General features: G+C 54.4%; 2 protein-coding genes across 2 annotated transcripts; one reads left to right on the top strand and one right to left on the bottom strand.

The window, feature by feature from the left end:
• The first annotated feature begins 16,147 nt into the window (after window positions 1-16,147).
• Window positions 16,148-44,530, top strand: YY1 (YY1 transcription factor). Its single transcript, XM_032839689.1, has 5 exons — window positions 16,148-16,845; window positions 32,851-33,013; window positions 40,674-40,734; window positions 42,374-42,532; window positions 43,359-44,530. The coding sequence occupies exons 1-5, from the start codon at window positions 16,179-16,181 to the stop codon at window positions 43,539-43,541; spliced, it is 1,233 nt and encodes a 410-aa protein (XP_032695580.1). The 5' UTR covers window positions 16,148-16,178; the 3' UTR covers window positions 43,542-44,530.
• Window positions 44,531-55,872: 11,342 nt separating this feature from the next.
• On the bottom strand, window positions 55,873-67,963 carry SLC25A29 (solute carrier family 25 member 29). Its single transcript, XM_032839589.1, has 4 exons — window positions 67,657-67,963; window positions 61,784-61,827; window positions 56,979-57,062; window positions 55,873-56,666 (listed from the first exon to the last, which is right to left on the bottom strand). Exons 1-4 carry the CDS (start codon window positions 67,688-67,690, stop codon window positions 55,917-55,919), a joined length of 912 nt encoding a protein of 303 aa, XP_032695480.1. The 5' UTR covers window positions 67,691-67,963; the 3' UTR covers window positions 55,873-55,916.
• Between the last annotated feature and the right edge of the window lie 1,275 nt (window positions 67,964-69,238).

The raw sequence follows: 69,238 nt of genomic DNA, 5'->3' as shown, positions 1-69,238 counted from the left end.
AAAGCAGGGGCCCTCAGTGACGGGAGGGCGGGGAGGGTGCAGAGCCGCTTTCTGCCTTCAGTTCAGCCCTTAATGCGTGCGCTGCACAGGCCTGCACGCTCCAACGCTTACCCTTACCATCGGCCTCCCAAATTGGGCATCCGATGGAAGGAACCTGACTGTCACCCAGAACCCCAGTTACCAGGAGCCAGAGAGCGGGTCTTGACCTTCCTGGACGCTGCCTTCCCAGAGGTGGCACGGGGAAGGGAAGTGGGCAGCCGGCGCGAGGCTGGGGGGAGAGCAGAGGAAAGTAGCCTGGAGACCTGACCCCGCCTGCCCTGGCTGGCAGGGTGGTGGGGGGAGCGAGGGGCCGCTCCCCGCTCCCCGTGAGTGCCATGGGTAGGCGGTGAGGGTGAGCAAGAAGCCTGGGGCTCAGCTTTGCACACACAGACCTCAGAGGCTCTGGGACTCCCTCTCAGGCCTGCATTTCTCAGGGTGGTGGCGAGCTTTTCTGCTCAAGATCATTGATCCATGGGGAGAAAAATCAATGAAAGCCCGTTGGCTGAAAAAAATAACCCGGTGGCATTTTTCTAGGGGAATAAAAAGCTCCAAACCATAAGCCATCTACCGGCTCTATTAATAACCCAGGAAGCCATGGCTGGCGCACGACAGGTGTGGGACGCACACACACGGCCTCTGCATCAGGGAGGGAGGGTCTGTGGGAAGCTGTGCAGGGGAGGCAGACACACGGGGACAGGAAGGGCCAACAGCAGAGGGGGAGAGGGACACAGAGGAGAGCCGGGTGCAGGGAACGGGGACTAGCAGGCGAACAGCCGCCCAGGCAGAGACAGGCGAGGAGGGGTGAGGCTGTTCCTTCTCCTGGAAGTAAGAACCCTGCTCAGTTCACTGTACCTGTGAAAGGTAACACCGTGCTTCTGGAAGCAGCTCCCAGCTCCCAGACTGGTAGGGACGGCCTTGGTGCCCTTCTCCCAGCGACCCAGGGGTGGGCTGCCAGCCTCCCTCCAGCCCCGGGCCCTCGCTCCCCGGCTTGCTCTGGTCCCCCAGGGAGGCCTGTCTTCAGTGCGCAGAGGCAGAGCCTGGAGGAGGTCCTCGCAGACGGCAAGGAAGGCAGGGCGGGTGGGAGAAGGCACGTCGGGGCCGCAGAGGGCCGGCTGGCAGAGGAGCAGGGCCCACCAGAGGTTTTCGAGGGCAGGTCAGTGCACACGGCTGGCTCGGGCTGGTGGGGGTGGGGGCCGCCAGGTGCACGGAGAGGAGGGCAGAAAAGGCGTTTTCAGTGCAGCCTCACGCCTGGGCACCCGGCCTGGGTATCTCAAGAGGCTGGACTCAATCCGTTCAAGGGCTGTTTTCTGTTTTTTTAATTTTGTTTACGTATTCTAGAGCGGGAGCGAGAGCCAGCGAGTACGCATGTTGGGGGGGGAGCGAAGGAGAGAATTGGGAGCCGACTTCCTGCTGAGCGTGGAGCCCAACGCGGGGCTCCATCTCAGGACCCCGAGATCATGACCTGAGCCGTGGTGGAGTCCGACACTTAACCGAATGAGCCACCCAGACAACCCTGGGTTTTTATGCCCTGAGTGCTGTGCCCCCACCACGCTAGCGACTCCAGTGGCACCTCTCCACGTGAAGAGACTCCCTCGAACCCCAGGCACCCCCAGGGGGTGGGACCCCAGGGAGCCCCTGGTCACCGGTGAACTGGCCTGTGGCTGCTCTGTCTCCCATACCGTCTCCTGCGGAAACAGACGGCCAGCCCGCCACGGCTCGGAAGTACGAGGAAGGAGTGTGCGGGGCTGGGGGCAGAGCGCCAGCCTCTCTGGGAACGGCGTCGGGCTGGTCACCAGTGTGCCCAGCGAGGGACAGGAAGGACCCACGTAGGAAGCAGGGGGAGCGCCTGGACACGGCTAACCCTGTGCGGCCATCTGGCTTTCGAGTGGGGAGAGAGCACCCAGGTACCAAGTCTCCCTTCTGGCAGGGCAATGTTCCTGGGGGCCGAGTGTCTGAAAGATCTGATAGAAAACGAGAAACGATGGCGGGAAGGTGCAAATTCAATATATAGAGGACTTGGCTTCCCCAAGATTTTCTTCATTTGCTACTTTTCTCTCTTTTCATTAGCCGCTGGGCCGTCTGTGGGGCTTGAACTCACGACCCTGAGAGGAAGAGTTGCCTGCTCTACGGACTCTTCTGATTATGAAACACGTGCTGATTTGCACACCCGTGTGCACGGCCGCACTCTTCACAACAGCCACAACGTGGAAGCAGTCCTGGGTGTCCCCTGAGACGTGGTGGGGACACACAACATGCGACCACCTCGCCTCAGGCAGGGATTCTGATACCTGCTCCCACAGGCCGGGACCTGGACTGTGTTTTTTGTTTTTTTTTTAACAACTGATAAATCAGTTTATTAAAAAGGTTGATTGAAGGGACCCCTGGGTGGCTCAGTGGGTTAAGCGTCTGCTTTCGGCTCAGGTCATGGTCTCAGGGTCCTAGGATCAAGTCCTGCATTGGGCTCCCTGCTCGGCGGGAAGCCTGCTTCCTCCTCTCTCTGCCCGCTCCTATGCCTACTTGGGACCTCTGACAAATAAATAAAACCCTAAAAAAAAAGATTTTATTTATTTGACAGAGAGATCACAAGTAGGCAGAGAGGCAGGCAGAGAGAGAGGGGGAAGCAGGCTCCGTGCTGAGCAGAGAGCCCGGTGTGGGGCTCGATCCCAGGACCCTGACACCATGACCTGAGCTGAAGGCAGACACTTAAAGACTGAGCCACCCAGGTGCCCCTTCCCGGTGTCTTTAAAAGCCGTGGCTGTGGCTTCCTGACCGACGTGTTCCTCAGTGAGAGCCACCGGCAGTGAGTCAGGAGCAGGGGCTGGGGTCGGAGGCTCCACCGTAGCTGGGACCGCATCTTCCTCCAAGAGGAGGACCTTCTGTGAAATAAGATGGTCATGAAGGAACAAATGCCGCGTGGTGCACCCGCACGTGGGAGGCAGCTGCGACAGTCACATCCCAAAGTGGAAAGAGAACGGTGGGCGCCAGGGCTGCAGGGACGGGGGAGGGGACTTACTGTTGATGAGGAAGGTGACATGTACTGGAGATGGTGGTGGCTGCAGGACGGGGTATGTGCTTAGGGCCACTGCACTGTGTGCTTAAACTCTGCGCACGTGCAGGGCACCTGGTGCCTCAGTGGGCAAAGCGCCCAACTCGAGCTCAGCTCAGGTCTTCATCTCAGGGTCATGAGTTCAAGCGCCATGTTTGGCTCCATGCTGGGTGCAGAGCCTCCTTAAAAAAAAAAAGGCTAAGGTGGTAAATTTTATGCTTTGTCTTTTACTGTAATAGTAACAACAACAACAACAAAATCAGAAAAAAACCCCGTATGTGAAAACTACACACACGTATTAAAAGAAGAAAGCAACTGCCCAGAATTCCAGTTCCCAGAAGCAAACCACTGTTCTGACATACTTACCTCCCCATTTTTTCTCTACCTTTTCCCCAAAAAAGTTAGGATTACACTATATACCCCAGTGTTCTCTATTTCTGATTATTTTATCAGCAATTCTTTTTTTTTTAAGATTTTATTTATTTATTTGACAGAGATCACAAGTAGGCAGAGAGGCAGGCGGAGAGAGAGGGGGAAGCAGGCTCCCTGCTGAGCAGAGAGCCCGATGCGGGGCTCGATCCCAGGACCCTGAGATCATGTCCTGAGCCGAAGGCAGAGGCTTTAACCCACTGAGCCACCCAGGCGACCCTTTATCAGCAATTCTTGACATTATCAAAACCATTTACAAAATTAAAACCCAACACACGTAAAAATCAATGGTTTAATATTCCACATGGATGGACCATCAGATTGCCAAAACACTTCAGCCATGAAGAAGAGAGACTCCCCTCTGATGCACCATCCCCTCTATTCCACTCCCCACCCTGTTCCCAGAGGGAACTACTGACAGTCTGACCTGCTCCAGTGCGTCAAGAACAGGTCCGTGCAATGGCTCACATGAGCCCGGTGGTACTGGTGGGTTCCTAGGTCCATGGTGCTGGACTGATGACCCGAATTCCCTTAGTTTTTTCCTCACGGTCCTAAAATGGCTGCCCCAGCCCCAGCCATCATGCTTGTTTTTCGGCAGGAAGGAGGAAGAGAGGCTGTCTTCTCCTGAGGCTTTATCTTTTCATTAGGGCAGCAAAGCCATTCCATTATTACACACTCTCCTTAGTATCTCATTGGCCAGAACTGGGTCACAGTCCCTCTGACTCCTTCTCAGAACAGTCACTGGCTGAAGGAAATAAGATGGCCTTGGATGTTCAGCCAAGCAAAATTTCTCTCTCAGCCCCTTCCTAGGGGATCATATTTCTCCATGCTCCCTGACACGAAAAAATTGGGGCTCTGTAGGGAGGGAGCACTGGGTAATAAGAGCCATCATCAGCCAGCAACAAAGTGAATGCCACAGGGTGCCCCCCCCCACATGCATGTGACACACAGGGCTGCAGTCAGCCATTCCTCCAAGTCATTTCTAGACCTTTCTGCTGTGGCACCCCAGGTTACATGAGGGCCCCCAGAGAGCTGGCACCTCCCCATCTCTGTGTGTGTGCAATAGACACGTCTACTGCGATGAAGATTTATTTACATGTCACATTTGGTTCCTATAAAAACAGCAGTTTGCAGAGAGGATGGGGGAGATGGGAGTTAAAAGCCAGTGCATGCAGGGCAAGCGGTGGCTGGCAGGCAACCCGGAACAGTGGAAGAGGGCAGGTCAGATGAACTCTGACACCGTAAGCTCGCTCCTGGCCACGGCCACGGCCACCTGCCTCGCTTGCAGCCTGGAGTGGACGGCTTCTGTTCTCTCAACGAGTGGGCTTTGCATCTAGAATTCAGTGGTTTGGGGGGGAGAAAAGGAGTGAGTGGTGGCTGAGGGAAATCACCACTTACAGATGGGAGAGGTATGCGTGAGCAGGTCTGTAAACTAGGAGCTGCCAGGGACGCCGACAGCATTGTCAACCTGCTCACTGCTGGATTGATACATCAATCACTATGGCACTTATTCTCACCGGAAATGGTCCTTTTATGTGGACTCTCTCTTTGTTGTGGTGCTTGTGACAGGACCTGACTTGTAACACCATTCTCTTCAAAAGGGCTGGACGAGGGGCACCGGGCTGGCTCAGTTGGTGGAGCGTGCAACTCTTGATCTCGGGGTCATGAGTTTGAGCCCCATGATGGGAGTAGAGTTTACTTAAATAAATAAAAACTTAAAAAAAAAATAAAAGGCTGGATGAGAGATTGGGTCAGCTTTGGCCGAGCAGGTCAAAATATGATTATCTTCCCAAAGCACGGTCTACTTGAAGAACTTCCTTTTGGAATATGCTTTTGAGAAATAATTAGAAATCACACATCACTTTCTTGCAGCTTGGGACAAACGAGAATCCTTCCTTTTTTCATATTATAAACTAATTTCAAGACTGATGATCGTTCACTGTATTTGAAATGAATTTTCTAGAGTTCTGTCCAATTTCTAGGTACTTATTTGCTTGCAAATGTGGACATTCACATTACACAAAAAATCTTACAGGCAAGTAAGCCAGAATTCGTTCTCAGAGGGTTTGATTCCTTAAAGGTGCAGACAACAGGTTAACCCAGCAAAGAAGCGTTCTTCCGTCCTCCCAACACCCACCACAGTGAATAGTTCTTCACTTAACACTTAGGATGTTCCAGGCCCTGGGCGCTTGGAAGCACGGAAAGCTGTGAAGCTGAAGAAACACCCCTGCCTTCCCGAAGCTTTCAGCCCCCGAACTGTCTACAGGTAATGAAGACCTCTTGTCGTGTGGAGCAGCTGGAAATACCATCTGCTATGGGAGTTATTTCTAAATGAGGCTCCGGGCATGTCGTGAGGCAGAATCTGAACTGGGCAGGGACAATGGTGGACCGAGGAAAGTATTCCTTAATGGAGGGAGAACCAGTAAAGGTGGGGAAACCAGCAAGGAGAACTGTGTGAGGCTCCGTGTTGGGGGAGGGCGCAGGAGGGGGCAGGGGAACCAGTACCGGGGAGGCAACTCTTCAGCACCTCAAAAGCAGGCGCTCCGGGCATGATTCCAACTGAAGATCAACATTCCTATTTTACAGATAAAGAAACTGACCACAGAGATTAAGAAACTCATCTAAGATCACTCAGCTAATAAACGGGGAAACAAATATTCAAATCCAGGCCTGCCTTCTGTTATTTTTTTGCTATGCCATGGTACCTTCAAACCCAGCGAAGGGTCTGGACTTCATCCCACCTGCAGGATGGGGGAGGAGGACAAGGTAGCAGCATCACCGAGTACTTCTGCTCGGATAGGCCTGCCCTGAGTCCTGCGCTGGGCTGGCCCTGATTCCCTCCAGGAACAAGATGCAAGCCACACACCGTCCCTGTCCTCAAAGAATGTCCAGTTTTGTGGGAAAGCACAGCTGGTAACAGCCACTTTCATTATAATGTGGGAACAATGGTAACTATGGAAATACCCTTCCAAAGAAAGCTTTCCAGAGAGGTCACCTGAGCAGCTGTGGAAGACGAGTAAAAGTTGGAGGAGGTAGGGAAGGACGTTCTGGAACAGTCTGGAAAGGTATATAAGCTAGCGTGGTGCACATGCCTGCAGGTGGTGTAAAGGCTAGGAAAAGAGGCAGCAGGGTCAGGAAACGTCTTGCTGGGGAGCTGCCTAGTCCCGAGGCTCCCGGAGCTCCTGAGAAGTCTGAGCAGGGGAGCAATGTGGTCCCATCTGCAGGTTACAAGGGGGACTGGTGGCGGGGCGAGCCCTGGTTGGTGAAAATGTAGGTGACAGAGAACCAGAGCCTACTCGAGGACAGCAGGAGTGGGAACAGAGAAAAGTTGGTTTTGAAACATATCTAAGTCAACTCGTTAGGAGCTGGTGGCTTCCCATGGGGGGTGAGGGAAAGAGAGGAATCCAAGATCAATTTCCAAATTTGGTCCCAAACAGGGGTGCGCTGGTGAGGGGAAATCACTGGGGTGCAGGGCTGGTGCAGACGGACAGACAGGGTAGGCAGGCCGGATGTCCGAGGGGCCGCGGGACACGGAGCAGGGCTGTCTGGCACAGTGCAGTGTGCAACGGCGCGCTGGGGCGCGTCCAGGTTAGGCGCGGAAGCTGCGAACAGTTGGCACGCGGGGCTCAGCACGCAGAACAGGGAGGGGGCAGGAGGAAGAGAAGTCATGAGCAGAAGGTGGAGACCAAGCGGAGTGGTGAGGACAACCGCGGTGGGAAGTCTGGGGACACAGCAGCAGCTGGTGTCCAGTGCAAAGAGAAGGTGAGGAGCCTTCATCTGTCTGTCGGCGATGGGACGGCCGGCAGACTGCCGGGAGACGGGGGCCTGGGGCTGCTCAGACCAAGTCAAGGCTGGAAAAACAGATGGGCTCAGGACGCCTAGCTGGGAACTGAAAGGGAGGCGATGGCGAGAGGGAGCCTTTTCAAGGACAGGAGAGATGCAGTCCAACGAGACGAGTCCGGGAGTGCAGGTAAGCGATGGCAGAGGGGCCCGGAGGAGCGGGAGCAGGGAGCGGAGCACAGGTGGGGGGACGCGGGCTCGGCCAGCAGCACACAGGGTCGAAGAACGGAGGGACCTGGCTGGTCAGTCTGTAGGGGAGATGGCTACAAAGGGACAGCTGGCATCTGGACAAACGAATCATGATCCCCCCAATTTTCAAGTAGGAGGCCACAGGGGGCGGGGGTGGACACAAGCACATTTTTTTTTTTAAAAGAAGATTTATTTATTTATTTATTTGACAGACAGAGATCACAAGTAGGCAGAGAAGCAGGGAGAGAGAGAGAGGAGGAAGCAGCCTTCCTGCTGAGCAGAGAGCACGATGCGGGGCTCGATCCCAGGACCCTGAGATTATGACCTGAGCCGAAGGCAGAGGCTTTAACCCACTGAGCCACCCAGGCGCCCCACACAAGCACATTTCTTAAGGACTTTGAGGAAAGTAATTTAGAGAATTTGCTGAACAAAATGATGGAGGGAGGTGGGGTCAGTCTAAGCAAGAAGAATTAACAAGTGACATTAAACAGAACTGGGGCTGGAGACCGTAAGCTACAGCAAGAGCCTCCCTACGTGCGTGGCGTTTCCTCCAGGAGGTCCCAGGATTCCAGAGGTACAGAGACAAAAGTGGGTCGATCCAAGGGTGAAGTTTTATCAGACAGGAGTAGGACAGGATGCTGAGGATGCTGGGGTTAACCACGGATTTCCAGTCTGGGAAGGAGAGGACGCATCAGAAACTGCAGGTCTGAGGCTGAAGCAGAGAGAAGGGGGGAGTCGGAGGGGGCATCGCATTGGGGTTTCAGATTCCAGGCGTGGGGCTGCTCTTCGGAGTGACAAGGACTGGGAGACAGCAGCTGAAGGGGTAAATGAGGAAATGAAATCACAGAGGCCGAAATACAGACCCGAGAGATGGTGACTCAAGTCAGCTAAGGGCTGATGTGCCTCAGGCTCAGGTTCAGGTTCAAGAGGAAGAGAGTAGATTAGGCACCAGGAGGGTCCGTAAATGCGGGAGCAGATGAGGAGATGGCAGAGAGTGGCGTCTGGAGCGGCTCTGGCCTCACGGCATGTCAGGGTGATCACTGCCTCTGGAAGGATTTGGTCGAGACATCAGCTAGGAAAAGAAGCAGGCCATCCACGATTGCGTTCATGCCGCGAGGTCAATGCCATTTGTGCCGAACAGTGCAAGGACACTCCCAACCCACTCCTCGGGTAGTAAGAGGATGGCATGGTGGAGACAGGATAGTCTTTCCTGCCTATCCTCGTTCTCTAAATTCCAAGTTTGAAACTGCACGTGACCGAGGGAAGAAAAGAGCCGCGCACCAAGGCGTGCCCAGGAAGTCAGCTGGTAACTCTGCACGAGATGTGGCTCGCTGGCACACGGAGGAGAGACCACCGGCCTCCCTCTTCCCTGGCCCCGCCTCAGGCTGCTGCTTCCGTGGCAGCTGCAGAAGCCACCATCACAACACCCCGGCCAAGTCTCCTTGGGTTTACCCCCTACACCGGGCAAAGCCCCTGTAACACAAGAAAATCGAGCAGTGAGACACTGGCGGCCGGACTGCAGTACAGACCCTTCCAAAGGGAGCTCCGATGTGGAGAAACCGAGTTCTGATTCGCTCGGGAAACACAAAAGCAAGCTGTTTATTCTACTTTTAATGGACAGTAACCCACCTAGCTCACAGAGATTAATTACTTACCGCCAATATGGCAAATCTCTTAAAAAAAAAAAAAAAGCCTGGCTACTATGTGATTTTTCATCTAATTTCAGAAACCAAGGGAGCGCTGGGTCCTGTCTAGAAACATCACTGTGAAGCCAGCAGGGCCCGAAAGCGAGACGCAGGCCCCAAGCTCTGGTGAGTGGCAGGAGCTGGTGAACCCAGGGAGGAGGAGGAAGAAAACACGACTGGTTCTGAAGAGTACAGCATCTTCACAGCCGAGCTGGGCATGTCACTCAGCACGGTAACGCCCGGAGACTGGCAAAGTTAGGCCTGTTTTATAGCTCAGGAGATGGAGGGTTTAGCGGTTACGAGCCTTTGCTGATGTTACACGGGTAAGAAACGGCATCACAGGGGCCCAGAGCCCAGCTCTGGTGACTCGTCTGCCCGTCCCACCCACTGGTTTTGCTGTTGGTCTATCTTGCGAGGCCTGGAATTCCAGAACGATTTCCGCTATGAATCCCCAAGTTCAAGTGTGAATTCTGAATGGGGGACTCATAAAAAACCCCCAGCAAAACAAAGGACATGATGTGAGGAACCACGTGTGAGGAAGAAAACCGCAGCCAACCCCAGCAGCACTCACAGTGGATCAATCTGTTAATTTGAATTTCCAGGGCTACGCATGAGTGTTATTGGTTTGCCCCAATATTTACAAATTTATCACCTGATTTATTTCATCTGCTCCTTTTTCACACAGAAATTAACATAAACGACATACACTGGTGGGCAGCCAAGTGCTGGGTCAGGCGCTTTCTGATTCCTTCCACCTGTGAGTCCCTGTCAACCTGCCCCTAACTCAAGAAGGCCTTTATCTGACACCATCCCTGACCTCTCCCCTTCGTCCTAGGACTTCACACAACCAGAATCATGGCAAGTATCTGAGAACCATCCGTTCACCACCTATCCTCTCCAGACTACAGACTCCAAGAAGACAAGTGTGTCATCCCACTCAGGCGGCTGTGTCCGCGGGGCACTTGGCAAGGGGAATGACCAGCCGGACTCACCAAACTCCCCGGGTCACTCCTTTTTAGAGAGAAAACCCACCACGGAGGCTGGTATCCCCCCACTTGCAGCAAGGCCCAGGTAACTCCCTCGCCCTTGCGAGCTGTCCCACTCCACCACAGTAACCCGTCTCAAGCACCCAAACGTGGCGCCTCAGCCGTGAAAGAGCGTGTGGCTGTGAAAGTTGCCTAGGACTGGAAGAGAAATGCCTCCTCACTCCGCTCAGGGGCTGCGCAGGTGGGAAGGGTAATCCAGGCAAAAGAGTCGACTTAGCATCTCCCCGAAGGGCCACTGGACCAGCAAAGCAGAGGACAGCTAGTTAATTTATTACTGAAGACTTCAGCTCTCCTTAGAGTTACGGGCAGTAACCGATCCATTCACTGGCCTCAGAAAGAGAATTTGATGAAGATCTTACAAAAGTAAAGGACAGGGCGCCTGGGTGTCTCCGTGGGCTGAGCAACTGCCTTCAGCTCAGGTCATGATCCTGGAGTTCTGCGATCGAGTCCCGCATCTGGCTTCCAGCTCCACGGGGAGTCTGCTTCTCCCTCTGACCCTCTCCCCTCTCATGCTCTCTCTCACTCTCTCTCTCAAATAAATAAGTAATCTTTACCAAAAAAAAAAAAAAAAGTAAAGGACATAAAATGACACATAAATGTCAGCTTAAGAGACAGGTCCTTAGGGTATCTCGTGGGGAGTGTCCTTTTTTTTTTCTTTTTTAAAAAGATTTTATTTATTTATTTGACACACAGAGAGAGAAATCACAAGTAGGCAGAGAGAAGGGTCTCCGCTGAGCAAAGAACCCGATGTGGGACTCGATCCCACGACCCTGAGACCATGACCTGAACTGAAGGCAGAAGCTTAACTCACTGAGCCACCCAGGCACCCAGGGAGTGTCCTTTTAACAGCCCAGATTTCACAGACCCCACAACCAAGAACTCAGTTTAGATGACTGAGACAGGTACACACCCGTAGTGCTTCATTTGACCTGTACTGACACAAACTAGGCATCACTAATTTAGATGCACAAACAGGAAATTTCAACCTGATTTTCCCAAATATTTTACTGGTAACTCAGTGTGGACCTAAATTGGAATAACATTCAACCTCCCCCCACCCCACCCCACCCCAAAACGCAGATCCTAGCTCTACTTGACCGGGCAATGTGACCTTGTGACCCAGCTGCTTTCGGGGGGGAAAAAAAAAAAAAAAAAAAAAAAAAAAGGCCCATAGCTCTAACATTCTTCATCCTGCGCCTCGGGCGGAAAGCGCTAACTGCGTACTGGAGGGAACCTTACAAGGACTACACATTAGAACGAACCCAGAGCGGTTTCACAAAGAAGCTACACTCCTTCGTGGTAAGGGAAACTACTTGGCGTCAGGAGCTCGTTACCTGAATCAGTCCCAATCTGTCAGGGATACACACAAAGAGGGATGAGATTTAACAGCCTCTTTATAATCCACAAATAAGACACTGTCTGAAAAGGGGAGAAATACCAGCATCTTTTAATTCACATCCTTTATTCTTCTGCTCACTCCTGACCTTCATCCTCTCCATGAGTGTCCCTAAACCACACACTCTTAAAACTGAATTTGAGCTTTTTTTTTTTTTAAGATTTATTTATTCCACATCGAGAGAGGGAACATAAGCAGGAGGAATGGGAGAGGGAGAAGCAAGCCTCCCGCCGAGCCAGGAGCCCCATATGCGACTCAATCCCAGAACCCCGGAATCATGACCTGAGCTGAAGGCAGATGCTTAATCACTGAGCCACCCAGGCGTCCCCTGACTTTGAGCTTTTAATGGAGGTTTCGGGAAAGAAACGACTAGGAAATTAGAGAGGCAGGAGACTTCAAGGGTTATGGCTAACAGTCTGCATTTTGTCCTGCTTGTCCTGATCAGGTGGCCAAAGGGCACATTCCAGGCAGGGTATCTGCCACCACATCTCCCCAGCCATTACTGAGCTCGGACTTCCCCAGCTCAGAGAAAACAGCACGACTTTTAGGATTCTTCTGATATTCTAATTTTTTCCCCTGCAGTTGTTGACATTCATCTCTGTAGTAGCCTGGAAGCCTTGTGCAAAGTCAGAGCCTCTGAGACACTTGAAACGGTCAAGCACTATCACACAGCTCCCGTCATGGTGCTTTCAACTTCATTTTTTTTTTTTTTAAGATTTTATTTATTTATTTGACAGAGATCACAAGTAGGCAGAGAGGCAGGCAGAGAGAGAGAGAGACGCAGGCTCCCCACCGAGCAGAGAGCCCGATGCGGGACTCAATTCCAGGACCCCGAGATCATGACCTGAGCCGAAGGCAGCGGCTTAACCCACTGAGCCACCCAGGCGCCCTCAACTTCATTTTTTGATGAACCAAAAAAGCAAACCATCATTCCATGTACAAGGCACTCAGCTGTAGACAGACACAGCCATGGCCTTCGCCCTCACAGCTGGAAGGGTAAAAGCATTCAAACGCTGGTGTAAGAAATGCCAGCTTAATTAAATTATGCTGTTTGTCTAAACGCTTGTGGCCAAAACAAAAAGGGGCCACACTCATTGGCTCAATCCATCCTGCCCAAACCCGAGAGTAAAAGCAGTAAAATTATCCCTACCATTAGAGTCCCATGGCTCTGAAGTGGCAACTTTTTTTTTTTAAGGTTTTATTTGTTTGACAGAGAAAAATGACGAGTAGGCAGGCAGAGAGAGAGGGAAGCAGGCTCCCCGCCGAGCGGACAGCCTGATGTGGGGCTCCATCCCAGGACCCTGAGATCATGACCTGAGCTGAAGGCAGAGGCTTAACCCACTGAGCCACCCGGGTCCTTTTAACCTGTCTTTTTAATTGATTTTCCCCTTCAGGAGCAAGTGCAAGCAGGCTAGAGCAATGTAGCACACCATCTTTGCACATCCAGTCATTCAATCCTTCACAGCTCAAGAGCTGAAGGCAAGAACACCTTCCACCACAGAAAGCTCTAGGCCTATGCTAACAGGTCACCTGCTCTGTGGCAAGTTTTGCTGCTGTAGCTGTTGTTTTAGAGGGGGGGGGGTGAGTAGGGGAGGTGGAGGGAGGGGAGACGGAGAGAGAAAGAATCTCAAGCAGGTGAGCCCAGCAAAGAGCCCGACTCGGGGCTCAATCTCACGACCCTGAGATCACCACTTGGGCCTGAAATCAAGAGTGAGACACATAACTGACTGAGCCACCCAAGCACCCCTGCTCTGGGGCAAGTTTTTGTTCTTTTAAAAAATATTTTATTTATTTGACAGAGATCACAAGTAGGCAGAAAAGCAGGCAGTGGGGCGGTGGGTAGGGGAACAGACTCTCCACTGAGCAGAGAGCCAGATGCAGGGCTCGATCCCAGAACCCTGGGATCATAACCTGAGCCAAAGGCAGAGGCTTTAACCCAATGAGCCAGCCAGGAGCCCCGGAGGGAAGTTTTAAAAGCTATTTGTGGAGGGGTGCCTGACTCTCTGTTTTGGCTCAAGTTGTGATCTCAGGGTTGGGGGATGGAGCGTGGAGCCTGCTTGAGAGTCTCTCTCTCAGCCTCTGCCCCTCCCCACCCCACACTTGCTCCTTCTCTCTATAATAAATCTTTAAAAGCTATTCATGGAGCAGGTGCGGGGACAGCACTTTGGGACATCTTAACACTGTGTCACACCGGACACCCTTCCCAAGTTTTAAACCCTTTCCAGCTTTCTCCACATGTCGGTGAACATCTACAGGTTTACCGCTTAGAAGCAGGGCCTCCCCCACCATTTGTCTTGCATCCATGTGGATGTATCAAGTACTTATAAAGACATTTTCCCGTCAATTACGGGAGGGTGGGGAAAATGAAATTAAGCCACATAAAAAATTCTCCCACAATTGGTTTTCACTTGTGAAATATTTATGCACAATTTATAAGCTATGAAGCTAGAAATGACTTATTTCAACAGATGACTTTGCCAAACTGTGTGGGTGCAGCATTCCAAGGGGAATTACTCAGGTTTTGAAACTCAGATTTAAAAAAAAAAACAAAAAACAAATTTTTCACTCCTTACACTAAAATTCTCAAAAGTCTTTAAACGGCAATTAGAAATAAAAACCAAATTGATCAAGTCATTCTTTAGCCAGAACACCTCGCCTTGTCTCTACCGTTATCGAGGACCCCTGCCTGTTTCAGCAAGTGCGACCTAAGGTTAGCGATCACAGCGCAGAATCACGGTGGGCTTCAACGGCTGGACCCTGGTCCGAGCTCCGGGAACTCGCACGGCGTTGATCTGGCCACAGGAGTACAACAGAGAGAACGCCTTCCCGGAATTTCAGTTTTCCGAGATTTTCTCAAAAACCAGGGAGTCTTTATTTTTACTGCTTTAAACCAACTGTCGGGTGAACCAAAAGGCGGAGGGAGGGCAGTCCCGTCGCGGCGACACAGCCAGCTAGTCGGACGGCGAAGGCTTCACTCGTTAGCTCGCGCCCGCAAACGCCCAGGCTCTGCGGCAGCGCCGTGCGACGGGAACGCGGCGGGTGAACCGCGGGGCTCTCGAGGACGAGACCAATGCAGAGCCTGGTGGGCACAAGGAGGAGTGTCCACGAAAGTGAGAAATAGGTGAAGACGGTGGTCAAGGGAGACACTGATTGGCTGGAGCGCGAAGAAAGGGAAGCTCCGAAGGAAATTCTAGAAAGCCACAGGAGCCGAGCCGCGCGACGAGTGGCGGGAGCCCGCCGGCTCCGAGCTCCCCGGGCAGCGGGCACCCAACGGCCCGGTCTCGGGTTTCCGCGGGTCACAAAAGGATAACGGACATCCTCCCAACGGTGGACCCGGGGGCTGTGCGCGCCGCTTCCGCCCGGCCGCCCCGCCTCGGCCGCCCCGCGCGGCCCACCTGCGCTCTGCCCCCGGCCCGCCGCGGCGCGGGCCGTGCGCTCGCGGCGCGATGCGGACCCGCGGCCATGCTCCTCGGCGGCCCACCCGCCTTTGTTCGCCGGGCCCTCCGCACTCACCGCCGCCATCGTCCGCCCGCAGCCCGGCGCCACGAGCAAACGCCGCCCGACGCGAAAAAGGAGGCACAGGCGTTTCTCGTCAAAGCAGACTTTATTGGGCGCCGGGGCCGCCGCGAGCGCGCCGCCCGCTTCCCCGCGCCGCCCCCGGGCCGCTCGCCGGCCGGGACCCCGCGCGCGGCCCGCCCGCCCTCCCCCTACAGATCCCCTCCCCGCGGCGCCGGGGGCCGCGCACCGCTCACCGGCTCCCGAGGCGGCGGTTGCAGCGGCGACACCCCGCTCCCGAGTGCGGCCCGGACCCGGGGCGGCGGATTTCGCTGCTGTGGCACCGCGGAGGGAGGGAGGGAGCCGCGCGACTTGCGGCGGCGGCGGCGGCGGCGCGCTGACGTCACACGTTGCGGCCAGGCGGCGCGCGCGGGGGCCGCCCCGTCGACCCCAATCCGGGAGGAGCCCGGGTGAGTGGGCGGGGCTGCGGTGGCGAACGGGCAGATCGATTGGCAGAGGGGGAGGAGCGAGAGGGCCAGCGGGCGAGTGGGAGCGAGGCGGGGCGGGCCGAGGCCAGCGCGGAAGTCTCGCGAGGCCAAGCCTGAGCGGAGTGTGGCGGCGGCGGCGGCGGCGAGATCTGGGCTCGGGGTGAGGAGTTGGTATTTGTGTGGAAGGAGGCGGAGGCGCAGGAGGAAGGGGGAAGCGGAGCGCCGGCCCGGAGGGCGGGAGGAGGCGCGGCCAGAGCGGGCGGCCGAGGCGCGGCGAGGCGGGGCGCCGGGGCGAGCAGCGGCCGAGCGAGCGCGGGGCGCACCGAGGCGAGGAGGCGGGGAAGCCCGCCGCCGCCGCCGCCGCGCCCGCCCCTTCCCCCCGCCGCCCGCCCCCTCTCCCCCCGCCCGCCCGCCCGCCGCCTTCCTCCCTCTGCCTTCCTTCCCCACGGCCGGCCGCCTCCTCGCCCGCCCGCCCGTAGCCCCGGAGCCGAGGCCGCCGCGGCCGTGGCGGCGGAGCCCTCAGCCATGGCCTCGGGCGACACCCTCTACATCGCCACGGACGGCTCGGAGATGCCGGCCGAGATCGTGGAGCTGCACGAGATCGAGGTGGAGACCATCCCTGTGGAGACCATCGAGACCACGGTGGTGGGCGAGGAGGAGGAGGACGACGACGACGACGAGGACGGCGGCGGCGGCGACCACGGCGGCGGGGGCGGCCACGGGCACGCGGGCCACCACCACCACCACCACCACCACCACCCGCCCATGATCGCGCTGCAGCCGCTCGTCACCGACGACCCGACCCAGGTGCACCACCACCAGGAGGTGATCCTGGTGCAGACGCGCGAGGAGGTGGTGGGCGGCGACGACTCGGACGGGCTGCGCGCCGAGGACGGCTTCGAGGACCAGATCCTCATCCCGGTGCCCGCGCCGGCCGGCGGCGACGACGACTACATCGAGCAGACGCTGGTCACCGTGGCGGCGGCCGGCAAGAGCGGCGGCGGCGGCTCGTCGTCGTCGGGCGGCGGCCGCGTCAAGAAGGGCGGCGGCAAGAAGAGCGGCAAGAAGGGCTACCTCGGCGGCGGGGCCGGGGCGGCGGGCGGCGCGGACGCGGGCAACAAGAAGTGGGAGCAGAAGCAGGTGCAGATCAAGACCCTGGAGGGCGAGTTCTCGGTCACCATGTGGTCCTCAGGTGAGCGCCGGCGCGCGCCGGCCCCCGGGATGTTTTTGTTTTGAAGGGAAGCCATGTTTTATGTGTGTGATGGGCGCCGCCATCTTCTTCGCAGGGCAAGTATGGCGGCCCCAAAAGATGGCGGGCCGCGGCGGGGGCGGCGGGCGGCGGGCCGGCGGGCCGAAGATGGCGGCGGGAGGCGCGGCGCCGCCCGCTAGGCCGCAATGGCGTAGTTTCCCCGGGCGGGGCGGCCGCGCGGCGCGGGGCGGGGCCGGGCGGCGCGGCGGGGCGGGGCGCGCTCGGGCCAACGGACGGCCGCCGGCCCGTTGTCCGCCGCCCCCGCCCGGCCGGCTCCACGCGAGGCCCGGGGGCGCGCGGGCAGCGGGGCTGCGCGGACCTCACGCCCGGCGGAGCAGCCCGCCGCCGCCTTCCCCAAGCCCCCCGCCGTCCTCGGAGTGGGGGGCACCCGGGCCCCGCTCCGCCCCCTTCCCCGGACTCTCAGCTGCTCTCGAGAGGCGCCTTCCGCTCCCACGCCCGGCGCGCAGGCCGGACCCTGCCAGCGGCCGCGCTCCCCGCGTTCGCCGGGTGGGGCGGGACTTGGGCGGCACGTAGGGCTCGCGTGTGCTGGCTCCGCGCCGGCAGGGCCTGTCACCGCGCTGCCGGCGAGGTCCTGGCCTCGAGCCCCCCTCCCCGCCCGCGGCACGGTGCGGAGCGGGTCCGCGAGGTTTTGTAGGTTGTTGTGGACCCTTTACGTTTGGGGGAGTGTCTTTAAGTGTGTGTCTGTGGAGACGGGTCGGTGAGCTGCCCAGCTGGGGACGTTTGTCCCCGAATTAATGCAGCCGAGTACTTTAAGTGTCCGCTCGCTTTTCGTGCATGTAGGCGGTCCGCTTCCTTTGCCGGGACGAGAAAGATTCTGGAAGGCCGGAGAAAATAGGGCAGAGGGGACTTGTCTGCGTGTTGAAGTCCGCTCTTTGCTTCCTGGCCTAGGACGCTGCGAGTCCGCGTCCTGGTACTTGATGCACATGTCACCTGGTTCCGCTGCCGGGGCCGTGGAGGGACGTGCGAGTGATCCTGCCGGCGCCGGTGATCTAGCGCTTGCGGGGCTTACACTAGTTCTAAGTTGTAGGAAACCCCCCCCCGCCCGCCCCCACCGTAGGGCTGTGGCATCAGTTGTCCGGATGGAGCCTCACACTGCGATGACCCTTGAGTATGAATGGATGGCTGACTGCGAGGAGAAGGCTGGGCCGGCTCGGCTGCTGAAGGAAGCCCACGGGGAGCTGCCGTAGTTGCACGGCTCCGGGACTCGGGCCGGCGGGGCAGAGGGCTGCTGCTCTGCGTTTCCGAGTGCTCGTGGAAGTCGGAGCAGTTTGGGTTCAGTGAAGGTGCGTGTTTAGACGAAACCTGCCCGCTTATTTCGTGGTTATCGGAATACCTTCCGGAGAGTTGGTAGCGTGCACACCCGTGGTGTTGGAACCGAAAGTCTTCTCTTTCCATTAATATGCAGAGTAAGAGTTGGGTCAATCGGCTGTTGCTGAGTTTTGCTGAATTCAGGGTCCCATCTGAAATTAGATTTTTTTTAAAGATTTTATCGGTTTATTTGACAGATCACAAGTAGGCAGAGAGAGGGGGGGGGCAGGCTCCCCGCCAAGCAGAAGTCCCGCTGTGGGACTCCATCCTAGGACCGCGAGATCATGACCCGAGCTGAAGGCAGAGGCTTAACCTACTGAGCCACCCAGGTGCCCCTGAAATGAGATATTGATAGAAAGATACCTTAACTATAAAACTAAATTTGCTTTATCTCATAGTGACGACATGTTGGTTTTATAGAAATTTAGAAAACTAGGGTGTTTTAAATTTTTTGTATTCGATCTTATCAAATTGCTCGCCTGCTTCATATCCAGAAAACCTGGTAACGGAGGGTTCACGGGGTGGGGTGATGGGTATGGAGTCAGCCAGGAGAGGGGAAAGTCTGAGGGGCCTGACTAATGGGAGTTAATTTACAATTAAGTCAGCATTTCAAAATCATTATTTCCCCTGTGCAAGTGGCTTCTTACAGAGTTGCACAGTTTGGGGTTATTTTAATGCCCATTTCTTTGCAGAGTTAGTTGCCTGGCGTATTACAGAGTACTCGGTGTCTAAAGGTAGTTATAAATATTTGGTGGCAATAACATAGTAAGGCCTGATTCCTCAGACATGTTTTCTGGTGAACTAGTCCTCTTCCTTGTCCTTGTGGCTTGGAATTATTTCAAAGAGAAGCCTAATAGTTAGTTGGTGATTAACTATGCACGCCCCAAGTTCAAGTTCTGAATATAGTGGAATCTTAGGAACTGAAATGAGGAGGTAATTGATAATAGGTGAAGAAATCAAAGCAGCTTAATTGTTAAGCTGAATTTCTTGGTGTGTGTGTGGACTGCAATAGCGGGTATGCTCAGTGCTTTCACGGACTCCGTTTCATCCGATCCCAGGCCAGAAGGCTTTGAACGCCGCTGTGGTTTCACAGCACAGTCCTTTGGATGGGAATGAGCTGTGAGGTGACCATTTTGCCCAAGTCTAAGCTCAGTTCCCTGAAGTCCTTATTTAAAAAATTGTACGCAGGTATTCTCAGGACTCTAGTTATTGTTAGTTTCTAGGCTAAAAAAACTTAGTGGGAGCCAGCACGTTCGTGGAAACCAAATCTTTGGATTTTATGGGTTTCTTTTGCTTGTGTGCTGTCTTGCTCTAATTGCCCACAGAGTCACAGCGGTCTGTGTGACTGGCATCTCTTTAATGGAATAACGGGAAAGGACTCTAGTGGATCTGCTTTTTTCTTTCCTCTTTTTTAACTGATGTAATTCACGTGGGCGCAGGTCAGTGGCTTGTGCTGTATTCACTAGGTTGTGTGGCTGTCACCGCCAGCTAATTCCACAGTATTTTCAACATCTCAGAAACCCCATACCCATGAGCAGGCACTCCCCATTTCCCCTCGCCCTCCAGCCCCTGGCCACCACTAATCTACTTTGTGTTTCTCTGGCTTTGCCCATTCTAGACATTTAAATGGAGTCATAACCATCTGTGGGCTTGTGTCTGTGGCTTAGCCGGTGTGCAAGTTTCAGCCACATTGTCGAGTGTACTGCATTCCTTTTTAAGGCTGAGTAAGGTTCCCTAGTGTAGGTACTAGAGCAGGACCTGCTTGTTTTTGCGTAGAAGATGAAGGCTCAGTGAGGCTGAGCGTGTTTTGGTGTTTGATCACACCTCAGCTGTGTCTTAAACATGCTTAATCCACTGTTTTAAGGCCCTTGATTATTTTGGGGTCTTTTCTTGGCACATAATGAAGGAACATTTCCATGTTGCCTGATGTAGGGCACAGTCTCCTGTATGTTTTTCCCTAGATTGTCATCATATGGGACTGATACTATTCTAAAGAGCTTACTATAAACTAAACCGCTTAATCATGGACAAATAGGGATGCTCATGATAAAAGCTGAGTATTTAAAACATTTAGGGCTTTTTATTTTTTTTTTTAATTTATTTTTTTTAGAGAGGGAGAGTACCTCTACCTGTGGGAGAGGGCAGGGAGAGAGAGAGAGACTCCCCGCTGAGCACGAAGGGCTTGATCTTGGGCTTGATCTGGGGCTCGATCTCAAAACCCAGAGATCATGACCTGAGCTGAAATCAAGAGTCAAATGCTTAATTGACTCAGCCACCCAGGTGCCCGTAAAACATTTAGTTTGGAGAGAAACCTAAGAAGGCTGTAAAATCTGAGGCTTCACGTGTTTATTTATTTATGATTTTATTTATTTATTTGACAGAGATCACAAGTAGGCAGAGAGGGGGGGGGGGAAGCAGGCCCCCCGCTGAGCAGAGAGCCTGATGCGGGCTCGATCCCAGGACCCTGAGATCATGACCTGAGCCGAAAGCAGAGGCTTAACCCACTGAGCCACCCAGGCGCCCCGAGTTTGCAGTTATTTGGAAATCGTGACCTTCACTCAAGGCTGTTGGTATTTTACTTATCTTTTGTTAGACCAAATACAGAAGTGCTTCATGCTGTATTGAGCAAAACCTCTAAGACCAGAAAAGACCATCGATATTAAAATCAGTAAAGTGAAAGAAAGTTGAAAAGTATTTAACTGTTTGTCAGTTCTTTATATTCAGAAAACTCAAATTTGCTAAAAGTTACTAGTCCTGATCATTGGTCACTCCTGTGCGGTTTTCCACCTCTTCCTCCTTTACCTGTTTATCCTTAGCTAGAGCTGCCGTGCACATAAGTTCCCACGGAGCCAAGCTGCAGAAACCCCCCCGCCCTTCCGCCCCGCCAAGTGATCTTGTCCAGCCTGTGACCTACATAGGGCAGTTTAAGTCCGAGATCCTGATTCCTGACCCTGTAGTTTTGGAAGCCGGCTCGCTGACGCAGACTCCGTGCTTCGGGACTCCAGGTGCTTCGCCTGTCATCTTCCCTCCCACCCGCAGCGGCTGACCCCCCCCCCCACACACACACACACCTCGTGGGAAAGGAAAATCCCTATCAGGAAGAGGTCAGGACTCCTGACCCTTACCTACTGGCTAGCATTTTAGTCTTTGGAAGAGAATAAATAAAATAATAAACTCAAAAACGTATGCTAGACTCCTGGGTGTTTATTCTCCAAAAGCTTCCTGGTTTTTTGTTGTTGCAGTCTGTTTAGTAAGGTGGGCTTAAGGCTGAGAAGTTTAGGGTCCTGTAACAGGTTATTAGCAAAAACAATGACTAGAAGGAACATTTCTTAGGATTTTCATTCCTTTGTTAACTCCTGATCCGCTCTTCTCAGGGCACCATTTTATGAACTCTGCTCTTCCCATAGGAGTATAAGGAAGCGAAAACTTGTTATAATTTTTCAATCTGAGTATTTACCAGTGGGTTGTATTCTCTAGTATTGTTGGGTAAACATTCAAACCTTGTATTTGTAAAATTTGGCATCTGAAACGCTGCTGGGAGGTTGACAGTAACATTAATTTCGTTACTGTTAGCAGAATATCGGGAAGGCATGTGGAGGTTTTGGAAGTTAATTGACCATATGCATTTGTACCTTTCTTCGTGGGGAGGACTTCATTACAGTCCATGAGAGGACCATTCCCATTCCCAAGTGCCGCGTTTTAATGGGTCCCATTCTGTTTAATTTGTGATTAATTGTCAATAACAACAGACTCAGTGGTTTCTGGTAATCACGTTAGTAATAGCATCAGATTTCCACTTTCGACGGCGCTGACCAAAGTATCTTGCCTTGGAGTATCTTAACTTCTGACCTCCGTGCCCTCGTAAAATGACTTCCTTTAGAAAAAGAACTTCTTCCGGAACTCCTACATGACCATAGGAACCAGTGTACTCACTTTCTTAAAGCAGAACTCTTAAATTTTAACGTGACCTGCTGAATGAGGTTTTAGGAGCTCTTGAGTAAAATTCTTTTTTTTTTTTTCCCCTTGAGTAAAATTCTTGATAATCATTCGATGCCTTTGAGGTTACACCATGCTCTTAAGATTAACATGAAGACAATGTAAGTGGTTGTGAAGGACTTTCCTTTCTTGTATCAATGATCTCCCTTAGATAGAAGAAGCGTGGAGCAGGGAAGGAGGCTGCCGTAGCTCTTCTGTTGGAGCCCAGACCCTGTCTCTTCTAGGAGAGCCACAGACTTGAACAGAATCTCTAGTGTTTCACAGGGCATTACGTCTGAAAACACCCTGAAGTGTCTTTCTCTTTTTGCAGTTCTCTGCTTCGTCCTCTTTCCTTCCTTTCCTTTTGTCTTCTTGCTCCTAAGCACCCAGAAACTTTGAGGGAGAGAAGCTGCTGCTGCTCCTCCAGATTGACAGTTGGCTTTTCATTTCTGACTTTGCCAGCAGCTCACTTACAGTTTGTGCTAATACATAGGATTCCTGTATTAAATAGATGCTACAGATTCTTTTTTTTTTCCCTTAAGATTTCTTTATTTTAGAGTGCATGAGTGGGGCAGAAGGAGAGAGAATCTGAAGCCGACTCTGTGCTGAGTGTAGAGCCCCACGTGGGGCGAGATCTCATGACCCTAGATCATGACCTGAGCGGAAACTAGGAGTCCTACAGTTAACAGACTGAGCCACCCAGGTGCCCCAATTTTTATAGATTCTTAACAAAGACTACATACAGACTTCTGGATTTCATGTCTGGGGAATCTAGGCGTACACTCTCTCTACCTTCCTGAATTTTCTAAGACTTCATCAGATGGCTTCACTCCTCTGCTTGAAAACCCCTTTAACAGCGTAGTTATAGTTAATGTCACCGAACTGTAGATTTTAAAAGGGTAAATACCGTGTTTTGTGTCTTCACCCACACACAGCCTGCAGATGTCGCATCACATTCAGTTGAAGTCCAGATGCCTTACCATGAGCAACACAGGATTTGGCCCCTGCTTTCCTTCCCTCTTTCCTCCTTCCTCCCTCCCCTCCCTTTGTGCTCCAGCCTGACGAGCCCTCTTTCCATCCTTGGGCTTGTTTCTCTGCTCTGACCTCTGCCTTCAGTGCAGTGACCCCAGATGTCCCATTCTTGTGCTGCTGTGTTCACATCTCCACTCTCGGGAGGCCTTCCCTGGTCCTCCACTCTCACTCTCACTCCTAATAAAACTCCTGTTTTATTCTCTTTGTAGCAGGGTCTGAAGCTATCTTGCTTTTTTCCCCTTTTAACCTGCTTCTTTCTGCTTCCTCTAGGGAGTAAGTTTTGGGCTTGTGACCCTCAGCCTTAGGATGGCACTAGGCATTTAGAAGATTCTCGGTCCGTAACTGGGTGAGTGAACAGCATGTGGAAATGACGCAGTAAGGCAGCATCGCAGCCTAGTGACCCAAGTACCACCCTCCTCCCGGACCGCATAGGTGGAAAAGAAGTGTAAAGGGCGAGGAGAGGGTGTGCAGGAGTGTTCCCTTTTTAGGAAAGGCATGGACTACACAGGCGATCCTAGTTTCAAGTCTTAGATCTGCCACTTAACTGCGTTTCTTCAGGTACATGACTTGGCACTTCTGAGGCTTGTTTCTTAAGCCAAACACATGAAGTTAGTGTCTTTGAGGTTTGTCTGCGTTCAGGAATAGGACAGTTACTAGCATGACACAGGTACTCAGTAAATGATAGTATCTTGTCCTAAGGTCTCTGTTAGTGGGGAAACATGGAGACAGCCTATGACTGATCGCTGCCTGTTGCTTAGCAATGAATCTCAAATAGTTAGCACACCCCCCCCCCATGGTTTCCCCAGTGAAGGTTTGGGTGAGGGCAGTGGTGAGCTGGTGATGTTGTTTTTGCCGTGAGTCTCCCAGAAAGGTCAGATCGAAGCTGATGGCCTACGGTGAAAGGTGCGGGGGAACAAAATCTAGCCAACCCATGTGTAAGTAAGTACTTAGTAAATAAATACAGGAGTTGGTGAAAATAGAAAATCAGGATCACAGAAAAAAAGGAAGTGTGAGGGTCAACCCTCATGAGTTTCCTGGCAGTTGAGATAAAAAAGGAAAGCATACTACTGATAACGGATTCTAGCTACAATGAGAAAAGCTTGTAGGGAAATCAAGCTTTTCTGAGGACTGAATTCTTAGGTAAGCTGCTTCTATATGAAGAGGACCACCGGGTCACAGTGCGGATTCCAGCCGGTGTGGTGTCCAGAATTTCACATGGTGTCTTAGAAGAGCCAAAGACTGAAAATGTAACCTAATAGAAGGTGACTCGGGATTTTCCATGTCCTTTACATGCTTCTTCTCCTCCAGCAAAAGTTGAGCATTCTTTCACAACCATTAAGTGTGGGACCTACTGTTCCCCTTAAGCCCAGGAGGGTGGGGAGAGTGGAACAGAGGGGTCTGGCTCTCTCCTTGTGTTCCCAGACGCGGAGGCTGCCATTTAAAGCATTCTTGGGCTTCAGCCTTACCGGTGGTCTTCTCTTTTTTAAGAAACGAAGAAACCAAGCAAGGCTCATTGACAAGTGAAAGATCTCTCGAAGAAAGGAGGTCCGGGCTTTGGAGAGCAGAGTGGATGCAGGGGTGGGGGGTGAGAGGTGGGCAGAGGGGAAGATGTCGTTGTATTACCTTATACCTTTTCTCCCACGTTGAGGAACAGGGCCAGAGGGCTGCTTTGGTAGGGCTGGGGAGGGCAGGTCAGACCACTTTTTTTAAACCTCTTCATGGACCTGTAGAGTGCTTCCAGCCTTTCCATTTAGTTTAATTCTCTCTCTCTCTCTCTCTTTTTAAATATATTTGAGTCTTTATTCAAAGATTATTTACTTATTTAAAGTACAGTCCGCCTCCCCCATGTGGAGCTCGAACTCATGGCCCCAAGATCCAGACTCACATGTTTTGCCAGCTGAGCCAGCCAGGTGTCCCAATGCTATCTTTTTTTTTTTTTTTTTTTTTAAGATTTTATTTATTTATTTGTCAGAGAGCGAGAGAGCACATAAGCAGGCAGAGGCTGAGAAAGAGAAGCAGGCTCCTTGCTCACAGGTAGCGCGATGCGGGACTCCATCCGAGGACACTGGGATCATGACGTGAGCCAAAGGCAGCTGCTTAACTGACTGAGCCATGCAGGTGCCCCCCCATCGCTATCTTTTTGACCGAAGTTATTCTGAGTCTCTTTGCTTTGCCTCTCAAACCAGGATGAGAATGAGGATGGCTTAGGTAATGGAGACGTGAATGGAATAGTTGAGAGGTGGGGATAGGATGGGCTTGTTTATGCAGGAGCCCCCTCCTTAATCTGTGGGGGTGCGTTCCAAGACTCCCGGTAGAGGCCTGATACCACACCCACTTAAAACTTAACTGCTGAGGGGCGCCTGAGTGGCTCAGTCGGTTAGGCTGTTGCCTTCCGCTCAAGTTGTGATCACAGTGTCGTGGGATTGAGTCCCACATCGGGCTCCCTGCTCGGTGGGGATCCTGCTTCTCCTTCTGCCTTCGCCTGCCACTCTGCCTGCCTGTGTGCTCTCTCTCTGACAAATAAATAAAAATTAAAAAAAAAAAAATCTTAACTGCTGAGGGGCACCTGGGTGGCTCAGTGGGTTAAAGCCTCTGTCTTCGGCTCAGGTCATGATCTCAGGGTCCTGGGATCAAGCCTGTGGACGGCTTCTTGCTCATGGGGCTTCTGCTTCTCCCTCTCCCTCTGCTCCTAACCGCCCCCATAAATAAAACCTTAAAAAAAATTGCTGACTAATGATAATAATAGAACGATTATAACTATATGCTGTAATAAAAGTTAAGTGAATGGTTTTTCTCTTAAACTATCTTAGAGTGCTGCACTCGCCCTTGTGATGGTGGGAGATGGTGAAATAATTCCGTGAGGAGACTATCGAGGGAAGGACCTCAAGGAGCATGGGAGGTAGTGTAGGGTGCCTGCGGTTGGCAGAAAGAGGATCCCCTGCCTCCAGACCATTTGAATACAAAATGTGTGCCCCATTTATAGGTGGCACTGGCTAGATTTTGTTTTTCCATATCTTCCAGCTAAGTCCATTTTACTTTGGTCCTCTTGTTGTAGGTTGTCTGCCTTTAGCCAGTGTTAGTGAGTAATGGAATCACCTGATCCAGATGTGACAAGAAGTTCTCATTAAAACGTTTTCTTAGAGCGCCTGGGGGGCTCAGTCTTTAAGCATCTGCCTTTGGCTCTGGTCATGATCCTGGAGTCCTGGGATGGAGCCCGGCATTGGGCTCCCTGCTGGGCGGGAAGCCTGTTTCTCCCTCTCCCACTCCCCCTGCTTGTGATCCCTCTCTTGCTGTGTCTTTGTCAAATAACTAAATAAAATCTTTAAAAAAAAAAAAAAAAACCAAAAAACTAGAAGAAGGCAAACATTGTCTTTAATTTTCTGACCATAAAACCAAACATCTTTTGTCATTTCTCAAGCAGCTTTCTTCAAAATATGATTTTTATCTATATAAACAGTTTATTTCCTGACATTGTGTTGTTGAGTAGTTAATGACCCTTTTGATGATTTCTGTGTGCTGGTCTTCAAAGAGTTCAATGAACTTTCCTGGCATACACGGTTTATGAAGGAATAAGTAACAGAAGTGGTAATGTGAAGTTGAAACATATTACGAAAGCACACGGCAATTATCTAGAAAGACCCAACAAAAGTTTTTTTAAGGCAAGAGTATTGGATCACGTTCAGAAGTGTAGGTGTATGTGTGGTGGTCATCAAAAGCAGATTGTCTTTAATCAGTTTTATTTTGGTTTTAACATTATGTACAGACCATGTGGTTATTGTCTGTACTCAGGATGGACGGCCTCAACGGTGCATCACTTTCACTTGGTAAGTCACTGAGTTCAGTAGTCATGAGGCAAAGCATCTAGACTTTTCTTTGCGGTCTCCCTCGGGGTTGCAGTTACCCAGGTGTTCATTCTTTTTTTTTTTTTTTTTTTTTAAAGATTTTATTTATTTATTTGACAGAGAGAGATCACAAGTAGGCAGAGAGGCAGGCAGAGAGAGAGGAGGAAGCAGGCTCCCTGCTGAGCAGAGAGCCCGATGCGGGGCTCGATCCCAGGACTCTGAGATCATGACCTGAGCCGAAGGCAGCGGCTTAACCCACTGAGCCACCCAGGCGCCCCTCTAACCTGTTTTAAAGAGAGGTTGATGTCTCTTTTGGAAGTAAATCCCATCATTGGGTAATCTCACTGTTGTTCCTATTTCACTAGAAAAATCTCCACTGTAGTTTTAAATCCTGTTTTCTAAGTAAAATTTCATCATATAGGTAAAAGGTCAATAAGCTTTTTTTCTGTAAAGGCCTAAATAGTAATGTTACAGGTTTCATAGGCTATCCTAAAGCACCTAATCAATGCCAGTGTCATTGCAGCAGGAAAGTAGCCAAAGGTAACGTGAACAAACAAGCATGGCTGTGTTTCAGTAAAGCTGTTTCTAAAAATAGGTGGCCTGTGTGCACACCATTGTCCATAATAACATGATTCACAGCAGCCAGAAGCGGGTAGCAGCTCCTGTGTCTATCAGTGGATGAGTGGATAAACAAAATTTGGTTATGTCCATACAAGAATATTATGCAGCTGTGAAAAAGAAGGAAGTTTTGTACATGCTAGTACATGGGTGGACCTTGAAGACGTGAGGTCAGCCAGACACAAAAGGACAAATACTGTTTGATTCCATTTATAAAAGGTACCTAGAGGGGCGCCTGGGTGGCTCAGTGGGTTAAAGCCTCTGCCTTCGGCTCAGGTCATGATATCAGGGTCCTGGGATCGAGCCCCACACCGGGCTTTCTGCACAGCGGGGAGCCTGTTTGCCCCTCTCTCTCTGCCTGCCTCTCTGCCTGCTTGTGATCTCTCTCTGTCAAATAAATAAATAAAATCTTTAAAAAAAAAAAAAAGATTTTATTTATTTATTTGACAGACAGAGATCACAAGGAGGCAGAGAGGCAGGCAGAGAGAGAGGAAGGGAAGCAGGCTCCCTGTTGAGCAGAGAGCCCGATGCGGGACTCAATCCCAGGACCCTGAGATCATGACCTGAGCCGAAGGCAGCGGCTCAACCCACTGAGCCACCCAGGCGCCCAAAATCTTTTTTTTTTTTAAAGGTACCTAGAGTAGGCAAATTTGTAGAAACAGGAAGTAGAATAGAGGCCACCGGGGAGTGGGGCAGTGGGTACCGGGCTTCTTTGTTTTTTAAGATATTATTTATTTATTTGTCAGAGAGAGAGGGAGAGAGAGAGCAAGCACAGGCAGGCAGAGGGAGAAGCAGCCTCCACGCCGAGCAAGGAGCTGGATGTGGGACTCGATCCCAGGACGCTGGATCATGACCTGAGCCAAAGGCAGCCGCTTAACCAACTGAGCCACCCAGGCGTCCCTGAGTGCTGGGTTTCTGTTGGGGACTATGAGTCTCGGGTATAGATGGTGGTGATGGGTATACAGCATTGTGAGTGTACCTGATGCTACTGAATTGGACATTTCACAGGTGGTTGAAATGATAACTATTATGTTCATGTCTGCTTCACCAGAATTTGTTTAAACAGTAGAAAGGAGGGGGCACCTGGGAGGCTCGTTACGTTGTGTCCAGCTCTTGATTTCGGCTCAGGTCATGATCTCAGGGTTATGACATCTAGCCCCACATCAGCTCTGTGCTGGGTGTAGAGACTGCTTGAGATTTTCTGTGTGTGTGTGTGTGTGTGTGTGTGTGTGTAAATAAAAAATAAAATAATAGGAAGGAAACCATAAGTGGTGGTGGGACGGTTGTCAGGCTGGGTCGGTCTTACTGGCAGTACTTGGGGATCGTAAAACTTGTCAGTCTCCGCTTAGACTCACTCCATACACGTATTACAGTTCGTGGTGATGTTGGTGACTGCTGGCGTTGCCGTCTGGTGCTTGACGTTGTTGAACGTTGGGTCTAAGAACTGAGTCTCAAGCCTCAGGAAGCATTTCCTCATTTGACTTGTTTGTGTCCCCCCAGAATTCATGAGTTAAAGTCCCAGTCTCCAGCGTGAAGGTGTTTGACGGTGGGGCCTTTGGGAAGTAATTGGGTTACGAGGGTGGAGCCCTCCTGGTGGGATTAGTGCCCTTTTAGGTAAAAAGAGACAGAGATGACGATCGGTCTCCCTGCCCCATGGCGCAGCAAGAAGGTTCTGTTGACAAGCCAGGGTAGCGCGCCTTTACCAGGAGCTGAATTGGATGGCAACCTTAGTCTACAAGACTGTGAGGGGTAAATTCTTGTCACAGCCCCCAGTCTGTGGTATTTTGTTAGGGCAGCCTGAGCTAAGACAGCTTCGCCCACTAGAATAAAAGTTCCCTGAGGGCAGAGGCTTTGTTTTGTTTCTGGGGCCTTGGCACAGTGCCAGGCGATGAGGCCCTCGGTTAATAGGTGTTGAACCGTGCAGGGAGTGTGAGCTAGCCTGTGATCCCTCTTTCTTTCTTTTTAAAGATTTTATTCATTTATTTGACAGGGATGCAGTGAGAGAGGGAACACAAGCAGGGGGAGTGGGAGAGGGAGAAGCAGGCTTCCTGCAGAGCAGGGAGCCTCATTCAGGGCTCGATCCCAGCATCTTGGGATCATGACTGAGCCGAAGGCAGCTGGTGGCGCCCCTAGTCTGTGAGTCGGTAATCCCGGAATGTGTCCCAGCTTACTGGAGACGCAGCTCCCATCGCAGCTTCCTCGCAGTGGCAGGGGCCCTCCGCCTTGCTTCCATTCTTCCGTCGGAAGTACCCAAAGTCAGGGCAGAAAAACAGCTCCCCTGCCCGCCCGAGCATTTCTGGAGCACCTGAAAGGCGACGTGGTGGTAGTTGCTCCTCAGGGGGAAGGCTGGAGGGTGAGGGGATCACCGCAGCCCCGAGAGAAAACCTGGTTACAGTGCAGAGTCCTGGCTTTATCATAAACGCTAACCACATTTGTCACAAACGATAACCACGTTTCCTGCCCTTCGTGAATGATCTGTCTGTGTTTCCTTGGGCTGCGTCGTCTGTACGGAGGTTACCGGGATGTAGAGATCGTTCTGGCTCAGAACTGAAGGCCACTGGGCTTGACAGCAAAGGACCCAGGGCCGGGAGGGAGGCTTCCTGTGTTCACGAGGCCCCTGGCTGACTAGTTATTAGCCCAGAGCGAGCTGCACCGCCTGTCTGGGCCTCCGCTTTCTCTTGTGCAGGGTGGACTTGCGAGTTTGCCACCTCTTGGGCGCTGTGCGCGGTAACGAAAACCGCCTGCCCAGTAACCATTCAGTGCGATGCTGCTGCCCTCTGATTCCTGGCAGTGACGTGTAACGTTTTCCAGAATGAGGGGGCGGTCCTGGATGGCTCAGTTGGTGGAGCGGGCGACTCTTGATCTCAGGGTCAGCCCTACATTGGGTGTAGGAGATGACTTAAAATAAAATTTTTGAAAAATAAGTGAGTGGTGGGAGGAGAGACATTTATAATTTAAAAGTATCGTATGCCCGGGGCACCTGGGTAGCTCAGTGGGTTAAGCCTCTGCCTTCAGCTCAGGTCATGGTCTCAGAGCCCATGGGGCCCTCTGCTCAGCAGGGAGCCTGCTTCCCCCCCCCCGCCTGCCTCTCTGCCTACTTGTGATCTCTGTCAAATAAATAAAATCTTTAAAAAAGAAAAAGTATCCTGTTCTTTGTTTTTCATCTGAGTGATTGAACATAATGACCACTTGAATCAAATGAACCTACATTCTGCCCTTTTTTAAAAAAAAGATTTATTTATTTACTTGGCAGGGCTGCGTGCCGAGTCTCACAACCCCGAGACCTGAGCTGAAACTATGGAGTCAGAGGCTTAACTGACTGTGCCACCCAGACACCCCAACATTTTGTCTTTAACTTGCCGTCGTACCCTGATGTCAGAGAACCTGATGATAAGCAGCTAGACATCATTTTTTGTGATGTCCCTTGTAGGATTTGGTTTGGTTGGTTTTTGGTCTTGTGTTTTGTTTTTGTCTTAAGAATTATTTTAGGGAGAGAGAGCGTGTGCACCTGGGGACAGAGGCGGAGGGGGAGAGAGCATGTCCGGCAGACTCCGCGCTCAGCACAGAGCCCCATGCAGGGTTTGATACCCTCAGATCATGGCCTGAGATGAAATCAAGAGTCAGATGCTTAACTGACTGAGCCACCCGGACACCCTGTAGTCTTGTTTCTGTTTTTCTTTTTTAACTCCGGTGGAAGGGTGAGAATTGAACAAGCCAATTTCCACTTCAGAAAGTCCTGTTCGTTCCTGCCCTCTGTGAAACATTTTCATGGAGAAGCAGGACATTTCAGTCAGCAGGGAACACTTTGGAGCGTCTTTATTTTCTGCTTTAGCACCGCATAGTTGCAGACCAACCAGTTTGGGCGTCTGGGCACTCGACCCCAGCGTGAGAGGCAAGGCCAGCCAAAATTCAGAACAGCATGATTTAGTTTGTCAGTGTCGTTATCGAGACCTAATGTAGGAGTTCAAGGAAACGGTAAGAAGCTGAGGCCAGAGCAGCAGAGTCAACAAGCCCTGGGAGGAGCACGGCCTGGTTGTGTTGTGGAGGGCTCCTGCCTAGGAGAAACGGAGGGCCAGGCTAGCTGTGTAAACGGTACCCAGGCCCAGGAGGCCCAGGAGGCCGAGTGTAATTTACACTTCTGAAGGGTTCGTAGGAGGTGGAAATACATCAGCTGCATTTTCTGTATCAGTTGGTCCTTTATAGCATCATTACGGCAGAGAACAGAATGGGGAAGGTAAGTTAAGAAATTAGTCGTTGAGGTATGAGATACTAAGAGCTAACTTGATGGCAGTGGGACAAAGGGCGAAGACGTTCTGAAAACCAATAGGATTTGGTGTTTGGGGTGTAGGAGGTTAATTACGGGGATCCATATTCCTTTTTTTTTAGCCTGTTGGATTTGTGACAATAGCCGTACAAGTAGAGATGTCCTGCATTCCTTGAACACGCGTCTGTTGAGGGCCAGCTCAGTGCGGACTGCACCGGCTCAGGGGATACCTGGGGATCGAAACTGACAAGCACTCCTGTCCTCGTGGCACGTACTGTCTCGTGGGAGAGGCCAACGAAAATCACATTGCTGTGATTATAACTTGCCTGCGTACGGGTCATGGGATCAGCATGAAGAGCTGGAAAGACCACGGAGCGGGATGGAAGAGTGAGGGGAGAGCCGCGAGAGGGAGGGCTGCAGGGCAAGGCATGAGGCTGGCTGCAGGGCGGAGGCTGGGGCATCAGACTCGAGTCCGCGCCGCGGTGTTGCTGGCTAACAGAAAATGTGTAGGGTGGACAGAAAACAGAACTCTGAGGAGTGGTGGGAGGAGAAGCAAGGAAGCTTGCCAAGGAGCCAGTTCAAGAAGTGAGCGCAGAACCAGGCAAGTGACCGCCGAGTCAGGAGTGGGGAGCATTTCCGCCAGGCTGAGAAGCACGAGCGCAAAGGTCTGCTGGGTTTGGCATCGCAGATATTGGTGACCTTGAAGCAGAAGCAGGATTTCAGGAGACTGAGGAGAGAGACTGGGCGGTTAAGAAGTTGGGCTATAGCAGCTCTAAATCATCCGCTCCCGAAGCTGCTAATGAAAGCACATTTCATAGTTTCTAGAATGTATTTGCCCACAGACACCTTTTCCTCCACTAAAATAATCAATCTTACGGTGTGTTTCAGATGAAAAAAAAGATATCGACCATGAGACAGTGGTTGAAGAGCAGATCATTGGCGAGAACTCCCCTCCGGATTACTCAGAGTACATGACAGGGAAGAAGCTTCCTCCTGGAGGGATCCCTGGCATTGACCTCTCAGACCCCAAACAACTGGCAGAATTCGCTAGGTAAGCCCTCAGAACTTCCTTTCTTCCTAATTGTAGAAAGTACTTGAGAGCCGGCAGCTGTGTTCCTTGTGCATGAGTTACAGTGGCGGCTGGTGGTCTTGCTCCGGGGAAACTTGGGGAAACAAAGGCAGTTCGTTTTGTTGGTGGGGGTAACTCTGCTAGCGATGTGCGTGGCCCCATTTTAGATCCTGGCAGACAGTGAGGTGAGGCAGATGCTTCTTAATTCCGTAGCTCATAATTGCTTGTGAGTACGTAAAACTGCACAGAGATTGATTGGAAATGGGGGTCCTCACACCAGCTGGACGCTTTGTGAGCTGGAGCAAGCTGCGGGGGCCTGGCTCGGAGCCGGGTGGGCAGAGCTGACCGTGAAGGAGTCACCAGATCCTTTTCCAGCGTGTCATCAGTTACGCTCCTGGGGTTTGGTTCACTGAAGCGGGCATGACAGGAAGAAATCAAATATTTATGGTGGAGGCCCCCTGTGACCGACCAAGGTGGGCAGTCAGGAAGGTCTGGAGGCTTGTTTGCCTGAAGCGGGCAGGGCTCCCGCAGAAGCCTCTCTCCCCTTTTGTAGTATTTATTCCCCAGCACTGTTGGGCAGTTTCTATGAGGACGTGAGAACACACTCAGAGACCATTTTAAATAAAATGTGAAATGAACTCATCAACTCTGGAGCAGACGGATGAGTTTGCCCCCCCCCCCCCCAAGGTTGCACGGAGCCTGGAATAGCCAGGACATTTAGGCAAGGGCAGGATGAGGAAGAGAGACCTCTTTGTGATCCCACCCATCTAGAAACAGAGCAGGGGCGCCCTTGTCTTTGTCTTGCGAGCAGAGTGGAGTAGATAAGAGCTGGAGGCCCTGGAGTGTGCCCTGCCAAAAAAAAAAAAAAAAACAAGGTGGGTGACCTCCTGCCATTTGGAGCCTCAGTTTCTCCGAGTGTCAGAGTCAGGGGTATTATAACAAAGGGGTTTGTGCCCTTTTCTCCTATCCCGTGAAACTGCGGCCATAGGGAAACTACACCTGAATTTATTTCTGATTGACCATGACTAAACAAAAAATGTTAAGGCTTCTGTCCTTTTGTTCATGATATTGTGTCTCCCAGCTTTTGTTGGCTTTCATATTTTAAGTACGGGTATGCTGTGTAACTCCATTATCCCCCCCTCTGCCCGCAACCCCCGTACAAATAAAAACGGAATCTGTAGATAGAATCAGCAGTGAGGTTAGAGTTTTGGGGCAGATTGAGTCGAATTGCATGCCAGTGTTTAGTATTGTCGTGTGTTTTTAAAGTTAGTCATCTCTTGTTAACGTCTTTGGAGTTTATCGAGGGTAGAGGCTGCAGTCCCCACGGATAGAGCTATGGAAGGCAGGAGTCAAGGAAAGCCTTATAGAGGGGATGGCATCTGACCTGAGCCCTGAAAAACACTGAGGTGGGGGGGTTAGGGGGTGTCTCTGGTGGGCCTAATGCTAGTGTGGCGTGAGCGCATTGGAAAGGGAGATGCTCCACACCCATTCGGTGTACGCTCCGAGAAGAATAGTAGGTTTGGCTGGGAATTTGGATGCCTGCCTATAGGAAGATAGTTGAAGTGTAAGAGATCCTGAGTTCTCTGAATACCGGCCCCACATCTGTGGATGTTTTTAGTGCGCGATGGATAACTGCGGGAGGGGTGTGAACAGTAGAGGGAGGGCTCTGCGATCAGGTTGATGTGGAGCGAATGACATGTCTGCTCTCTCCAGGCTGGGTTGGCTCAGTCACAGACAGCGAGTGGAAGAGGTCCTGAAGGCCTGAGCCAGGATTGCGGTGCCCAGACAGAAAGAATAAATGAGATCAGGGTGTCAGGAGACGGTGGAAGAGGCGGAGAACCACCCCAGCTGTGTGTCTCCGGGAAGGGGAATTAGAATGGAAGCTCAGTGCCTTGCGAAGCTTCAACTGGCATGAGATTGGAAGAGGGTTGCTGGTTTGCGGCTCATTGTTTGGGTGGACATTGTTGGGTTTTAGGTGTTAGTCATCCCTGTTGGACTTGGAGGTGTCAGGAGGTAAGTCAGGGCTAACTCCTCTGCGCTGTGGCTGCGGCGGAGAGTGGCGTGGCCGTCCATGGTGTGGAGAGGGCGGTTTCGGAGAGGACGGTCTGGGGATGACCCTGCGATCGGCAGCTGAGGGAACCAGCAGCAGGACACAGGGCTCATTCAGACAAGCCACGGTGGCTTAGGGAAGTGCATACAGCATCACAGAAGCCAGGGGCGTGCTCAGAAGGTCCAGGAGAGGGACGGGGCCCATTTCTCTGAGTTACTGTTGCGGAATGATTTCAGTGTAGGAGCAGAGGGCTGGGGCGGGATTTCGCAGAGAGCAGGAACCTGGGGGTAGTGAGCAGACGTGACGAGGTGTGGTGACCCTTGACGTTGTTTACCCTCACTGCTGAATTGGGGCAGCTGATCTGAAAGCTTGTCCCCAGTTTCCTGAACAGAAGATCTGGGGTTTCAGCCCTGCACTCGGGAGGTGCGTGTCACTGTTGTCAAATAGAAAGAAGCTTCTGCTTGTTTCCCAAGTGGCCTTGCGCCTCCTCAGGGCTGCCTTCAACCCTACCTGATCTGAATGAGACTTTTCTTGACCTGCGGTAGATGGTTAGAAGACGGTGGAGCCAGGTTCTGAGAGTTGTAAGGCGGAGTTTCTGTAAACAGCATTCTTGATGGGGCAGAGCTGTCAGTCAAATACAGGGCCGGAAAGTGGCCATTGTAGACACCTAAGGATTCGTTTTATGTCACACTTACCCGTCTGAGGGGGTTACTGGAGGATATACTTCAGGGAGATGAGGACGCACATCAAAAGGAAGCCTTCCTGAAGAATCTGGTGAACCAGAAAATTAGGAGGGCAGCTCTGCGGCAGGCTGGACACCCATTCAGTTGAGAACAGACAGTCGGTGAGATGTGGGGCTTCGTTCAGGAGAAGTCGAGTTCATTGAGCAGCGCGCAGAATGAGTAAGCAGCCAGAAGGTCTTGGTGGTTTGGGAGAAGAGTTTTGTAAAAAGGAAAAGATAATCAGAAACCCCCTGAAGAGAGAGGCAGTGCTAATAAGCCGTGGCCTAAAAGTGGGCATAAAGTTGATGGTCGTTGAAGTTCAGAGAACTTGTTGGCCTGACTCTGCAAGTCTCTCCTTGGTCCTGAAGCTGCTCTTTTGGACTCACAGAGCAGGAAACGTGATCCCCGCACCCAGTTAGGGTCCACAGTAGGCGATCTCTTTCCATAATCATCTGAATGTAGTGTGTGTGTCTTTTCTGATCATTCTGTAAAGGTTGCCTTTTGTGCACCGAACGGAATGAGATCTCGCTCATCCCGACAGTGTATACAAAGTGCGGGGGAGGTTGCTCTCCTGCTCATCTCCGTTATACTCCCCCCACCCCCCAATCCTAGAACAGATCACAGAAAACTGTCATGTCTCTAATTGGACAGTGGCGGTGCTGAGAGAGACTGGAGCCTGGAATGGTCTCTCTTGTTAGGTCTTTGCGTTTTGAGAATGTGTAGAACCAACCGCTGAAGAGGATTTTCCGGGGTCCCTGCCCGTGGTGACTGGGCCTCAAAGCTGAAGACAAGAGAGGCACCAAGTTGCAAATTGTTGGGGGCCAGACCCCATCTTCTCTTGTAAAGATGCACAGAGCCTCCTTCTTCCACCTGTACCCCGTGGCTCAGCTGTCGGCTTGGGGTAGCGTGTTGGCTGCTTTTCCCTCTCCTCCGTGTGCTGGGGTGAGGGGCTTCTGCACTGGGCTTGGAACTAACCAAAGACTGGCTCGGGTTCGTGCCGCACCGAGCCTAGAGAATCGGTTAGGAGTAAGTAAATCAGTTATGGGGCGGGGCATGAGTGTAAGAAGTCCTCATATTGGGGGGTGACTGTCCTTTTTTAAATACTTCAGAATGTGGCCAGTGGGTGGGACCTGGCCAGTTCTTGTTCCAGATTAAATGAACAGCCTTTTTGCCTTTTCCGTTACCTGTAGTTAGCCCTTTGGAAACTTCGGTCTGGCCAGATGAGAATTAAAAGTGGTTAGGTCAGCCACAAGTTGTTATTTTTGTTGTCGTCCGCCACCCGCCCTGAGACTTCTCAGGAGCAGCTCGAGGATGAGCCAGGGTAGCGGGGTGGAAGGAACGTGGCGGGGCTGCGTGCTGTCTCCCTGGGACGTACTGGGTCTAGCAGTAGTCTCGTTTGTCAAGGGGCGCCGCTCTCCTCGGTACCAGGAAGGAAGGGGAGTTGGCGGTTGCAGAGGGGAGAGCTGGAGCTGGGTTCCGCTGGGGCTTCTGGCCACCCCACCCCCTGTCCCCCAGCGTAGGTCCCCTTGGGGCTTCCGGGCTGCCGGGGAAGGGCGTATCCTCATTTGAGAATCTTTGCTTCAAAAATGGTCCATCTCGGTGTCTGGGACCTCAGGCTTTAACTTAGAGCTCTGATTTCTCCTTGCTGGAAGCAGTGCCAGGAGACTCCTGCAGGCTTCTGGTCCCAGAGTCCAGCCGTTACAGCGCTGCCCACCCCCCTCCGCCCGCAGCGTGCGGAGAGCCAGGGCTAGCAGCCGTGCCGCACAGAGCGCGCGCTCGCTCCCCTCGTCGGCACCTGGTGCCCCCACACCACTGCCCAAGGTGCCTTTCTGCTCAGCTTAGGCAGTTTTCCTCTAATCTTGCAGCCCTTTGGTTGGAAACGGTGGCTTGGAGCACTGGAACCTTCTGGGTTGTTAAGTATGATTGGCCCTTTTTTTTTTTTTTTTTTTTTTTTTAAAGGCATGAACTAATTTTTAGCTAGACCCATTTAACCCACAGCTGGGGATAAGAATAGCTGTCATTCCCCGAGAGCTTCACGTACAGGCTGTCTTTGAGTTTTGGCAGGTACAAAGCTGGTAGCATTCCACCTTTTTACAGAGTGAGAAACTGAGGCTGAGAAGTGCAGTGATTTGCTCAAGGTCGTGCAGCTGGTAGGAGTTGGCGTCGAGCCCGCCCCTGGGTCCCTGCTGCCATCGGTGGCCTCCTGTGTAAAGTATCCAGGAAGAACTCCGATCTTCATTATTCAGAATAGTTTGGGTGGGTTTAAGGGATGTTCCAGGTAGCAGTATATGATTTTAGTCTTTTCAAAAATGACTTTTTTAGGATTTCAAATATTTCTTTTTATTTTATAGGTTATATATCAGTTGGTGCCACAAAGACTTTTTAATTTTAGTCTTTACTCACCAAAAAAAAAACCCCACTTTGAATCTAGTTTTTGGAAAATGACCTTTTCAGTGTTTGCCTTCGAATTTATAAAGGCACCAACACACACTGCCTCCTTTGCCACTCTGTGGTGAGGAAGGCAGATTTGCCAAGGAGCTTGAGTAGCTGCAATTAAACCTTTCACTTCCTTCTTGCGTCCAGGGGTGCTTGCCCAAATACATTTTAAACTTTCATTCTAAAATCAATTACATTGCTATGTGCTGGCCCCATACTTTGCAAATGACATTTTAAGAACAATACCACTTAATGATAATATTTAAGAAATCGAGAGTTTGGTTAACGGTACTTAGGACCATGACCTTTAATTTTGTGTATGTTTGAAAATTTCCGTGATAAAAAGTTTTTAAAAATCAAGTTCCTGGGAATAAATTTAAGAAAATGTGGGGGTGGGGAGTAGGCTGGTCACATCTGTCCCACTGCAGCAGGTTGCCTCACTGACAGGGACCCCGCATTGGAGCCCCAGATGGGTGGGGCAGGAAGTGGTTGTCTTTGCGACTTACCTGTCAACCCAGTGGGCATTTCAAAAAGTTGGTGTATTAACATAATTTTCAAACAATAAAATTCACCCTCTTTTAGGTGAGTACCACTCTTGTGAATTTGGACAGACACGATCATGTAGCCATGTCCGCAGCGAAGAGAGACAGAGCATTTCAGTGTAATCATCAAAAGACGAAATGTTATTCATTGGGAAGACAGAAGCCTGGTTCTTAATAATACCCTTTTTTCTTACTAATACTTGATTGAAGTAGAACTTGTTCATGTGGGTCACTGTTGTTTTCCAAACTCTGATCTAACCTCCAGGTGGCGCAGTGGCACCAGATTTTTGTCTTGAGTTCCGTGAGCTCAGAGCAGCTCCCGGGTTTACGGGTGTTTAAGGTAACAGGCAAGTTCAAGGCCGTGTATGCAGTAGGCATTTAGAAAACACTTGCTTACTGATGGGGTAATCCCCCAAGTAGAAGAAAGAATGAGTGTTTGCCGGGTTGGAAAGGGGGCAGATAGCAAGCTGGAAATATTCTCAGAATTTTGAACAGACTCCCCTTAGCAATAAGTTCCAGCCACCACATAAATTGGTTCAGCAACGCCCCACCAGGGTTGGAGAGTTTAACTAGATGACTTTGTCAGTTCAGGTTTTATAAAACAAAATCTTCAGGCCATCCTTTTCCCAGCTCAAGAGTGAAGAAGGACATTGCGCTAGGGCCTTTGCTAACTTAAAGATGACTGCAGAAATCTTTTGTGATGAGAGAGTGCTGGTAAGTTAGCTCTTACTGGTAAGGCATTGCTGACCTCGTGGCTCATTGGTGAACTGCAGCCTCACGTAGGACAGTGAGGGGGCAGGCAGCGGGACAGAAGGAACATCTGTCTCGGAGATGTAAATCTGTTTTTGTAGTCTCTCTAGGAACTCTTAATCTCTCACCCCTCTACCACACACAGATCTGTAGGGAGTATTTGGAGAGAAAGTTTTGACAAAAGACCAAAGGTTGGTTCAGTGGAAATAGCAGGTAGGTAAGCTACCAAGTCAGAAAGCTCCCTGGGCAGTAAGGCCACACGGGGCTCTGCTGCCCACACGATCAGGACTCCTGTTACTCCCCCGTCCCAAAGCAGGGTCAGAAATCTGTTGTTGTTGTTTTTTTTGTTTTTTGTTTTTAAGTTTTTTTTGGAAAGCAGTAACCTCCCTCCTACCCCCACCATCAAAAGTAGTAGCATGATGAAATTCAGCAGTGGGGAAGGGCATGGGGTGTTCCACCTGTCCACCGGTCCCTGGGGGCTCCTCCCCAAAACACCAACATTTACTATGTTTCTTTCCGGAGATAATGTATATAAATGATCTTCTGTTTACAAGGACCCTTCTGTACCCTTTTAAAAAATTATCTCTCTCAAAGATAACATCTGTCAGTATGAAACGAACCCTCCCTTTTTTTTTTTTTTAAAGCAGTTTTGTAGGATCTGTGTTTAAGACCCTCCATCTGCTGCTCCCTTTTCACAAGGTGTCTTTGTTATCACAGCAGCTGCTCGTGGACACCTTGCTCTGCTCCCACTAAGAGACTCCTCTGTGGTTTGGGCTGGTGTTCTTGTGTTATTTAAAGGGCTTAGAGGAAAGAGCAGATACACGAAGCTCGCAGACCTCAGTTCCAGTCTGAGCTGCCCCATCTCGCTCCCTGCGAGACCATGGCCGCGACTCAGGCTTTGGGAGCACCAGCACCCACATCTGTGAGCCGGGGCGGGTGCGCCCCAGTCACGGGCACTCAGCAAATGTGGTCGGTCGCATCCCTTCCCTCCTGGACACAAACTGTAATTGTAGATGTTTGTATCTGTAAGGAGAACATTTTAGGGACTATATGATTGATGCCAGATGAGTCTACCCACTCCTACAAATCTCTCTTTCTCTCTCTTTTCTTTTTTTTTTTTTTTTTTTTTTCTTTTTGGTAAGAATGAAGCCAAGAAAAATTAAAGAAGATGACGCTCCAAGAACAATAGCTTGTCCTCATAAAGTAAGTAATGCTAGGGGAGTGCTCGCTAGACGCCGATGAAGATGTAGAGAGCCCATAATCAATCTGCACTGTTACTTCCATCGAATAATTAAATGAGGAACTATAATCTTTGTTTTTGAAATTCAAGAGGCTATATTTGTGATGTAAGTTTTGTTCAGTAAAGGCCACTTAAATTTAAATACTGTAAAGTGGGGCTGCTGTAGGGCGCCAGTGTTTTTGCTCTTACTGTATATCGAATACACAATGTTAGGGTTTTATTTCTTCTTTTTGGATAATGAACAAGTCAGTCTTAAGACATTGGGTTTTGTCTCACCCGTGGACCTTTGTGGGGCTCTAAAGTATGAAAATTTGGAAAGTATTTGGATGCTGCTAAAGTAAGCCTCCTAAAACTACACTCCCTTCACGATTTTCTTCATTTGCCCTTTTAACTCCGTGTTACTTACAGGGGTGCCTAATTGTTTTCAAATGCAGTTAGTCTTTCAAAGAAAACGATCACCTAAAAAGTACTTGGAATTCTTGGTTGGGTCTGTTTCACACTTAATTGGATGGATATAAAACTAACAGAAAAATAAGTATCACGTAGGTGGGCAGAAAGTTTTCATGGGATAAAGAATTTTTGAAAATCAGTAATTGAGGAAGGATGAGTTTTCATTTGGCGATGTCCGTCGAATGACGGTTCTTTGTGTGGTTTTTCGACACGCTTAGTGTGTAGCGATTTTGAGATATAAAATGAGTTCCTCTGGGGGCCAACACGTAAAGAAGCATTTGAAAACAGTTAGGCCCTAAGTGCCTGTGCTCCTTCTAGCTTCTCCTTGTACTTCCAAATTACATTTTCAAAAAAATTCCATTTGCTAAATGGAAACACAGCCTGGGGGTCAAGGTGCCAAAGCCGCAGCTTCCCCCTCCCTCGTGCCTGTGAAACTCTCCTCCTCTTGTGCTGTCCGCTCGTCCCCCACCCGCTCCTCCCTGGACAACAGCTGCAGAGGAAATTGGGAAGGCCGTGCCTGTCCCAAGAGCCCCACGCCCGTCCAACCCCCTCCCGCTCCAGTGTCCGTGTGCTGCTGCTTTTCCTAGTGTCTCACAAAATCAGTTTCTTCTCTAGTTGCCATTCCTTGGAGACCCTCTTCTTTCTCTGTCAAGGGGAAAGAGGCAAAGAAAGAAGAGGGAACAGTATGCGATGGAGAGTGACAGCCCACTCTTGTGGCACAGAATATGGGGCCCACCAAAGGCGGTGGTGGACTGCTGTCATTTCAGCCCCGTTGTTTGCCAGGGCTTCTGGTACTTGGTCTGGGGACAGAGCTGGCTGAGGCAGCTGTGGTGTGGCTGGAAGCCAGGCTGCTGGGTTCTAGCCCCAGCTCGGCTCCTCTGAGCAGTGTGACCTTGGGCAAGTCTGCTTAAAGACATCTCTGAGCCTCAGTTTCCTGGTCTGTAACACAAGGGCCTGCATTTAATGGGAAGGTCTTTTCCAGCTGTCTGGGTTTTGTCTTAAGTCATTTAATATTTCTACTGTGCTGCTGAGTAACGGAAGTGGGGGTCGGGGTGGTTTCGTTCTTGGGTCGGTGAAGGCTGTTTTCCGTGGTTGGGTCCTTCGCGTAACAATTCGCAGTGCGAACCGCTGAGCTGCTCTCTCTGTCCGAAGGGCTGCACGAAGATGTTCAGGGACAACTCTGCCATGCGGAAGCACCTGCACACCCACGGCCCCCGAGTCCACGTCTGTGCAGAGTGTGGCAAAGCTTTTGTTGAGAGCTCGAAACTAAAACGACACCAACTGGTTCATACTGGAGAGAAGCCCTTTCAGGTAGAGCTGGTCCCTCCCCTCCCCACACAGCTGGCAAGTGGAGACAGGGCTGCGGGCGCGGGGGACACGGACACCCGGAGACCCCGGGGGTCTCTCAGCGCGGCTCTCGGCGCTCCTTAAGGGAGGAACCAAAGCCGTGTCCTGTTGGAGGGCCCGGAAGGGCTGCCCTGGCGGTTGCCTTCCCGGTGTGCAGCCGCTCTGGTCCTGGAGGGGGGCACGGGGTGTATCGGGGTGTCAAGGGGGTGTCCTTCGTATCAGCAGAAAAACTGGATTGCTCAAGAGCAAGCCTGAAACTGCATTTCCAGTGCATTCACTGTGGGATGGAAGCAGTTTGTCTTCCGTAGTTGATGGAAGGCACCGGATCACTCATTGATGGGGAGTTCCACAGCGGTACTGTGGGGAGGCAGCGCAGTGACCTTCCTCTTGTTGTAGAAACCGTCACCGCGGACGGACAGGCGGGGCAGCTCCCGTTTCACAGGGCTCTTTCGGCTACTTGACACCAGAAACCTTCCTGATCTGCTGTATTTTATTATCTTGGAGCACCGGCACAGTGCTGAGACCTTAACATGAGCCGGGGAAAGGTTCTTGGTGCTTCTCTTACCCCGTATTTCAACAGTGAGGGCTGCGCCTGGGTTTCGGAGCGATCCCGCGTGCAGAGTTAGAGCTCCCCACCCGCTTGTCCTGGGGTGGGACTGGCGCGTGTGCCCGGAGCCGGGGGCACGAGGTGCGCGGCGAGCCAGGCCGGCTGTTCTCCGGCGCCCGCTGCCCGCCCTCTCGGCCCCGTCACGGTCGCTGAGTTGGGTTGTCTCTGGTCTCTCCTCGACAGTGCACATTCGAAGGCTGCGGGAAACGCTTTTCACTGGACTTCAATTTGCGCACGCACGTGCGAATCCATACCGGAGACAGGCCCTATGTGTGCCCCTTCGACGGCTGTAATAAGAAGTTTGCGCAGTCAACTAACCTGAAATCTCACATCTTAACACACGCTAAGGCCAAAAACAACCAGTGAGAAGAAGACGGAGAAGACCTTCTCGACCCCGGGGAGCATCTTCCAGGAGTGTGATTGGGAATAAATACGCCTCTCCTTTGTATATTGTTTCTAGGAAAGAATTTTAAAAAATGAATCCTACACACCTAAGGGACATGTTTTGATAAAGTAGTAAAAATTAAAAAAAAAAAAAACTTTAATAAGATGACATTGCTAAGATGCTCTATCTTGCTCTGTAATCTCGTTTCAAAAACACGGTGTTTTTGTAAAGTGTGGTCCCAACAGGAGGACAGTTCATGAACTTCGCATCAAAAGACAATTCTTTATACAACAGTGCTAAAAATGGGACTTCTTTTCACATTCTTATAAATATGAAGCTCACCTGTTGCTTACAATTTTTTTAATTTTGTATTTTCCAAGTGTGCATATTGTACACTTTTTGGGGATATGCTTAGTAATGCTATGTGTGATTTTTCTGGAGGTTGATAACTTTGCTTGCAGTAGATTTTCTTTAAAAGAATGGGCAGTTACATGCATACTTCAAAAGTATTTTCCTGTAAAAAAAAGTTATATAGGTTTTGTTTGCTATCTTAATTTTGGTTGTATTCTTTGATGTTAACACATTTTGTATAATTGTATCGTATAGCTGTATTGAATCATGTAGTATCAAATATTAGATGTGATTTAATAGTGTTAATCAATTTAAACCCATTTTAGTCACTTTTTTTTTCCGAAAAATACTGCCAGATGCTGATGTTCAGTGTAATTTCTTTGCCTGTTCAGTTACAGAAAGTGGTGCTCAGCTGTAGAATGTATTGTACCTTTTACCACCTGATGTGTACACCCCATGTAACAGAAAAGGGCAACAATAAAACAGCAATCCTACAGAAAGAATACGGCAGAAAAAGATCTGTAAGCACAGTCTTATTTCCTTTTGTTGTCCAGCATAATTATAATTCTCGAGCCTCCCAGAAATTGGAAGCTAAATAAAGCAACTCAAGTTTCCTTTATTTTGCACTCAACGACAGTGACTTGTGGTCGCAGCGGTGCGTGGAGGCTGCAGGACTTCCCACGCGTGCTGAATTCTGGGAGAGAGTAGGTGACAGGCACCCCGAGTTAAGGAACTACCTCAGAGTACCCCAAACCGGGCCCCGTTGGTGGTAGGATTTTGATTTTAGCCTCCCCACCCCCTTCCCACCCCCAGCAAGAGAGTGACTGGAGCAGTTGCGCCCCGGCCCGTGGGCGTGCGCTCAAGGTAAGCGGTCCCCGGGACGGGGCGCGAGCAGAGGGGACACCCGAGGGCACCTGCCGGGGCGGGCTGCCTTCAGGGCGGCCCCAGCAGGTCTTTGGCTGGTCTGGCGGGAAGCACTTCGGGTTCTTGGCTGTCCTAGGAGAGCCTTGGTTCCTCTGTCCCGCGGAGTCTCTCAGGGCGGGCCCAGGTGGCAGTTGCGCGCCGGTGGCTTCCTTTCCCGGCTTCTCCCCGGCCACCGAGCGCAGGCCGGCAGGGTGATTGGATGGTGAATACTGTACTCAGTGAGTACTTTACCTCTCACATTGTGACCTCCTAAGCGTACGATTATAATTTTTGCATTTTACTTCGAGTCGAGTATCAGACTCGCGAGACTATTTTATAAACTGCCATGATACAGCAAAAATCGCATTTATTCCAAACGCAAACATGCCGTGTGTGCCGCACGCTTGACTCCGCGAGCTCACTCGCGACCTGGCTGCGGTCTGAGGTCTGCGTACCAGATGTCCAGGACACCCGTCAGGTCAGAATCGCAGCCCTGTCTTACAGCTTCTCCATCGGTTGGTGACCTAGTAACAGTGACCCTGGGGCTCTCCAGAATTTTGAAGTGCCTTCTGAATCCTAAATGACAAATTTAACTTGAGACACTTTTTCTTACTCGTTCAGAATCTGGTATCCCTTGGGTAGTTTGATGGAACTGAGTTAATCAGAAGACCCCCGCTGTTCTCGGGATAAGCCCGGCTTTGCTGTATCTGGCAGTCAGGAGGAGAGGTAAGCCGGTGGCGGAGGTCCCCTTCGAAGCTGCGTGTCCCAGTGCCAACATGAGGTTCTCTGAGCAGACCTGGGGCTGAGGCCTCCACCGAGGCCCGTGGTGTAAGCGCCCCCACGTCCCCTCTCCACCATCAGGGCAGCAGTCTCGGGGTGGTGGCCGCATTAGGAGTCCGGCGCCACGCCACCCTCGCCCAGCACTGCCACATGGGAGCCTGGGCCCGGCGCTGTCCCTAGGACTCCCACCCTGGGGCCCACGGCCAGGCCAACTTGGCCGTGGGGAGGTGTCACCAGCAGCCCCCACCCTGAGCCACGCCGAGACCTACAGAGAAGCCAGGCTCCCGTGTGAGCAAGGTCCCCCCTTCCTCTGTGCCTTGATCCCTTGGGGGATGCCCTGGTCATCTCTTCCACCCCTTCTGTCTCTGAGGGGAATAGCCATTGCTCCCCCGGCCCCTTTGTCCGTGTGTCTTTCTCTCACGGTCTGCAGAGTTCATCTCTGACAGGAGTTGAAGTGGGGGTTTGAAGGCAGTGGCGTGTCCCAGGTTCCTGGTTGGCGGGGCGCTCTCGATTCCCGTTAGTGTAGGAAGCTCCTCGGGGAGCGGCAGTGGAAGAAGAGCCGTTGTCCTCGTTGGCTGTAACCGAAACCCGTCGTGCTTGTGGTTAGAATTTATAATTTTGCTAAAGATGTAATTTACTGCAGTTTGAAGTGGTCTTCTAACAGTGAGTCCCTTGTCTGGAGAATTAACCTGATTTGTAAGTAATACTGATAGACATATTTTCTTACATCCGAACTGAAATAAATGCATGTTTCTAGCATATGTAATATAAAAGCTCCAGAGGATAAGTTTACATTTAACAAGATGTTGTTTTCTATTTTTGGATTTCTTATGATTTTCCCCCCTTTTTTGGTAGCGGGGGTTTAGGGGGAAGCATAATATTTGTATAAAGAACTGTCACCCCAGAGTGACATTTATTTTCCAAGGTGACGTTGAACTCACGCTGTTGGTTTCATATGGTGTTTGTGTGCTGTGCCTAGATTCGAGGCCTGAGGATTTGAGGAAAATCAAGACTTTCCCCCCCGTTTGGTTTTCACGTGCGGGTTCTTTTAAATGTCACTTACGTTGCTGAATTTGAGTCAGGCGAGGCCCTTTGACAGAATAGTATCTCGGTGCCTGCCAGTGTTGCCAAGCAGAGTTCTAGATGGTTTCTTCACAGGTAGAGTCCCTTCCGTTCAGCAAGAACCCAGAGACCCCTCGGGCCGCCCGAGTGGTCGCCGCAGTGCATCGGATGGGGGGTGGGGGGCTTGCTGCTGCCCCCACTCCACCCAGCCAAACCTAGCTGTCCTCGTGCACCTCACAGTGTGCGTCCGTGGCGCCGGAACACCTGGCCGCCCCCGAGTTGCTGAGTGGGAGACGACCACCCGCGCCGCAGGTAGAGAGAATTGATGGCTCCTTGTCTGACTCCTTTGTGGCCTGGGATTGGCAGGGCTCAGGAAAGCCGTGTTACGAATCTTGGATTCCTGAAGTTCCTTCTGTTTTTTGGACATCTTGACCACCAGCAAGAGCAAGGATCCCGAGAGGTCAGTATAGCGGGGGAGCGGAAGCTGCTGACAGGTGTCCCCTCCATGCCCCGGTCCACCCAGAGGCTTCCTCCTTGGCTGCTCCGCTGGCCTTCGGAAGCCAGCCGCCCGCCTGTTGTCGAATGGCCTCAGACCTGGGCGCTTGTCTAACGTGGTAGCCCGTGTCCCAGCTCCATTGGCATTAGTGGAAGTCCAGCAGGCCATGGCCGGTGGGTGCCACCCAGACTCCAAGCTCTGCTTCCTTGCAGCTCCGGTCAGGCATGCCGTGGCCGGCACTTGGACTTGCCAGAAGGTCCTTCAGAATCCCTCTCACGTGCGCAGACGCAGTTGAATGTCTGGCTAGGTCTCCTGCACCTGAACTTACTGGCCTTGGCCAGCTTGGTTACTGCTCGTGTTGGGCTCAGGTTCCCTGGTTGCGTGAAGTCGGTGTGAGTGCAGGCCCATTAGAGCAGCGGCATCGGGTTTCTAGAAGGAGGCTGGCCCCTGCACAAGTCGGGTATCCCTGGCTGGAAGGCTACTGGTGTCCTCTCCAGGGCGGAGCGGTCAGCAGGGCGCTGGAGGAGATGTTTGAGCTGGGACCCTGTGGAGATGTGGGAGGGGTGGGTGGCCTACTGTCGATGCACCTTCTCCATTCCCTTTATCAACATGGGAAGGGAATGTTGACCGTGAACACGGCTGTTAGTTTAGGGCAGCAGGCCAATCTACTGCGGGCCGGTCACCCTGCTTGCCATTTCTGACCAGCGTCCTGGGAGTCTGCCGTGGGCCAGTGTGTGATGGTGCCACGTTCTTCTGAGTCCCAGTGATTTTCCACCAAGTGGCAAGTTGGATCCAATTGCTTTTCCTCCAGGACACTCAGACGCCATAAGAAACAGCGTCGGGATTTGGTGGGGAGGGGGCGGCTGCCGTGCTGTGTTCTGTTGGCCGCACAGTGTCCGCACACAGAGCAGAGGGGAGAGGGCATCAGTACCAAACAGAATAACCTTTTTCTACAACATCCATAACTGTTGTGAGGCTCTGTGATCTGCAGATGGTGATTGGTCAAGCCATTTTCATAGAACAATTCTGTTTTTATTCACTTTCTGGTAACTTCTGTAGGCCCTGACTCAAGGACTTAGCATTGTGTCTCATGTACATCTTTTCTTAAATGTTCTTTGCCATTTCTGGAATTGTCGTCCTTGGTTTTTCCTTAGCTCATAGGTCATAGATGCAGAAATATTATAGTATTTAAGGCATCAAGCATCAGATGGCTTTGCATCCAGAGAAACACTTACCGATAACTCCGTTTGAAGCACCACGCATGTGTAACATGGCTCTATAAAATACAATAAACGCATAATGTTGTGAAGCTTTCTAACGCGTGTGGTTCTTGTTTGTCCTTCCGTCCTCCGAGCCTCCTGCGGAGCCTGGTAACAGCCTGGCGGCAGGCTCCTGCCAGGCCCGATGGCTACCCGGACCTCCTGGGACAGCCCCTCATGGCTTCCCTTCTGGCGCGGGAATGGAAACTGACACGCCTCCACTCACACCAGCCAGAAATGCGTCCTTCATCCATCAGCTCCAAGATGGGCTAGCAGGCCAGAGTTTCAATGAGAACCTCACCCACTTTTTCGGAAGGCACAGCCCAAAGAAATGCTCACGCACTGGGGCCCACGACCCCCAGTGTTAGTTCTGGGAGCTCTGGCACCAGAAAGAACTTACTAATGGGGATAGGCTTAGAAACTGGACTAACTATACCGAGAGCTCGTGAGGATTTGGCCAAAAGGCAGATGAAGAGAGGGGCCTTGCTCTCCTCTCCCCTGGCTGGAGCCCTGGTGTTTGAAGTATCGCACCCGGGGGTTTAGTCTTACTCCATAATTCGTGTGACTTTCCCTTTTTGTTAATGGCAGAAGGGGCTGCTGACAGTGCCGGGGAGGTGGTGGGTTCCAGGCCCACGTAAGGCCTGGAGCTGCTGAGTGATTTGAGCTGAGGGGTGGCCGCGGTGAAAAGTCGTGCGGGCAACTTCAGATTTTAGATTGGAAGGAACTGAGGTGGTTGAGGGCTGTGGAGCGGCTTTCTGCGGGCGCCCCCAGGTAACAATGAGGCCAGTGTCCCTCCTTTACTCTCCTGCTGGCTGTGGCCATGTGTAGAGGACCCACTGGGCCCAGGACTGTGCTGAGCGTCGAGAACACGGTTGCGTGTGCTCCTCCAGACTGAACTGAGGAGGAGTTCCGCAGCACTGCCTCATGGAGGGGCGAGGGCCATTGGCCCCTCTGACCCCTTACAGAGAAGCCCCTGTCCTTATTTATACCGAGAGGAACTATGCCCTCCTCCACACCCAGCCTTGACCTTGGAAGCTGGCTCCCTGGTCTGCCCATGGCCAAGCGCGCCTCAACCCCTTGTTCTGGCCCCAGCTGCTCCTCTCCAGCTTCCTGGGGTCACTGTACTGTGCTAGTCTCCTACCGGGCTCTTTGACCAGCCCGACCCGAACCCTGCAGAACAAAATCCAGAGCTCTCACCTACTGTCGAAACCGGGTCACAGCCCCGAACCACGGCTCCAACCTCGCCTACCTCTCCTCCCTTCCCTTTGCAGTTTTCATTTCCAAGCCTTACCCTGTCCTTGAATTCCTGGGTTCGCTCATTCATTCAGCAATCTGGAGGCCGAATTCTGTGTCAGGGGCTCAGGGAACCCGCTTTACACCTGGCAGGGCCGTGGCAGGCCGTGGCAGGGCCGTGGCAGGGCCGTGGCAGGGCCAGCTCCGGGGACGCTAGCGCCGGGCTGCCAGTGACCTGGCTCGAGCCCCCCCACGCCCATCGCCTGCTGCTGCATGTTGCTTGTGTACTAGACCCCGTGAGACCAGCCCCAGCGGGGACTCCTGTCTGTCCTTCCGCGCCTTGCAAATTCCTTCTGGCCTCGGCCCTCCCCTCCCTCCCGGGTCGTCCCGCCCCAACCCGGCCCGCCGCGGCGGGTGCGCCTCCACCTCCGGCCGCCGGGGGGCGCTGCGCCCGGCCGCTCTCGCGCCGCGCGGCGTGGGGGTCGGGGGACCAGGTGCGCGTGCGCGCGGCCGGGGCGGCTGGGACCCCGGGGAAGCCGTCCCTTCTCCGGACCCTCGGAGACTTCCGGGGCCCGCTGGGGTGGGGACGCTTGGGGGCCCCTCCGGCGCGGCCCTCCCTGCCGCCGAGTGTGCCAGGGGCCCGAGCACGGCTGGTGGGAGGGCTGCGGGGGAGCGCAGACCCGCGTGCGGATGACCTTGGGTCCCCGGGGCTTCATCTTCCTCCGCCCGGGGCGGGAGGCCTGCTCGCTAGTGAGGCGTGGGAGGGTAGCCAGGGCCTCGAGAGTCCCTCCCGGAGGAGGAGGCTCCTGCCGCCAGCCAGCGGCCGCCGGGAGAGCCGTTCCAGGAGGGCTGGGGAGTCATTCCAGGAGGGTCCTGGTGCACCCCCAGACCACCGAGGGGGTGGCTCCCCCAGAGATGGGGGGAGATGAGGCAGGGCGAACAGAGGTCCCGCGTGGCCGACCACGCCCGTCCGGGTGAAGTCAGGACCTGGAGTCGCGGAGGGTGGGAGAGGAGCGGCCGGGCCGGTGGGCTTCGGTGGGAGCAGGGGCGGGAAGCCCCCCACCCCCGCACCGCATGGCGGCGTGGGCGGGTTCCCCCTCAACGGAGCATTTCCGCTCGCGTCTTACCCTGCCCCTCCACACGCCGTGTGCCCGTTCAAATGACTGGTCACTGGCCCCCACACATCGTCCCTGGTGACCTCAACATCCGGCCCCAGGGTTGGGCCACCTCCATCTGACCAGGCTTTCCTTGGCCTCCTCATGGTGACCCCACCACAGCCTGCGTTGGCCATAGGGGCTCCCAAACCTTGTCTTCCCGGACACCTGCCCACTGTAGTCTCTGCCCTGGGGTCCTGCTCTCTGCTCCTCCTGCCTCCCCAGGGTCTAGCTGCAGCCTCAACCTGGGCTCCCCAAGCCTAATACTGTCCTCCAAGCCCCTTGTCCTGGCTTCACTTCCTCCTACCTTGCCCCTGCCCCTCTGACTTGCCTGGCAGAACCCCACGGGGCCCTGTACCCCACAGCTTTTGCCCTTATCCATCCACCCTCTCATGCATTCACTAAACCCCCGTGCCCCAGCAGGTCTCTCCACATGTGCTCCCTGTCCTGTGTCCCCATCATAGTGAATGTTCCCACGACATTCCAACCAGAATTCCCGTGGGGCCTGTCCTGATGGCCCCCTCCCTCCTCCCTCACCAACCCCCACCATACACTCAGGTATTAGTCCTGCCCACTTTGCTGCCCAAACCTGCTCAGATGTCCCTAGGGAGGCTTTCAGGGTCTGCCCACCAGGCCAAGGAGCCTCCCAACCCTTGAGAACCACATGGTGGTGACACAGCGAGGGGGCTCCAGGGACGAGACGCAGCTTGGCACTGCAGAGGTTTCCTGCCAGGCTTCCCATTTGGTGGCACTTTCATGGAAACTATGGAAGCACTGTGGCCTTCCGGGGGGGGGGGGGCGGGGGCCTTCCTTGAAGGAAGACTGATCATCATAGCCTGAGTGATGTCAGCTGGACAGGGAGAGTGAGGCCAGGGCAGGGTGGGAGCCAGTGTCCCCACAGGCTGGGCTCTCAGCCACTGCCCCTTCTCTGGTGCGCCCGGGACACAGTGGACACCAGCACCACCAGCCCCAGGGTGGGTGGGTGCCAGGAGGTCAGGGTAGGGGGCCATTGTCGAAAGGAAGCAGAAACCAAGGAGCACCCAGGGTCCCAGTCCTGTCCAAGTTTCCCGGGCCGATCCTGGCTCTCGTGACACTCCTGCTGCAGGGGGAAGGACAGTCCAGCAGATGCACTTCGAAGTCTGCAGCAGGGGTGTGGCAAGGGCTTTGCAAACCCCTCCCCCCCACCCCGGCCGGTGCTGCAAATGGAGGGCTGAGGTGGGGAGTGGAGGCTGCCTGAGCTGTCCTCACTCGCAGAACCTGCCAGCTACAGGTGGCTCAGAAGGCCCCGCTCTGGCACGAGGGCTCTTGATTTCTGGGTGCCGCTGCATAGCTCCGTGAAAGTGGCCAGTGAGGAGAGGGGGCTGAGCGGGACGATGCCATAGTCTGTCCTTGCACCAGGGGCCCAGAGGGGAAAAAAAGGGCAGTCAGTCCCTGTGTGCGCACCAGAGGAGGTGGCCGGAACTTCCTCCCATGGCTGGCCTCCAGCACTGGAGCAGTTGGGGGAAAACAGTCTCTGTTGACTCAGTTTCCCTCAAACTGCCACGGCAGGGGTTTCATCCATCACCGTTTCTTCCTGTGTGCTCCGGCCTGCCTGCGGCTGGAGCCCTCCCTTCCCAGCCATGAGATGCTCTTTGGTTCAGAACCATCCCCCCCGGCACCCAGGCCTCCTCTTCTCACCACTGTGGCCTCCTGTGGGGTCTCTAAGGCATGAACCAGAGCCTACTCCCCCCGCCCCCGGGGTGGGGAACACCAGCAGACTCCTGGCTGTGGCCATGATGCATGGCAGAGACCCCGAGGAAGAAGACCAGGCTGGCCCAGGGCTGCCTCTGCCTTCACCGTCCCTGCTGGCGTCCCAGCCCCGTTTCCTTGGGTCAGAAGTCACGGGATGTGCCGTGGGGCATTTGTCCCTCTTACAAACCTTTCTCAGAAGCCTCAGCCACTGCTTTCCCTGCCCAGACTTGGGACACGTGGCCTCCTCCAGCTGCAAGGGAGTCTGGAAGGGTATTCTCATCCAGACACGCTGAAGCCCAGAACATTCTGGGTCCCATCAGGAAAGGACACCTAGGAGGCTCCGCGCTGCTATGTGACCTGGCCCGGTGGCCCTCTCCAACCTCGTCGCCCCTGCCACGACCTGCACGACCTTCCCTCCTCCGGCCTCCGCCCATGGGACTCAGCTCCATCGGATCCCGGGGCTCCAGCCCCACTGTCCCCGCTGTGGCCCCATGGGCTGCGGCCCCACTGAGAATTCAGATACCTCCGGGAGGACTGTCCTGAGCCTGGCGGGGTAAATAAAGTAAGGAGCGCTTATCTGGCGAGACCCCATACAACTATTAACAAAACCGTGGCCAACTAGAACCCACTCATCAGGGAGAAGGTCACTGTTGTGAGTTGAACTGTGTCCCCCAGAAAGGTTGAAGTCCTCAGCCCAGGTACAGGGTCTTTGCAGATGTCATCAAACTGAGATCATACTGGAGGAGGCCCTGGCCTTGTGCCAGTGATGGTGTCCTGATAACAGCAGGAGACACAGGTGTCCAAGGGGGCGGCCGAGTGCAGACGGAGGGGCAGTCTGGAGCACGATGTCTCCCAGGCAAGGTCCACCAGCCACTACTGCCACGGGATCCCACACTCCTGGCCTCAGACCTTCAAGAGAATTAACGTCAGGTTGCACCACCGGCGCGCGGGATTTGGTCATGGTGGCTCGGGGAAACTCCTGAAAGTTCACCGTCAAGTGAAAAGCGCAGAACAGAGCTGTCAGCGCCTCTCGCCCCGGAAACGACCGACCAGGGAGGTGGGAACCTGTCCCGCCTGCATTCGTGTATATTTGTAGGGTTTTTTTTTTAAAACACACTTATATATTACGTATTCCAAATAAACATAAATTCCAATCAGGGAGAAAATAAGATGTCCCAATTCATTAAAAAACCCACAGCTCGGGACGCCGGGGTGGCTCAGTGGGTTAAAGCCTCTGCCTTCGGCTCAGGTCATGATCCCAGGGTCCTGGGGCATCTGGTTCTCTGCTCGGCAGGGAGCCTGCTTCCCCCCACCTCTCTCTGCCTGCCTCTCTGCCTGCTTGTGATCTCCATCTGATAAATAAATAAAATCTTAAAAAACAAAACAAAACAAAACAAAACAAAACCCACAGCTCTCCAGATCCTTCCTGCCTGATTCGCTGGGAATGTTCCGCCACCATCACCTGGGGCGGGAGTGGGGGCCCAGGTTTGGAGCATTTGCCAGGTCTCTTTCAGAGGAAGAAGTGAGAGAAATGGGGGCGCGGGGTGGGGGGAGGGATCTCTGCAGGTGGAGGAGCTGTTCCCTGGGACTCCAGGGAGGGGACCCTGGGGTCACCAGCCGGCTTCTGCAGACAAGCTGGATGTTACAGGCTGATGCAGGGCATTAGGTTGGGTGGGGTGAGGCAAAGACACAGGAGAGCCGGCGCCCTTCTTGGAGAGCTGGGGGCTCCCCATCTCCTGCCCTCCCTTAAAGTGGGAGTTGTGAAGGAAAGAGACTCCAGACCCGTAGCTATGGAGACGCGGGGTGGCAGCACTGCCTCCCGGAAGGTGAGCAGCAGTGAGGGTGGGCACAAAGTGAGACACCCCTTTGGCAAACGAAGTCTCCTCCAGGAACCCTCCAGGACCTCTTAGGCTGGATTAGGTCTAATCTCATATAAAAAAAGATCCACTCACCTCTGAGAGCTCCGCTTAGACCTCCCCTTCCAGCCTCAGCAAGTGTCCCCTCTGTGCCCTGACCATACCTCCGTACCCCAAAAAGCTCACAGCACACACTGTCTGGCCTGCCCAGGTGAAAGATGAGCAGGGCCCAGGCCTCTCACTCCTAGGAAACCACAGACATCTGAGGAGCATGTGCCGAACAGCTAACACTTTGCCCAGCACTTCTGTGAGCTTACTCCCCTCATCCTCATGCCTACGTCAGCCCCATTTTGCAGATGAGGAAACAGGGCGTGGACAGACGCTGGCACGTGCCCAGGTCACACACTTCTGGCTGCCATCGGGCCAGAGAGCACAAACCCCCAAGCCGGCCCCTCTGACTCCAGGAAGGGGGTGGGGAATGGACACAAACAAGGCTTCACTCTTAAGAAAACAAAGAATATTTTATTCCTTCAGCGGGTTCTACACAACGACACCACGTGAATAGGGTAGGAGTCTTGTCTTCCTTGACCCCAGTCAGCCTCCTGGGAGACCGTATCCCACTGCCCAACAGGTTGAGCCCCGCTCAGGGCAAAGGAGGCCACAGTCACCTCCAACTTGTGCAAAAGCATCCGCCTCCCTGTGCAAATAATGGCCACGCTGTACCATGTCCACTAACAGGCCCTTCCCTCGTGGCCTCATGGGAACACCAAGCATGAGAAGACTCCCTGGGAGAGACACCATTTGCTGGGGAGTGGCAGTCCTCCTGTGCCCATGTCCTTGAAGAGACACAAGCTCAGCTCAGGGAACCCCGAACAGGGGCCAGAGCCCCACACAGTGGCTGACCAATGTCCCCATTTTACAGAAGGGCAGCCTGAGGATGGCGGGGCGACCAGCCTTCCCCTCCCGCAGCTGGATTTCACCGCGGAGCTTCCCTCCCACTGGCCCCTGCCTGGTCCCCCATCCTAGCCCCTAGGCTACTACAGGGTCACCAGCAGGGGCACTCCCCTCTGTGCCACGTGGAGAAGCTGGAGTGCATCAGCGGAGTGCTGGGTTCTGGGACACCAGGAGGCACCCGGAGCTGCCTCTCCGTCCCTAATACAGAGACCGGACAGGTGGCCGAGGAGTGCCCCCAGAGCTCTCCAGGGGGACGATGTGAGGTTAGCCGCTGGATGGCCCATCGGTGCAGCATCGAAGACCCCGCGGTGGCGGCGGCCCGGATCCCAGGCAAGGGCTGGAGCGTCGATGGCGACTCCGGGAGACCCCAAGTGACAGCGCCAGGCTCCGCGCTGACACGCCGTCCTCTCGGAGCTCGGTGACCATACAGCGCGGGCAGGAGGCTTCCTGTCTCCGGGCGGAGACCGCCGCGGACGTCAAGGGCGCGGCCAAGGACGCCCCCGCCTCCCCCCCCCATCCCACCCCCCGCCCGCGCGTGGCAGGCAGCCCAGGCCCGCTGGCGACCCGGACACCCGCCTCACAGGCTGGAGGGCTGCGCCAGGCCGGGCCCCGACGGAGCGGCGGGCGCGGCGTCGCCGTCCGGCCGGGCCTCGGGGCCGCGCGCGTACGTGAGCACCACGGTGACGGTGGCGAAGGTGGCGGCGTTGACCGGGAAGGCGCGCAGCAGCGTGGAGGCCAGGCCGCGCGTGAACACGCGCCAGCCCTCGGCCTGGTAGCTCTGGCGCACGCAGTCCACGAAGCCGCCGTAGCGCGGGGCGCCGCGCAGCCCGTCGGCCTGCAGCCGCGACTTGACCACGTCCACGGGGTAGGTGGACAGCCAGGACAGGATGCCCGACGTGCCGCCCGCCAGCAGCAGCTTGGGCACGAGCAGCGGCTCGCCGGGCTCGCAGCCGAGCGCGCGCGTCAGCACGTCGTACGCCAGGAAGTAGACGCCGAAGCTGGGGGTCTCGCGCAGCAGCGTGGAGCCCATGCCCCGGTTCACGCCGCGCAGGCCCTCGCGCCGGTAGATGTGCGCCAGGCAGTGCAGCGAGCCGCGGTAGGGGCGCGCGGGGCCCGCGTCCTGCAGCTGCAGCCGCGTCTTGGCCAGCTCCATGGGGCAGCAGATGACGCACTGGATGGCGCCCGCCGCCGCGCCCGCCAGGAACTGGTGCAGCGGCGTGTCCTGGCCCAGCGCCCGCAGGGTGTTGCCCTGCACGCCGAACACCAGCGCGTTGATGAAGGTGAGGCCCATGAGGGGCGAGCCCAGGCCCTTGTACAGGCCCAGCACCTGCGGGGGGAAGCGGGGGGCACACGCGCGCGTCAGGCGCGCTCCTGCTCCTGCTCCAGCTCCAGCTGCCCGGCCCTCCTCCCCTCTGCGACCCCCGCGTGCTCAGCCCCAGCCCACCCCCGCGCGTTCCGGAGGACCAAGCCGAATTCTCCCAGGAGCCATGTCCTCAACAGCAGAGGCCTGGGCGTTCGCACCTTCCCCTTTCCCAAGTCCCCGTTGTGCCCAGACTCTCCCTCCGCCTTCTTTTTTCAGGCCGAAAGCATTCGAGAAGCTGGTTCCCCACCGCCAACCCCCTGGGCCCAGGCCACTCACACTCTCCTGCTTGATGATTGACTGGAAGCAGTGCAGGGTCCCTCGGTACTGAGGCTTCTCCGGGCTCTGGACCTGAAGCCGCACCTGCAGGGACAGGACACCGTGAAAGGCGGCAAGCCGAGCCAGAGCTCCCGACCCCTTGCCCCAGCACTCAGGACAGCCCAGGGAGGCTCCCTCGGGGAGGCCCAAGGCTGGACGCTGGAGGCAGGGAGCCAAGGAGCTTTCTGTGGCTTTTGAAGTCCAGGATGGGGCTAGGGCCGGGTGTCTGTGCCTCCTTAGGGACGGTATCAGTGGGCAAACGGCCACAGAGACAGCCAGCTGCAGAGCAGGTAGAGGGTCCTCAAGATCTCAGACAGGCAGAGGCTAAGCTTCTCGCTGCATTATGTCTGCACGATGTGTGGACACTGGGACATGAAGCTTTTTCCTAGACCTCCCCACTGTCCTGGTGGCAAACCGTGGCTGATGCCGGGGGGGGGGCTCCCCACATAATTCCCATCACCCAGCTCCCCTTGGGGTCCGACAGTGCCACAGTGGGTGTTAAAAGCAGTGAGCGTTGGACTCCTGCTTTCTGCCAGTAGACAGTGTGAGGACAGCGGTCCTGAGTTAAAGCAGCGACAGGAGAGCAGCTCATCGCCTCCTCTGTGACCATGTCACCACCTTCGAGACCTGGGGGTTCATGCCCAGCTGCCCTTGGAGCCCTGTAGTCCAGAACCTCCTACTGTGAAAGTACTCTTTGTTGACAGAGAGCTTATCTCTGCGATAGACAGCCTGGCCTCACAGTGGGCCTCAGAATCCAGGTCACGCGGATGGGGGGTGAGCTGGGTTAAGTCCTGTTCCCAGGGGCTGACTAGGAAATCACGACCACAGCCAGGGCCACAGCACGAACACCCCGAACACCCCTCCGCCGCTGGCAGCACCGGGGGCCTAACCCAGGAATCACCAGCCGAGGTGGGTGGAGTTACCCCCCCCACTTCAAAGATGGGAACACTGGAGGCTCAAAGGGGTTTTGCACCTCAGCGGGGGCTGCCTGTCCTCTCCCGTAACGGGAGTGGCCTCGCTATATCGGTCGGGGCCAGAGTGGGCAGGGGAGCTGGCGGGCAGGAGCCTTCTGCCAGATGCACTTACAGAAGAATGCTTTTGAAGCACAAAAAAGCACCATCTGGGCACCCAAGGACCTCTGCTCTGCGAAGCAGCTGACAAGGAAGCACACCCTGCAGCGGGTCACCCCAGCGCCCCGTCCCACCCTGGCTGCCCGCTGGGCCAGGACCTGGTGGGGGAGGGGTGCATGTTCAGTGGAGAAAAACAAAAGGACTTGAGCAACGTGTTCGTAACATATTAACACCTTAAGACTTCATAACCTGTTACCCCCTTGAGCTCTGCTCCAGTTGTTTTCACCATGTGAGGTTTTTCACTTCCCTCCCATGTTGTGGGGTTTCTGGTGGGACATTTCTCCTGCTCATGCAGTCTCTAAACGGGCCATGGGAGCAGAAACCACGACTGCGGGACACGTGGATGGTGGCTTGTGGTCTCCGCAGCTCCCGGCTCTCCACCGGCAGAGACCCCCGACATGAAGACCCTCTGGTCGGGAAGGGGCTGATTTTTCTTCACCAGCCCCACCTGGGTGCCCACCTCAGGACCCGTGCTGGACCCTAGCTCACCTCACACCCTCCCTGTCCCCTGCCAGTCAGGAGGAGGAGAGGTGTGGCGGGGTGTGGTTCAGGCCCAGGGTCTGGATCATCAGGGACAGAGAAGAGCCAGGTTCCCCTGGTCCATACTGACTAGCTCTCCAGGGTGAGGCTTATGCTTGTCTACAGCAAAGTCACTCTTTTGCTCCCCGTGCAGAGAGCCCCTAGGAACATAAAATGTCAACATCACATCCAGGTGCAGAGCCCCCAGGGCCCAGCCCCTCCCCTGCCCTGGGATGGCCACTCCCGGGTGAGAGTAGTTTTACACTCAATGACCCTGCTTACTGTCCTGTCCTAGGCAGAAGGGGGAGGGGCTGCGACGAGGACAGGGATGGGGGGGCCTCCTGGGGACCCTGTTCTCTCCCCAGACATGTGCTTCGTGATTATTGACTCATACACTTGGCATGCGCGCACTTTTCTGTGTCAGATTTCAGTTAAAACAACAGCAGAGCTACTGAAGTAAATCCCACTTTTGCCAAGCACAAGGAATATATATGGGTCTGTGTACATTTCTGTTTTTCAGCAGAAATCACTAATGAGGGGGCTCCTGGGTGGCTCACTGGGTTAAGCGTCTGCCTTCAGCTCAGGTCATGATCCCAGGGTCCTCAGATCGAGCCCCGCATGGGGCTCCCTGCTCAGCGGGGAGTCTGGTTCTCCCTCTCCCTCTGTTTACCCCTCCCCCCACTTGTGCTCTCTCTGTGTCAAATAAATAAATAAATAATCTAAAAAAAATCACTAAGGATTGGGGAAGAGGATCTATGAAGGACTGTTTTTTTTTCTTTTTAGTTTATATGTCTCTATAATGGTTAAAAATTTCTTCACAACGTATGTTACTTTTGTACTAGAAAGCCAACCAAAGAACTGTGTACAGGCCTGATGATGAAATTCATTAAAAAAAAAATATCACATGCCCCTGGCAGGCACAATGGTGGAGGGGGATCCTGGAGGAAATGTACAGAATGGGAAACACGACTTGTCAGTATGAAGAAAAGGTGCTCTTCTACCTGGAAAAGAGCCAGTAAAAATTAAGGCCATTGCGGAGGGTGCCTGCGTGGCTCAGTGGGTTAAGCGTCTGCCTTTGGCTCAGGCTGTGAGCCCAACATCCGGGGCTCGAGCCCTGCATCCGCTCTCTGCTCAGCGGGGAGCCTGCTTCCTCTCCTGCTCCCCCTGCTTGTCCTCTCTCTTTCAAATAAGTAAATAAAATCTGAAAAAATAAAAATAAGGCCATTGGTGACATAGCATTAAGTTAAACCAAAGGAGCACGTTCCCTGATCAGCACAGTGAGAGGGGTCACGAGCTGGGTGACAGAGGGGATTCCTGGGGGCAGGTTTTTTCCTATTTGTAAGAACCCTGGTTTATAAAGACAGGTTTGCCCAGATGTCATGCTGGTGGAATGCGGTGGCCAAAAGAAGTCACCAGTGGCTTTCTTCAAAGACCACCCTCCGTGGGCGAGGTAAGGGCAGGGCAGGGGTGTCCAAGGGGCAGGAGCCCTGTGGGGTGGAGAGGCTCCGCCCCCCTCCCCCTGTCAGTGCTGGGGGTGTGGCCATGGCCCAGGAGCTCAGAGTGGCCAGGGACTCCAGGACAGAGCCCTCCCCAGCCTGGGGGCACTGAGGAGGGGGAGTGGGAGCGGGGCTGGCAGAGGGCTGAGTCGCGGCTCAGAGAGGCATGGCCCCTGTCATGCGGGGCTAACGAAGTGAATCCAGAGCCCCTTCTTGGCTGGATACAGAGGCATTTACGACATGAGTCCACAAGCTATAAGCACAGCGGAGTGGGGGCCGGTGCCAGGCTGGGCTGCTTTGGCCTGAGGGTGGGCTTCATGGGCTGCCCAAGCAGCTGTGCCCAAGCAGCTGTGCAGACAGGCTCTCACACGCTCTGGGGGGACACGGGTTGCCGTGTGGCAAGGAAGCCTGGTCTTTCAGCCTTCTCCCGAAACTGCAGGTGATGGGAGAGATTTGTGCTCTGCAGAACCAGCATTCCGTGTAAGCCCAGCCTGACCGTGGAGCACCCGGCATCACAAGGGCCTCTGTAATCTTGCCCAGCGCCTCACTTGGCAGACGAGAAGCCTGGGCCCTGAGGTAAAGCAGCTGCCCAAGGTTACACCTCGGATGGGCTAGCAGGGGGCCTGGGCCCGCATAAGGCCTCAGGCAGAACATGTGCAGGTCAGAGCCAAAACATCAAGCCAGGCCCTCATGCCCGCACTGAAGGCAACCCCAGCCCTGAGGTCCCGAGTCCTTTCCTTGCCCAAGGACCACCTGACTTCCACTGGAAAAAGAGGGGACAGGAAGTGACCTCGAACTCAGCTCGGGCGGGCTGACATCCTTGCCTTCGCTGTCTCCAGTAGGCACTGCCAAGTTCAGTGTTTACAGTGGGTTCCGGGGTCTGGCCTGCTGCCCTGCTGCTTACAGCTCGCCCTGATTCCCCGGCGGGGAAGCCTTTAAGGAAAACTCCAGACGTGGCTCGTTTCAGGACTTAAAACCCCAACCACAGGGAGAACATTCTATTTGGGAATTTGCAGCTGGACAACATGGACCTCCTTTGTTTCCACTGCGAGCCTCTGAGAACCCGGATCTGGACAGTTTACAGAGGAGGAGCCGCGGAAGGAACGCCCGCCCCGGGTCACACGCTGGAGCCGTGAACTCCACGCGCGTGCACACTAGCCCCTGGGAACCGATGGCTGTTTCACGCCAGTGGGGATCACCATTCAGAGATCACGTTCATGGGCAATGCTGGCGAGTTCCGGTTCTTCCGTCCTTTTGTATTTTCTTTCTGAAATGCTTTCTTTCAAGATGTCTGGAGGGCTTCTGCAGGGAGGAGCCCCCATTCTGGGCAAGGGGAAGCCTGTCCTTCGGCCTCTCAGGATCAGGGCTCACCGTGGACCTCCAAGTTTAGCTCTGAGCTGGGAGGTGTAAGGCCAGACCCAGAAGGAAAGCGGACACGCTGCCGTCCACCTGGGTGTCACAGAACCCTAAGTCTACCTTTATTCCAGAACCTCTGGGAAGACCTCGCAGGGGTTCCCTGGTCACTGGAAACGGGCCTCCAGCCGCCCCAGCCCTTCAGGCCTCTGTGTAACGTCTGCGCCTCCACAAAGACCTGAGAGTAAAACCGGGACAAGACACTCACCTTGACCGTGTCAAATGGGTGTCCCACGAGCACACCTGCCACACCTGGAGGGAAAAAGGAGGACCGTCACCCAGATGCCTCAGAGATCTGCAGTGTGGGGGGCTTCCGGCTCGGAGGACCGCATGGAAGCCGCCTGGTGGGAACACAGAACGTTTACAGGTGCCTCCTGTATGCAGGCGCCTCTGAGCACCTTTGTCCTCAGGTCTGCATGAACAGTGGGGTAAGACGGTGACATCCCTGAGGACAACCCAGGATCTGTCCAACTCACAGCTGGTGTCTCTCCCTCCCTTCCTGCTCCCTGCTTGACTGACAACAGTTGTCTCCCCCGCCACCGCCGGGCTCCCTCCCACTCCCCTCCCTGTGCAAATACCTCCCAGCATGGTGAGGGACCCAGGGGTTTTGGACTTGGGGCCAGAGAGTCACGCAGATTTGAATTTTCAGTCTGCCACTCAGCAGCTGGCCAAGCTCACAGGGAACCCAGGCTCCTTGGGTCACTGTCCTCACCTGCGCTGGGTGTGAGCATCGGCTCTGGCCACCCCCTCACCCTGCAGGGCTGACCCAGGGCCAGAGGAGAGTATCAAGATATTACAGACACAGGCTGACCACTCCCTTCCCTGCAGGGGAGTCACCTGCGGCCCAGGGAGTCAGCGCCAGACTTTGTGATCAGGTGATATGCATCAGGCCCAGCCAGGCCCCAAACCCAATCCCCACCTCGGAGGACACAGGCACACTCTCCATGTTGGCTCCTGTGCCTTTCAGAGTCCTGAGTGCTGTTCTCAGGCAACTATCCCTGGGAGGCGGGCACCTTGCTTCCCCAGTCACAAGGCTCAGTGAGTTGGCCTGCCCTGTGCACCAACTCCCACACCTTCCTCCCTAGAATTCCCCGTGGGAATCTCTTAAGGTTCCCTTTTTACTGCTGGGGCATTTATAATTAAGACAGGTACTATTTGTTGAGTGACAAACGGTAACCTTTCTACCTGGGGTCACTGTTGTTCATTTTGCATGTGTAGTAACTCTCCCTCTCACATGTAAAGAAAGGACTATTAGCCCATTTTACAGATGCAAAACGGGAGGCTGAGAGACTATGTCTATGTTGCACAGCTAATAAGTTGGTGGGGTGAGGATTTGAAGCTGGAACTTCTGGGCCCGGGGCCCTCCTCCTTAACCACTCATCTCTCCTGCCCCCTGTCGGGGCTGGGTATCGTGGTGGTGGGCGCCCCGAGGTTAGACGGGATTCCTATGCAGCTGCTTTCCAACCTGTGATCACTGTAGGGGGTCCTCTCCATCCCGTTCAATGCTTTGGGCCTTAGAATCCACTGTGTTGGACACTAACTTGGCCAATCCTGCTTTCTTTTTGGTTATGTGTGCCTGGCATACCTTCACGACGGCTGATTTCCAACCTGGTCCTACGACTTTGTTTTCCATACTCCTGGAAACAAGCTACCCGCTCGGCTTTGGTCTCTGCTCCCATCTGAAGCGGTCTCTGATTTTGCCAAGATGGGACATCTGACGTGACTCGTCTTACTTTATGTGAATGAATTCTTTGACTCGTTTTTCTTTTCCACATTTTTGCTCAGGCAAACGGCCATTTGTCCTCCTCCTGCTTGTTAACGTGCAAATTCAGCTAAAGGTTACTTCTTATTTCTAACACTTAGAATTATTCTGTAGATGCAGGATAAGAACCGTCATGTCCCCAAGGTTCTTTCTGCCCCCACAGCTCCCCACCCCACCCCAGTAAGAGCCACCCCAAGAAGGTTCCCCACCCTGGTAGCTTTCCCTTCTACCCCCAACTCTCCCACACCCAGAGACCCCACAGACTCAGAGCTCTTCCCTGTCCTCCTCACCTCTACCCCCTCCTGCGGGTCTCTACTCTGATCAAGTGCCATTTGCTTGCTGCCTTTCTGGGTTATTTTTCTCGGAGGGAACATATACAGCAATGAATAGTCTCCGAATTCCCGCTTCTCTGCAAAATTTATTTTGTTAACACTGTTGGGGAGCCACGGTCCTGTGCTCTGGTGACGCTCTCAGCCCGAGGCCAACATCCCAGAATCTTCTGGCTCCTTGTGCTGCCGCTGAGAAACCTGTTGCCGGCGCATTTCTTCTCCTTGTCAGTAACGTACGCGTTCCCAGGAAGCCTCTGAGATTCTGTCTGCAGATTTCAGGAATGTCATTGAGATGCCAAGGGTGTGTCTTCCTTTTTTTTTTTTTTTTTTTTTTTAAGTAACCCTGCCTGGTACCATACCAGCACTTTCACTCTGAAGACTCAGGCCTTTTTCTTATCACAGAAAATTTCCACTCTTACGTATTCATCCTTCTCCTTCTGGAACCCCTAACATTCACAGCAAGACGAAAAGGCATCCCCAAGGCATCTTGTCCCTTGAGACTTCTATACCTGCGTCTCTGGTCTTTTGAGACACACTTTGTTTCTATCTTTTGCAAGCCACCTTCTTTTTCCTGTCGTGTTGTGAATTTTCTAAATTTGAACAGCCTAGTTCTAGAATTTACTTTCTGGGGCTGTAACTGATGTCCTGGGGTTTTGGAAACCTGACACTTGGCTGGGGTGTGCTGTTTGGCCTTGATTCTCTCTCCAGCTGTGGGCCCCTCTAGCCCTTCATGCCCTCCCTGGTCACCCAGGCCTAGTTGTGGGGTCCCCAAGAACCACACACATAAAATGCTGGAGGTCCCCTTCCCGTGAATGGACCCTCCTGCCTCTGGCCCCAGACCCGCTCAGGTTCTAGACCAGCCTTCATCAGCTTCTGGAATGGGAGGGGTGACCCCTCACCCCACCAGGCTGGCTGGGAGGCCCCACCAAGGCCTCCCCAATGGCAGCAACTTGCATTCCTACTTTCCCCAGAGGCTCAGTTCATGGCCCTCAGGGGAGGGGCTTCCGGCCTCACCTAGGACATCCCCATTCACAGGAACAGAGAGGGCCTTGGGGCCTGCCTCCATCCCAGCCTCCAGTCCCCCAAAGTTTTGTCCTTTTAACCTCCCAAGTACCTTGAGAGCCAGGAAGCTGTGCCAGAGCAGCTCCCCAACAGCTCCCTGGGGCAGCACAAGGGGACCCTTTCTTCTGCCTCCAAAGCCAGTGCCCACTGCCTTACATAAGCTGGATTCTTAGAGGCACCCATCATGGCCCCTCCAGGGTGGGAGAGGGGACCACCCTCCCCAGGCAGGGTTACCGGCCCCACCATGGAGCTGCTCTCCCCACCTCCTCCTATCCACAGCTGGGGCATGGAGAACTCCATTGAGAGCACAGGGCGGGTGGGTGGGCTGAAGGCCTGGGACTGACCCCGGGTGCGGAGTTCGGGTGCGGAGTTCGGGCAGGCCTTCAGACCATCCCACCACGTGAGCACCCAGATGCTGTCAGTCAAGGTGCTTGCCCCACCTCCCGGAGGCGAAGCTTAAGTGACCAGACATTCAGCCAATCAGAGGTGACCTATTGTTCTCCCGCGCAAGAATCTGAATCGAGAGGGACCCCAGGCCACCAAAGGGAAGCACCGTCATTACCCTGCCCTGAGCCTCCAGGCCTGGAGGATCCCAAGCCGAAGGAACTGGGCAGGGGCCTTGAGGGCCCAGGGGTCCGAGGTGGGAGCGCTACCCGCGCATGGTTCCCAGACAACCCCTCTATGCAGGCTAGACATGCCAGGGACCCAGAAGGCAGGCCGGGGACACAATCAGGTCACTGTCCCACTAGTCCGTCCCCTTCTCAAGACCAGGATTATTTGACCCAGGAATTCTCCTGGGTCAAATAAAAGCAGGAGAGGAGGGGTGCCTGGGTGGCTCAGTGGGTTAAGTCTCTGCCTTTGGCTCAGGTCATGATCTCAGGGTTCTGAGATCGAGCCTCACATCGAGCCCCACATGGAGCCCCACATCGGGCTCCCTGCTCTGTGGAGAGCCTGCTTCTCCTTCTCCCTCTGCCCACCGTTCTGCCTCCTTGTGCTATCTCTCTGTCAAATAAATTAAATATTAAAAAAAAAAATTAAGAAAGAAAAAAGCAGATGATGGGGGGGAGAGGGGGCCGATGACCCTCACAAAGAACGTGGCAGCCACTTCCATCCTGGGGGACTCAGGCTTCCACAAGCACAGCAGGGAGGTGGGGCTTACCAGCAGCCCCTGGCTGGATCCCTGGAAGGCAGTGGGGGCCGGGGCTGCCGCCTGCAGCTGGGTGTGGTTCTGGACTCTAATCTAGCCCCAACCTTGGAGCCTGGACAAGATTTCCTAGGTGGGCATGGTAAGGATGGACAGAAGGCATTCCAGGAGGGGCCCTTTATGAGTAAGAGCCTTGAGTGACTGAACACGCGTGCCTGGGAGGATGGGTCCCCGTTCAGGCCTGGCCTTACAATGAGCAGTGCTACCCCAAACCCTGCAGCTCGCAGGGTGCTCCCAGGACACCCGGGAGAAATCAGAAGGAATCCTGCCCCTCTGGGGAAAGAATTCACACTCCTGAAGAAGTTGGGAAGCCATGGGACAGCCCACCCTCACTGAGCCATCACTTGGTGGGGGAGTGGTAGAGGAGGGCCTGGGGCCCAGCAGGAGCCGGCAGGGGCAGGCGCAGCCACAGGAGGCTAGCAGGAAAGGCAAAGTGGGGTCACAGTGGGGGGGATAGGGGAGCTGAGAGCTAGATTTGCAGAGGCTGCCGCCCCCCCATATCCTGGCCTGGGCTTGGGAGAAATGCACCCATTTATGAAAAGCTCTTGGGTTTTCCCCCTTCAGCAGACTCCAGCCCCGTGGTTTCCTGAAGCCTGACTGGGTAACAGTCTAGGAAGTTCTTAAAATCTCTTCACACAGATCACTTCCCTAACACGCTCTCTTCTCCTCCTGCCCAGAGCAGGAAGTCTCAGGCTGCAGAGGCCATTGCTAGTCCCTCCTTTGCCTCCAGGGAGCCCAGCGCCCAACCCCAGCAGATAGACAGGTGCTGCAGGACAGAAGCCCGCCATCAGCGCAGGACCCCGCCGGGGGTGTCGACCCCCGCAACTCTGCCGCCTCGGTGCGGAGTACCTGCACTGAAACCTGGCTCGCAATTAACACCAATCGAGTGAATTAGCTCTCCCAAGTAAAAGCAGAGAAACCCCAAGGCACAACAGGGAAGCGGCCGCCCTGGTGTCCCGGGTGGCCCACAGCAGAGCCAGGACTGCACAGTGGTTGCCGCTCTCTCGGGGACACAGGCTTGGGGAGGGCCCTAGGAGCACGGCGCGCGTGAAGAGGCCCCACACCAGTGACACGCACGCGTGAGCACAGGGGCTAGCCCACGCCGCGTGTCAGGCCCACGCCGCCACCTGGGTGGAGTCGCCCCCAGCAGCTCACGGAGCGGCGTAGGAAGGCGCGGCGTGCCAAAGCGTGACTCGGCGCCTGGGGTCCGAACGGCGCCCTTCAGGGCCCTCCAAGGCCAGCCCTCTAGGGGGTCGTCCTGCGGCCCCAGCCCCGCCCAGGCATCTGCGGGGGAAGAGGGTGCAGCCAACCCCAAACTTCTCCGGCCCTAGGAGGGGACCCTGGTGCGGGTGGGCGCGGGCTGGGGATGCAGGAGCCGGTGAGGCAGATGCGCCGGAGGCCTCGGGCCAGAAGCGCGCACGGGGCGGCGGGGCATCCTGCTGGGAGTCCCCGCCTTGGCCAAGCCACCGTGCTGTCCCGGCGCCCCAGACCTCTCGTCTGGACGTACCTCGAAGGGTTTAAACGACGCGTGCCCCCGCGGACTGCGCGCTAGACTCCCTCCGGGCCTGCTGTCAGTTCACGCCCACGAGAGCCCCGTGACACGAGAGCATTGTCACCCCCATTCTGCAGGCGACGAAACCCCGACCCGAGGGTGGGCCGCCGGGGCCCCGGGCCGGCAGGTGAGCCGGCCTCCCACCCCGCACCGGAGCTGGCCGCCTCCTTACCCCCAGCGCATCCAGCAAGGAAGTCGAGCGCCATTGCCGGGTCTCCGGTGTGGCCGCCCTTCCTCCTCGTCCTTCTCCTCTGGCCCCTCGCCGGGCGGGTCACCGTCGGGGATCCCCCGGGCACGGGGGATTGGGGCTCGGCCTGGCCGCCGCCTCCTGGCGCGGAGCCCGGGGCCGGCCGGGGTCGGGGGGCGGCGGCGGCGGCTCAGTGCGCGGCTCCTCGGTCAGCGCAGGACCCTTGCTGACCGGCTCGCTCGCCCTCGCTGCTGTCCGCCCGCAGCCCGTGGTCCCTCACCTCGGACCGCGCGCCCCGCCCCTCGAGCCTCCCGGCCGGGCCCCGCGAGTGCAGAGCGCGGCCAATGGGCGGGCGAGGAGCGGACAACACCCCGGGCCCTGCGCGCCGTCGCCGCGCCTCATTGGCTGGGCGTGTCCGGGGCGGGCGGGGTGGGGGGGACGTAGCGGGCGGGGGAGGCGCACCGGGCGGGGGAGGCGCACGGGCGCCGCAGACAAAGAATGTGCTTCGTGCGCCCGCCCGCGCCGTTCCGGGAGGGAGAGGCGGCCCGGTGCGCGCGGCGGCGGGACGATGGGGCCGGGCCCGGGAGTGCGGGGTCTGAGCGCGGCCTGTGCGGGGCGGGAACCTCCCGGCGTGCGCGCGACGGGTCAGCTGAGCGGGAGGCGGGGTGTGCTCGGTCTGGACCGGGCCCGGGGACGTGGGGCCTGAGGCCAGATCCCGACTCTGCCGCCAAACCTCTGGTCCCTGCCCGTGTAATGGGGACGCGGGCGCCTAGAGCCAGGATCCTCCCAGGCTCGGACGCCACTAGCTGTGATGCCCCGCGGGCGGCGAGTCGCCCCTCCGCCTGCGCTCCCGCCCGGCCCGGTACGCGGGATGTCCGGGTCTGAGCGCGCCAGCCTTCCCGGGCGGCGGGGAGGGAGCTGGAACGGGGAAGGGGGCCGTGGGGCGCCCCTTGGGGGTCCGCCCCTGCCCGCGCGCTGCGGGGACGTGGGAGCCGCGAAGGGTGCAGAGCCGGGTAGGTTCCTGGATGCGCCCAGAGCCGCGCGGCGGAGAGGGGGCACCAGAGGCCTCGGGACTGGGCGAGCCGGGCGGCGGGGGAGGCGGGGGCACACGATGGGGTCAGAGGAGGAGCCGGTCCGACGCAGTCCGCCCGGGGAGAGAGTCCCTGAGATTGGCAGTGGCAAGGACCTCTGCCTGTTCAGAGACCTGTCCTTCCCTCCTTCCCCAGCGCCTCAGGAGGCCTGGACTGTCCGGTTGGGACTGGACTTGACTGGGCACTTTCTCCTCCACAATGAGGGTGAGATAACACCTTTCCGGCCTGGGGCCCAACTTCCTTCTTCATGGCCCTGTGGTTGGGACCACACTCCCTGCGGTGTTTCCAGGTCATTGAAGATCGCACAGTTCTTTTACTCTCACTGTACCGTTTCTGAAATCGCGAGGGGGGTTGCAATGGATCTGTACCCAAGGTTTTAAAGATTATGTATTTCTGGTGCTAGGGGGTATCAGCTAAGCCGTGATCCATGGTGATCCAGAGGCCACCAGGAATCCGACAGTCACCAGTCACATGTG

The sequence above is a fragment of the Lontra canadensis genome, unplaced genomic scaffold (genome assembly GCF_010015895.1).
Source record: "Lontra canadensis isolate GAN:19392208 unplaced genomic scaffold, GSC_riverotter_1.0 scaffold108, whole genome shotgun sequence".
NCBI classification, from domain to species: domain Eukaryota; kingdom Metazoa; phylum Chordata; class Mammalia; order Carnivora; family Mustelidae; genus Lontra; species Lontra canadensis.
The sequence above is the reverse complement of the archived record's forward strand: the minus strand, read 5'-3'. Positions and strand labels throughout refer to the sequence as shown.

Coding starts and splice junctions, on each gene's coding strand:
- YY1 (XM_032839689.1), top strand. CDS start 16,179: ATGGCCTCGGGCGACACCCTCTACATCGCCACGGACGGCTCGGAGATG. Junction 33,014..40,673: donor CAACTGGCAGAATTCGCTAG/GTAAGCCCTCAG, acceptor CTTTTTGGTAAG/AATGAAGCCAAGAAAAATTA. Junction 42,533..43,358: donor CTGGAGAGAAGCCCTTTCAG/GTAGAGCTGGTC, acceptor TCTCCTCGACAG/TGCACATTCGAAGGCTGCGG.
- SLC25A29 (XM_032839589.1), bottom strand. CDS start 67,690: ATGGCGCTCGACTTCCTTGCTGGATGCGCTGGGG. Junction 61,828..67,656: donor CCTTGCTGGATGCGCTGGGG/GTAAGGAGGCGG, acceptor TTTTCCCTCCAG/GTGTGGCAGGTGTGCTCGTG. Junction 56,667..56,978: donor CAATCATCAAGCAGGAGAGT/GTGAGTGGCCTG, acceptor TTCCCCCCGCAG/GTGCTGGGCCTGTACAAGGG.